The following is a 72,089-nucleotide window of genomic DNA, read 5'->3' as shown; positions in this document are numbered from 1 at the left end:
TTTGTAATTAAGAATTCTGAGGAAAACACTTCAGGCCATCATCGGAACAAGTCATGGCGTTAAGGTCAAAACATTTATTTTTACTAAACCAATGACCTAAACAGACCTGCATAATGAATCTATAACCTATTTTGATACATCTTACATTTTCTTTTTTTTCCCTTGTATTATGACATGATATGCTCTCGGTCAAAAAATACATTTCCTATTTATATCGCTACTAAGGAATTAATTAATTCATTTTCAGTTTCTTGGTGTCCGTCTTGATTGTTTCGTCTCGCAGCAGCTGATAGCAAACTTACAGGACAGATTTTTTTTTAAACAACTGAAGTCGTAAGATACATTCGTAGGCCGTGGACATTGACGGTTACTTCTGCATTCATGGTGTACTACAACTGTGCTGCAGACACGAACAGCTCTGATCTTCGCAGTACATGAGTTAGCTACTAATAAGGGTGTTTGAGTCAGGATTTGTGCCTTTATTGCTCCACAAGTGACGCTTCCATTTGCAATCGACACAAGAGGAAGTGGAATCAACTGAGGTCGGGCGTCCACGTACTTAACGTTACCAAGTGAAAGAGCCAACATAATGGCGACTGTGAAAGAATGGATCTACAAAAGATCGCAGAAACACAGCGGAGTTCAGAATTCTCACTACTCGACTAACGTTCAATTATTGGGCAAACTGACATCTATCCTGAGCAACGCTACTTGCCTATAGATGAAAAGCGTTTGCCTTTACTTGGTGAAGTGACTACACTAAGAAAAGGGTACAGATTTCTAAGGGACAAAAATTAAAAAACCTTACTTGATGTGGGTGGACGACCATTTTGTCTTTCTTTGGGTTCTTCTGGAAAAAAGAGTTGGTTCCTCTCTCAACTTCTAGTGGTTTTTGTCCTGGACCCATAGCCTTTATATACCCTAGAAAAAGACTAAAAATATCTTAAGCAAAATGCTTCTTTTCTTTTCAGCGAGTTGCGAAAATTAATTGACCAATTACAGCAATCAGTTACAACAGTCATCGCTTTTTTATTTTTATCTTTTTTTCCGCAACAGGAAAAGTATGTATCAATCAATAACCAATTTAGAAACAGAAAAGATACGAAGGAAGTTAATTGAAAATTGAGTTATTATTATTATTATTATTGAACACTCGTGGAAAGATCGCTTTGTTCTTATCATTATCCAGCCTATTGTGTCATTTACCAATTAAACCATACATGGTTGTACTCGGTAATGGAGAAAGGGATTCTCAAAGTTGACAGAACGAATATAGATCTAAAGTTTGGACATGCAAAATGTTTTGTTGAATGTTTACGTTGAAACCGACAAGGTCTCCACGTCAAAGTAGTATACTAGCATTGAACCACGCGTCTTTCGAAACTGGTTCGTAAATTGGTTGAACATTCATAATTACTTTTTGTTATGAGATCTTTATTTATATCAAAATATGCACAGATAACTTGGTGAGCAGCCAAGCGAAGCCGAATCGAGGGGTAGAAAATTACGTCACAGCTTCTTCGTCTCAAATTTCTGAGGTAAAGTTTTAGGTCAAGTAAGAGAAACGTTACGTAGCTACAGGCCCTCTAGAAGTTTTAGAATTTGTTTGTTAGGTCTTATGTTGGGTAATGCGCATATTTCAGTAGCAATAACTTCTACCGACAACTGTCAGCAATCCAACACACGAGAACTTTTAACTTCCTCCTAGTTTTCTTATAGGTACCGTTCCGAAACCCACTTTTCCCTGTTGTCGGTGATTTACGGACGCTTTTCAATCTATCCGATGAAGCAATAGCCTTGTACATCTACTTCACCGTGTGAATAAGGTCTTTCTTATTTTGATAAAATATCCGTGAGTGACTTCAGACGAGTTTTGTTGTTTTTTATGAGTCGGTGGTTCACTGATGTATTGCAATCTGCATGCCCAGCTGCGTGCCATATCTACCCGATGAAGCAATATCCTCAAGTATCCACTTCCCCGTGCAAAATATCCGGCTTCCGTGAGTGATTCAAACTTGTTCTGCCGAAAAAGAGAAAAGGAGAAAAGACTGCAAAGCTTGAGACATCTTTTAGATACAGTGATTTTAGGAAAAATGAGCATTGAAAGTTTGATTCAGTAGTTGAAACTAACTGACTCGAACCCTAATAGGAAAAAATGGTGGAATAGCGGGTGGTCTAAATCACTTGAATCAAGTGGCTTCGAAAATAAACTATGGCATATGAAACTCGAACTCACTGCAGGAGGTTTTGGTATATTATTAAATTTGTAGGGCATATAAACAGTGTCAAACTAATTTTTAGACGACTATCACTGAAATCTGACAGCATTTGAGAAGAATATCGAAGAATTTGTGTCCAAGAGGTTAAAACACTTCAATATGGTAAGAATAATGAATTTTGTAAAAAGTATTTAAGTTTTCAAAATCAGTGCCTATTCAAGAGGATCATCTCATCTTCATTGAAAGTTAGTAAATGAGTTATTATTAAGTAATTTTCTGTCAAATAAGCTGGTTGTAAAGTTGTAGTAAAATAGGTGGACCAGGTGACTTTTTGAGCGGAAGCAGTCTTCAGTTTAGTTTTAATTGGGACTGGTTGATTACAGAGCCAATAAGACACTAACCAATCTTTGCACCATATTGCACTGCTATAGGTCGTCCAAATGTTTCCTCTAATTCTGTTGATGGTTCTTTCCTTTGGTACCATTGGAAACATTGACGCCAGACCTCAAAGCTCATCGCAAGCCTCACAAAGAAATGTCACTTGTAGAACAATTGAAGCATTCATCAACGCACCAACAAATCTGCAGCTGGGCGTGTCAAACTCTTGTATCGAAAGTATAAGAGCAGTGAGAGTCTGTAACATACCTGTAATCCACCGTATTTGTAGTAAAAATTGTCGAGGGAAAAGCTTAACCATCGACTTTTCAAGTTGCTTTAATCAAACTCTGACATGCAAGTTTACCTATGATTGTTGTTAATTGAATGCATGAAATGGATGTTATAAAAAATGTTACTAGGAAACGCACTCAGTTAGTAACCAGAATCGACATGTGTTTAAGAAAGTTAAATGATTAAAATCTTGTAATATTTCATGATAGTAAAGTTTGACTTATTCGATTTGTCTTGGTTTCAAGAGGGCAACTTTACGCACATATCACTTTGATGGACACTGATTAATCCATCAGATCGACACCACAGGAAAATTATTCTAGCTTGAAGTGAGAAAGCGGGTTTAATTGTCGTAATTTTTCCTTCTTGTGTACTCCAGGGAATCAAATGAAGGGTAAACACCTTAAATGCTTAAACAAACTCAAAATAATCCTCAAAATAATCCTGCTTAAAAGATATATGAGTCTGAAGACAAACAGGAAACTTTCTGCTTTTTCAATCGAATATTCTTCATGATTAATTGAATCTCGCTAAATTAAAAAAAAATTACTTCTAGGGTCTCCACAGAGAAAATTAACCTACCAAACCTGATGAAAAAATTGTTTTCTCCTGTTACTCAGCATTAGCTAAAGATTGATACTCGTTTTAATTTCAGTTGTTAACACTGCTGCATGAATGTGCTTAACTTTTGCTGGCTTTTACCATTATCAGAGCCTTGTATTTATCTTCTCGTGATTAACGCTGCGTACTTGTTAAGAATATACGGTTCATTTCGTGATTGAAAAAGATTTGTTGTGTTAAAAGTGGGTATATTTTCTTCGTTAGAGTGGTAAGTTTTCCTCAGTTCTGTTAATTAGGAAGATGAGATATGTAGTACTGATAGATAATGACAGAGAATTTGAAAAGAAAGGACAGATTATCAACAAGTCCGCAAAAAATGACTAACAAACCTACAGGAACAATAACTGTTACATTCTAAAGAAGCTTTCAGAATTTATTCGCCTAGATTTCATGCATCTTACATTTTTCTTTGTTTTCTCTGCTATATTATGATATGATACGGTCCTGGTCATCATAGAGATTCCAAGTTACATCACTATTTAAGAAAAAAATACATTCATTTATCTATACTAAATCAATGGTCTAGAGCAGACCTGCATAATGAATTGATAACCTACTTACAATCTCTTACATTTTCTTACATTCTCTTTTTTCCATTGTATTAATACATGACATGCTTTCGGTCAAAAAATACATTTCCGGTCATGATATCGCTACCAAAGAAATAATTCATTCATTTTCTTGGTATCTGTCTTGATTGCTTTGTCTCGCAGCAGCTGATAGCAAACTTGCAAGACAGATTCTTTTTCAAACAACTGAAGTCGTAAGATACATTCGTGGGCCGTGGACATTGCCGGTTACGTCTGCATTCATGGTGTACTACAAGTGTATTGCAGACACGAACAGCTCTGATCTTCGCAGTGCATGAGTTAGCAACTAATAAGGGTGTCTGAGTTAGGATTTGTGCCTGTATTGCTCCACAAGTGACGCTTCCATTTGCAATCGACACAAGAGGAAGTGGACTCAGCTGAGGTCTGGCGTCCACGTACTTAATGGTACCAATTGAGAGAGCCAACAATATGGCGACTGTGAAAAAATGGATCTGAAAAAAGAACGCAGAAACACAGCAGGGTCCAGATTTGTTTGGTTATATTAAGATCTTTGTTGTATTGGATGATTGTGAAAGCGTCTAATTCATCGGAAAGCAGGAATCAAGAGAAAAAAAATAGAAAATGGAGAAAGAAAGAGAAGTTTAAAGCAGTAAAAAAGGAAAGATAGCACCGCCCGTAAATAAAATGTCTGAAATCTCAGTAACTTTCCACCAGGTCTTTTTACCGCTCAAAATGTCTCATTTCGAGATTAAAAAGTTTATAATCAAAACTCATACTTGAGGAACGTTCATTTATGTGGCAAAAATATGTACATTCTAAACAACACTACTTGCCTAGAAGAAAAAAATTTGAAAACCTTACTTGATTTGGTTGGACGAGCATTCTGTCCCTTGGGTTCTTCTGGAAAAAACAATTTGTCTTCTATCTCAACTTCTGGTAGTTTCTGATGTAGACCGCACTTTATATACGCTAGAAAAAGACTGAAAATAACTTGAGTGAAATGCTTTCGTTTCCTTTCGGGTTTCTTGGAGCATACAATACAGTTATGAAAATGAATTGACCAATTAAGATAATCAGTTACAACTGTGATGTGCTTTTTTATTGCATTTATTTTCCTTCTTCCACAATTAATGATAAATTTAGAAACAGAAGAGATACGAAAAAAGTTTATTGAATATTGAGTTGGTTCCCCCCGCGTATTGATTGAACACTTGTGGAAACATCACTTTATTCTTATCATTACCCGGCCTATTATGCCATTTACCGATAAAACCCTGCATGGTTGTCCTCATCAATGGAAAAGGGGATTTTCAAAGTTGACAGAAGGAATCTAGACCTAAAGGTTAGACAATGTTTTGTTTACACTGAAACGGACAGGGTCTATACCTTAAAGTAGTATACTGGCATTGAACCCGGTGTCTTTCGGAACTGGTTCATGAATTAATCTAACGTTCTTTAATACTTCCTTTAGGAGATCTTTTATTCATATTAAAATCAGCACAAATAACGTACTGAGCAACCAAGTGAAGACGCAACGAGGAGTAGAAAATGACGTCACAGATTCTTCGTCACAAATTTCTATGTGAAATTGTAGGTAAAGTAATAAAAACGTTACGTAGCCACACGCCTATAATAGTTTTAGAATTTGTTTATTTCGTCGTGCGTTGGGTAATGTGGCATGTTTCAGTCGCAAAAACTTGATAATTCTACCAGCAACCGTCCGCAATCCAGCTTACGAAAAAGTTTCCCTTCCACTCGGTTTTCTTCTACCATTCCGAAACCCACTTTTCCCTGTTTGTATGGGTCGGTGAGTCACTGACGTATTACAATCTGCATGCACAGCTGCGTGCCATATCTATCCGATGAAGCAATATCCTCATATATCCACTTTCCTTTGCGAAATAGCTCTTTCTTACTTTGAAAAATATCCGTGAGTGATTTCTAACGTGTTTTGCTGAAAAGGAAAAAAGACTGAAAAGCTTGGCGCAATTTTTAGATAAAGTGATTTTATGATAATTGAGCATTGAACATTTGATTTAGCAGTTGAAACTAACTAACTTGAACCCTTAAGGGTAAAAATGGTCGGAATAGCGGGTGGTATAAATCGCTTAAGTCAAGTGGCTTCGAAAATAAACCATGACATATGGAAATTGAACTCACTGCAGGAGGTTTTGGTATATTTTTAAATTTGAAGAGTATATAAACAGTAATCTTTAGACGAGAATCATCAGCGGAATTTAACAGAATTTGAGAAGAATATTGAAGACATTGCATCCAAGAAGTTTAAACACTTTGATATGGTAAGGGTGGTGAATTTTGTAAAAGAATATTCAAATTTCTGAAAATCATTGCCTATCATCGTACCTTCTTCGAAAGTTAGTAAATGATCTAGCAGACGATAGTTAACTTCGCCTGAGAAAAACAAACCTAAGCTCGTGGCAAAGTTACGCTTGTACATATCAAAATACGCGGAAAAACCATGATTAATGCTTCTTCGTCTAACGATGAAGTAGATTTTACATGCAGCATGCACATTTTGCTAAAAGAAAATTAATGCAAGTTTCTCCCCCTTTCTAGGTAACTCTCTTACAAAACAATGAACCTAATGGGTCACTGCCTCTCATTTCATTCTGCTTTTGTTCGTTGATTTTAAGGTTACGCAGAATGGTTTGATTATTTTCAAGCTATTGAATGTTTCATTTTTCAACCATCCTTGCCCTTTAGGTAAAAAATGTTTCGCAACAAGTCGCTGTCATTATCATCGTATGAATTATATTTTTAACTGTCGGGATTTTGGAATTGTAACCTATTACATCAAGTCTTGTATAAGACCCCATGGGACAAAGATAAAGAAACTCTCTCAAATTCTAAGTTCCTAAGGGAGCACTTTTTATGAAATAATTCAAAAGAAACACAGAAAAACCAATAGGAATTCGTGGAGAAAGATATAGTGCACTTGCACCACGTCGGTTCAAAAGGGATTTTATTCAAGAATTAGGCAATTTTCTGTCAAATAGGCTAGTTATAAAGTTGTAGTGAAATAGGGTGACCAGGTGACGTTTGAGCGGAGGTAGTCTCCAACTCAGTTTTAGTTGGGACTGGATTGATTCCAGAGTCAGTTAAACACTCACCAATCTTTGCGCCCCATTGACTGCTGTAGGTCGTCGAAATGTTTCCTCCAACTTTGTTATTGGTTCTATCCTTTGGTACCATTGGAAACATTGACGCCAGACCTCAAAGTTCATCGCAAGCCTCACGAGGAAATTTCACTTGTGGATCAATTGAAGCATTCATTAACGCCCCAACAAATCTGCAGCTGGGCGTGTCAAACTCTTGTACCGAAAGTATAAGAGCAGTGAGAGTCTGTAACATACCTGTAATCCACCGTATTTGTAGTAAAAATTGTCGAGGGAAAAGCTTAACCATCGACTTTTCAAGTTGCTTTAATCAAACTCTGACATGCAAGTTTACCTATGATTGTTGTTAATTGAATGCGTGAAATGGATGTTATAAAAAATGTTACTAGGAAACGCACTCAGTTAGTAACCAGAATCGACATGTGTTTAAGAAAGTTAAATGATTAAAATCTTGTAATATTTCATGACAGTGAAGTTTAATTTATTAAATTTGTCATGATTTCAAAAGGGCTGCTCTACGCACCTATCACCTTGATGAACGCTGATTAATCCATGAGATCGACAGTACGGGAAAATTATTCTAGCTTGAAGTGAGAGAGCGCGTTTTTCTGTCAGAATTTTTCCTTATCGCCCCAAATGCTGAAACAAACTCAAAATATTCCTCAAAATGATTCTGAATATGTGCATATAGCACCAGAAGACGTACATAAAAGTTTTGGTTTTTCAATCTAATATTTAATCAAATAAATCTATATGTTAAATTAAAAAAGATTACTTCTCAGGTCTCCACAGAGAAAAAAAAAATCATAAATTTGCAGATTATCAGAACAAGAATACATTGTAATTAGAATCTTTTATGCCACTTTTCATTTCCTTTTAGCTGCTCTCTACGTTTACCGCTGCCCTCATTTCAGCAAGATAGGCTACCATTTAATCCTAAGTATTTCTTCATTAAATCTTCTTGTAGGCCAGTGCATTGCACAGCAAATGTCGTTACTAAAATACCTACTTTGAAAGCGCATTTGTCATGCAGTCTTTCTTTGCTCATTTTGCTAACATAGGAAACATCAAAAAAGTAATTAAAGTTATTTGAGCTTCTTGTCCTTGCGATGGGGCTTCCTGCGTCCTTGATTTAGAGTTAAAGTTATCCAGGAAACTCTGCGCTCCATATCAGGCCTTCCGTCACCAGTTTTTTAGGTAACTGCCACACAGGATGTAAAAGTTGTTTTTTCCTGTTACACACCATTAACTAAAGACTGATAAATGGGGGCACTAGTTTAACTTCAGTCGTCAACACTGTTGCGTGAAGTTGCTTAACTTTTGTTAGCTTTTGCGATCACAAGAGTTGTTTGTCTTCTCGTAAATTTTACGGCTCATACTTGTTAAGAATATACGGTTCATTTGGTGATTGAAAGATATTTTTTGTGTTAAGAATATACGGTTCATTTGGTGGTTGAAAGATATTTTTTGTGTTAAGAATATACGGTTCATTTGGTGGTTGAAAGATATTTTTTGTGTTAAGAATATACGGTTCATTTGGTGGTTGAAAGATATTTTTTGTGTTAAGAATATACGGTTCATTTGGTGATTGAAAGAAATTTTTTTTGATAAAGGTTGGTATATTTTCTTCGCTAAAGTGAACGACTTCCTCTTAGCCTATTTTTATATTTCTTTCCGTAAGAAACTGGCGCCCTTTGATGTCAAAATTAAAGGTTACTATCCAGTGACGTATAGTGCTGATAAACGATGACAGAAAATTGGAAAGGAAAGGACAGATTATCAAGAAGTCTGCCCCGGCCGGGTCATTGTGTTGTGTTCTTAGGTAAGACACTTTACTCTCACAGTGCCTCTCTTCACCCAGGTGTATAAATGGGTACCGGCAGTTTAATGCTGGGGGTAACCCTGCGATGGACTAGCATCCCATATAGGGGGTAGTAGAAATACTCCTAGTCGCTTCATGCTACAGAAACCGGAGTTAAGCACTGGCCTAATGGGCCACTAGGCTCGTAAAACAGACTGCAAAGAATGTTTCAAACTTACAGGAAAAATGTGTCTTATTCAAAAGTATGTTTGAACATTTATTGGAGTAAATAAACAGTTAACAGATTCTTGCGTAAGGTTTAAACCTAGATTTCATGCATCTTATATTCTTCACTTTTTTCTCTGCTGCATCCAGTATGGCATGGTAAGGCTTCTTATAACCCAAGTTACATCACTTTTTTCTTTTCATTTATTTGTACTAAATCAATGGTCTGGAACAGACCTGCGTGATTAATTTAAAACCTACTTTTGACACATCTTACATTCTCTTTTTTTCCATTGTATACATGACATGCTTTTGGTTCACAAATACATTTCCTAGTTAGATCGCTACCGAGGAAATAATTCATTCAATTTCTTGGTGTCTGTCTCGATTGTTTCGTCTCGCAGCAGCTGATAGCAAACTTACAGGACAGATTCTTTTTTAAGCAACTGAAGTCGTAAGATACATTCCTAGGCCGTGGACATTGACGGTTACTTCTGCATTCATGGTGTACTACAAGTGTGTTGCAGACACGAACAGCTCTGATCTTTTCAGTACACGAGTTAGCAACTGATAAAGGTGTTTGAGTGAGGATTTGTGCCTGTATTGCTCCACAAGTGACGCTTCCATTTGCAACCGACAAAGAAGGTACTTGACTAAACTGTGGTTTCGCTTCAGCGTACTTAAAGGTACCAAGTAAGAGAGCGATTGTCATGGCGAGTGTAACAGCTTGGACCTAAAGAAAAACACGAATAGGCCGCAAAGGGGTTAAATTTGTCATATATAGCTCTGTTTTGTGTTGTATAATTCTGGAAGGGTCTCTTTCATCACGGGAGAGAAGGAATTATGGAAGGAAAATAGAAACGGATAAATAATTATTCTAAGAAAAAGTAAACGGGAAGGAAGAAAATCAATTTAATATGAAATGCCTGACATCTCGGTATCTTTCTCAAAAATGTATATCTTTAAGGCTCGAGATTAGTCGCGTCAAGATGAAAGAGTTTTCAATAAAATTCGACCTAGCCGAACAAACATTTTTGCAGTAAAACCCCTTTTTTAAAACCAATGAAATGTTGATGTGTTTTCCCTAATTAGGAAAAGTTACTAGTGCAACTGAGGAAAACCATCTGAGTTAAGGAGAAACAAAGCTTAATAAAAGCCTTACTTGCTTTGGATGGCAGACCATTTTGTCTTTCATTTTGTTCTCTTGTATATGAGTATCTTTTTCTTTGGTGGCTTATGCTCTGTACTCTCTTCAACCCGTGCCCTTATATACGCATGGAAATAAACTAAAAATATCTCCTTTTTTATTGTTCCATAGACTTATAACGATTCGTGTCTAATTGCAACGTTTGTGCGTAGATAGAACTTTATTTCCCAGTTACTTTAAGAACAGAGAAAAGTTAATTCATTGAAGCTGAGCTACCCTACTGATCAGTTATGAGTTGTAATCGCATCCTTTTGTTCTTGAATTTCCCTTTTCTTGCAAGAGGAAAATTATATTTTTATTGATTGACATTTTAAGATCAGAGGAGATGCGGAAGCAGCTAGCCCATAATTGTGTTTATAACGTTTAAAATCACCCTATTTTTATTGATGCCATCTATAAATCAAGCCATGCTTGGTTTTCTTAAGCAAATGAAAAAGTGTTGTAAAAAAAGCCAGATGTAATATCAAATTTAAAGGCCTACAGACCAAATATCAACGGACTTTCCAAGGTGACAAAAAGAGGTAATACGTACGCGTTAAATAACTTCTTGTTTACGCTGAAACCAACGGGGGGCTCTCATCTACTTATCATTTTGGTATTGAACCCGATGACTTTCAGCACTGACTCGTGCCTATTGTAAGATATTGACAGAGCACTTCCTGTTATTATATCTTTAGATATTTTAAAAATTCGGAACAAACACATGTTGGTTAACAGAACAGAGGAGCAGTAAACGTTGTCACTCAAAGTGATTTTCGTCACCAATTGACCTAACCGTGATTGAATATCATCCAGGGAGGAGATGAGAAGAAGATATACAAAAATGTCTGGTCATGATAATAAGTGCTGAAGCACTCCAAACTGATCTAGTCAATTTTCTCCTGAATGAGATGAATTTAGGCAGAGTAATCGTGAAAGATATCCTTACTCCTCGACGAGACAATAGAAAGCATGAGTAAGTTGGGGAGCAGTGTGTCATATTTGTTCTGCTCACGATAATTAACCGTAGGCTTTAGAGAGCTACAAAAGTTATGCAAGAGTTCACGTTTTAGGTGATGTAGCATGTTTCACGGTTAGTTACTAAATCAACATTTGTTTTAATTCTACCACTCGCCTTTCTGCAATACAGCACACGGGAGTCTTCCCATTTACTTCGATATAAAACTCATCTTCTACCGTTTAGAAACTCGCTACACGCTGTGCAGCATGCATAATCACACGATGAAACTTACATATCCGCTACCCTGTAAGAAATAGGTCCTTCTAATTCTGGAGGCTATCTGGGAAGCGTTTTAATACGTGTTCCGCTCCAAACTCTAAAACATTAATCACAATGCAAACTGTTAGCTCAAAATATCGCCACTACCTTTGTAATTAAAAAAGAAACCAACAAATACACAAGGATTGTAGTGGTGTTATCTTTATCAACAATCGAGGAAAGCATATTGAATGGTTTGTTCTCGAAATGAAACATTTGTTTCAGCATTCGCACCTCGCAGACATGATCATCAGCGGGTAGTCTTCATAGTCGATAGCATGTGGTAATGTGGGAAAGATGGTAAGGAAAACCTAAGACATAATGAACTCAGGCTCACACAAAGATGTTTGAATGCAATTCAGTTTTGAGGTATACATCGCCAGTGATTTTGAAAAATTATGAAAAAATGATTACTAAAACTTATCAGCCAAAAGCGGAATGAATATTGTCCAAATTCGATAATTAGGATCAGTCAACAATATTCATCAAGCTTGAGAAAAAAAAATTTTTTATCATAATTGTTCAAGTGATTATCAGTGTACAAACACAAATTGGCGTAAAATATCTGTTACTCAAAATCGGATTTATGTTCCAAGCTGACAGGTAATAAAACTAAAGTGACTACAGATTCATGACTTCAAATGGTTAAAAAAAAAAGATTATAAGCAATGATTCTTAGTTGAACAACTTAAAACTTACAATAACCTCCAGCTCTTGGTTTAATTTTAAAAGAGAGAAATAGAATCTCTGGGATATCATACATTTTCACGTTGAATGCTATTATGGGCGGGGGTCCTTACTCTTCAACCGTCGTCCGTCATTGATTTTAGGTCTATAAACTCGCAGGCGGCCCAAGGTTACTGTGTGTGATTTTGGGGTCTAAAGTTCATTAACGGCAACGACTAACATATTAAGATCGAATTTTAAGCGTATGTGTGGGCCGTTAAAAAAAGGAAGAAAAATAATTAAGAATAAAGAAAAAGTTCAAAAGGATAATAAAAGCGAGGAATAAAACTTGTGAAGTCTCCTAACCTTTTTTCAGTAGCCGCTTTGTTGCTAACGGTGGGGTCAACTTTATAATAGGAAAAATTATAAAGAAATTTACGAAAAAATTAAAAGGGATAATTAAAGCGAGGAATATATCGTATGAGGTCTACTTACCTTTTTTCCGTAGCTGCTTTGTCGTTTACGGCCCTCAGTTTTAACGCTGTTTTGGCGACTTTCTTTGTAACGTGTGTGGTGCTACCGGTCAACTGTATATAAAAACACTCAAGGCTGGAAATTTCAACCGGTCCCGAACACCAACCGTCGCCACCCGAAGGCCAATAAATTCCACAAAATTCGACCGATCTCCCTCAAATTTCCACCCGCGAGAACGCTTAGCTATTACCTACCCGTTCGAGAAGCAAAAGTTTCGAAATTCCGCCGCATTGATCTAAATCGCTTTGTAGGCAGGCGTAATCTTTTTGCCCTCACTACGGGATTCAAATATCAAAGAGGATCGTGTCGAATTACACGCACGACTCCCCAGACGGTGTTGTTTGATAATAGAGCAAACGTAGCAACCTTCCTAACGATCCCCTGGAGAGTCTTTTATTTGGTCAGATCCGCTTTAATATTTGAAAACAAAGACATTCCAGAGAAGAGACACCTCACTGCGCAAAGAGACGTAATGTGCTGCGCAGAACCAGAAATTCACCTCGAGTAGTTAGGAGTACGAAGCCATAAAAGAGAAACCCTCCCCCCCCCCAAAAAAAAAAAATAAATAAATAAATAAATAAATAAATAACAATTAGATCTTTCGTTTCGTGCGGGCATTTTGTTGCTCCTTATTTTCCCTGTTTTTTCATAAGTGTAATACAATGGAATTTTGTTCGCGTTATCATGGCCATATGCGGTGAAATGATACAATCGAGGAATAAAAAACTGCTGTGCTTAAAACTCAGAAGATGAACATTTCCATCTTCAGTAAATGATACTTGAAGCAATTATAGTTTTGTGAAGCTGATATCATCTGAAAGCAGCCTTTTAACCGGTAACAAACCTGTAGCACTTAAAAGACTAACGTTTCAAAACTAGAATAAGACTTGATAGGAAAGGTGGAATATTGATAAATGGTGTTTTGAAACGATGTCTTTTGCAATATTCATCTCGCTTTCATTTAAGTTAACCTGAGATCTTTACACGAAGAAAAAAAATCAAACACAAAAACAACTTAGCTGTATCAAGAAATGTTTTTAAATCTGTATATCAAATAGCGTAAATAGCAAACCTTAGACCTCTATCTAATTGTCTTGCCATTGTGAACGAGTCATATCTGTTGTATCAACAATCTCGAAACAGTTTTTTTCAAGACAGTTTTAGTCTTACTGTTAACTTTTTAGCGATGTATCCTTGCTGCCTTACTCGTTTACGACTGCTCCACGCGATCTAAATCTCCAAAATATAAGCAACCTGAATGCCGTGTTCCTCCCACAGCCAATGATCGCTGCACTTTCTATGAAGTATCCTCACGGTGTAGAGGACGACCTTGCAACGGACGTCGTAACCGCTGCAAGTGGCATGGAGCAAAAACCTCGGCACTGCGTCCACGAAATCTGTCAAGTTGTACTTAAAGGGAGATTTTCTGGAGAAAATCGACCTCTTCCTATTGGAACCTTTGCCTTGAGTTGGAGGATTCGACGGAGGAACAATCGTGTAACCATGAAGGTGGATGAACGGAATTATCTCATCTGAGGATGTTTTATTAGTACCCAAGCCAAGTCAAGTTGATAAACTGCTCCAATTTTGACTGCATGGCAGACAACATACTACGAGGCAGGAACTCACCAATACGAGAACCTAGAATTCAAAAGCGATAGTCATGGTGTATAAAAGTGACTTTACAGTCAAAGGCCCCTTTAACATAATGCGTAACTCGTAAAGGAACGTGTTGATAATCTAAAAGTCATCCTTTTTTAATTTAAAAAATTAATCAGTGTTTCAGAGGGAAAAATAGCATTGCAATACTGACCAACACAAGATTTATCAGCAAGAAAGGGATTTTAATCGATTGTAAGTCAAAGGATAAAACGCGACTTCACCTTTGTTGCTTTAGTTCGCTGGTTAATTGCTGCAAGAAGCCACGTTACTTCCAAAATTTATTGGCAGAGCTGAACAATCAGTAAATCAATCCCTTGTGCTTGACACAGGTAGCATGATTTTATAAAGTTCATTTGAATATTCAGTTACCTTCTTTGATATTTCTATTTTCATATTAATTCCTTTCATGGCAATTGTTGTTACTTTGGTTTCAAATTTTTGACGCTATCCAAGACCCTCATATCTTGAGATTTAACAGGATTTACACGAATGCAGACCTCAGACAGGGAGTTTCTCTCCGCCCTCTACAAATCCAACTTTTAAGGTGCATACTTTAGTAGGATGTTTGTGAAATTCGTGGAGATTACTTCGATACCAAACGAAGTGCAGTTCAAGAAATATGGATGTTTTTCCAAGAAGTTGTCAAGCACTAAATCCTTTATTGCGTATTAAAACATTATTGAAAACTGTACCTAATTTTTTCGGGTGGTGAACAATGAAAATGAACAGATGACATCAGGTCTCAGATGTGAACTATAAAGCATAGGACTGGTTTGGACACAGCTCGGTCAAAACTTACCACAAGTGCGTACATCATTGAGTGTGCTCCCTTCTTTCCTAGCAACTTCAGTGGTTCTTTGAAGGGACTTGGTTGTGAAATCTGTGTATTTCAAAGTTTGAACTACGTGGCGCCGCGGTGGGCGTAGACTAACCTTTTTATACTATTCTTAGATAAATGTATAAATATTTTCAATTTAGATGTCGGTGCTATGGGCTTCTTTATTCTACTGGTGTAGGTAAGTATTCGCAGTGAGCGAATTTCTAGTGGTGGAACAATTCGACACTTATTGTTTTTCTTTTACCTTTTACCTTTACCGCACCCACTAATATTACATGGTCAATACTAAAGATGTTCACAAAGAAATTATCTTGTGAATTCGTTTCTCCTCCAAATGTGACGATAAGGTTTTGTTTTCGGCTGCACTTACACGTTTAGACTTCGGTGGGAACTCATGATGGAGGAACACATCTCGCTAAGGGAGCACATAGCTCATGGGAACGGAAAATCGTCACGATTTCCTGGTACGAGGAGATGTATTTTAAAGTGTGCGGGGACAGATGAAAGAGATCTCGTTTCATCCAGTAATTTATTTTTCATACTCTTTGTAATCTTCTCAATCAATAATCTTTTACAAAAGGTCTTGCGTACTTCCCTTGACAGGAAATCTAATAATCCATAGGTACTCAACGAAGTGAGTGCAAATAGTCGTAGAGTCTTCACCATCATTCTGAGATGACACGTTATTATTCTTATATAACCTTCGAGCTGGCCATTCACGGCGCGTGTAAAGCACAATTCATTCATGCGGCATAATCTGGTATAGGCGGAAAGCAGTGTAATCTAGCAAAGGAATTCAACCGATTCCAACTCCAGGAAGTTTCCAAAATCAAAAATAGAGATTTAAGACAACTTGAAATTAGAAATAGCAGTTATGATTTGGATAACGCGAGCATAAGAAACAACACACCAAATTAGGATTTCTTGTTACGTCCGATACTGTGGTGCTATTTTTGAATAAGTCCAAGCGAGGAAAATGTCATCAAAAAAAACAGATAAATTTTCCCAAGATTATGTTTTTCGCTGCCAGCTTCTAATTATTACTGGAAGTTGATTGTTTGAAAAAACCCATGATATAGATGTACTCGTATACAATCAACAGCAAATCATAGAAACGTTTTCCCAAACACAATACGTCCACTTGTTGCTGACATTTAGCGTTTGACTCAAACCCTTAATCAAGGAGAGGACTCTCGTCGTCTTTTTGATGTTATGGTTATTCAAATTGGTTCGTTAAGCTCAAAGGATGGAGCAAACGCCTAAACATGGCCTGAAGTGCACGAATGCTTTGCCACTGAGCCACATCTGTCTCAAGCATCACAAAACTACTGCAGCGGACGGACTTCGTCAAGGTATATTGTAAGTAGCATCTAACAGAATAGCATGGGTTTAGTTCGCAAGTCACGGCAGGTTAGAATTCACTAACAGTCAATTGAAAGAAACGACAGTTTCCTTCCGTGGAGTTGTTCAGTTTGGAGGGGGAAAACGCGATCTTTCTGTTCTGGACTTTTTATCTACTATTAAATGCGATAGTGGGCGCGCTGACCGCGCACGATTAGTTTTCAAGACTGAAATACAGTTTTAGTGTATCTGGGAGTATTTTCCCATCTGGAAAATGTTTTTATCGTGAAAATTTCACCTACGAAATCTCTTTTCATTCAATGAAAGCTCACTTTAAACTCTTTAAGACATATGATTTTTACATGTTTTGACCTATAAGGAGTAGCAATAGACAATAACTGTTAAGCTTCTTTTTAACTAACAATGCGTTAATTCCAATCACTTACCTGGTTTTCACTTCCCCTGCTTAAACTAAGGCTCTGACTGAGTCGGTTGGTAAAAATCCCCAAAAATCAGTTGAAATGCCCGGTTAAATCTTGCCCGACTTTGGAATACAAACTCAATTCTCCCACGTTAAATGGAACCGTCAAGAACTCAAATTCATGGAGATTTGTTAATTAGTCACAAGCTGAATTACGTTTCCCTTTAAATCGGACTTTCCGAAAATTCTTGAATACTAACTGTTCATCCGATTCATTGCTATGACTTCCTTGAAGTAAAGTTATTGGGCACGTCTGTATCATTGCTGGTAGTTTTAAAAGATTTCGTCGATATTCTCGAGTCTCCTTCCCCTTCACTGCACTACAAAATCAAAAGCCCACCGAGCAGGTTCTCAGTTTAAATTCATGTTGATCATAGTTTTTTAAGATAAATTCTTTTCTTAGATTAAATATCTCTACAATGGAAAGTTTAAAGTGTAAGTGAATTTCCGGATGCAAATTTATTTTCACTCACTGTCTTTATCTTTGTAGCGGTTTAAGCCTGGTTTTCACCGGTGACGTAGGCACAAACACAAGCATAACATCTCCTATATATTTCACATGGGAAGAGGCCTCGAGACCGCGACAAAGGAAAAAATTATGATCCTTTCGGCAAGAGCTAATCCTTCCGTCGAGGCTGTCATTGAGAAATATCCGGCTACCCGGCTTTGCGTTTCTGCTTGCGCCGTGTGCTTAGATTGCTAGTGAAAACTCGACTTTATAGCCTGTTGAAAAATTGAGCTTTGAACGAATATCTGATCCTTATTTATCGACCACACTTTTTATCCTGGTCTCGATATGATAGCAACCAATATCATCGCTCCACTTCAAACATGACTGAGTTTCTGACAATGAATTTTCCACACATGGGTAACATTAATATAGATCCTTAGCCTAGTCTCCAACAAATAGACTAGCAAATATTATTCATAATATTGAGCTGATATTGCCACAACTTCAAATAACCTTAGGTTTGATTCATTTTAAGTGGAACGAGGAAATACATAACCTTCCTATTTTTGTAATAAGTGGTTTGAACCAGGGGATAACATGTGAAAGTGGTGTGCGATCGTCTAGGTGAGTGTAGTCCTGAGAGGGACTGTTGTTGGTGGTGGTGACTGACGTTTAGACAACCTGTGCGGAAGTCATGACTTCCGCACAGGTTTTCGAAACATAAATAACGCTTTCTAACTTCATATATTCATTGTATCTTGTATATTGTATACAACAATGCTTATCAGTTATTTCGGCGCACATTAAACCACCTTGATGTCAATTTGTTAATCTGTGTATATTTTTCGATCTCTCCAAATTTGTTACAAATTTCTAGCTTGTTGTTTTAGCTTTATGAGGTTAGGATATAACGTACGCTGTCATTGGTTGAAAGAGCTTGTTTTAGAATACAAAATACGGAGTTGAATTGAAGTTGTCGCGTCATCTCGATCGCCAATTTGCAAGCTGTCCCAACATTTTTCGGACTTAACTCTATAGGCTTTTTTTTTCGTTAATTTAAAGTGAAATTTTAGAACAAGGGAGCCGGCCAGAGACGAAAAGACAAAAGGGATTGTCCGAGTTTTAAAGGTTTTCCCTCTCAGGTAGATTGTAAGCTTACGTAGGTAAATAAAACTCAAGCACCGCTAAAATCCAAAAACAAAACAGAACAAAACTCGACTACGTCTCGTGTTCCCCTAAACTGACTTCTATTGTGCTTTACCCGCTTCCAGTGTGCTTTAGAACAGAACAGAGCACATTCAAAGCTTCTTTATTGATAATTGTTATTTCAAGCAGATAGAACCTTAGTTTGTCAAGCGTAAATTCAACAGTAATACAGGATAGTCTCGACAACGGTTTGCCATCACGATCGTATTCATGCTCTTAAAGCCTAAGGACAGTGCTGTCCCTTGTATCTTACTCTAGATGCAACATCAAGGCTTGTTTTTGATTTTCTACAATGAGGCCATTTCATATCTGACAAGCAAGGTCGAGTTTTCTGTTGTTATGGGCTCAAATAAATAGGATCATAAGCTTAAAATTCATTTGAATTAACTTATCTAAGTAAAGACCAAAAATAAGATATCAAAAGACAGTTTATATGAAGATACATGATAGATAGAGTGTCAATAATTATATTTGGGTCCATATCTATAAGAGGATATTTCATAAGTAACTATTTTTGATGTGAACTCTATGAATATGGAAGCGATTGATAGCTTGAAGAAATCTTATTTTTCTAGGCCTTGGAAGAATTTAAGCCTGTCATTTCCAGACAAACAACCTGCGTTGGTTAAACGTCAATCGTGTTTTTCTTAGCTTTAAGTTCGGGCCACTGTAGCCTGACTTTTACCATTCCGTCTAACATAGCTATAAAAAGCGGTATTTCCCTAATGCCCTTTCCACGGTTCAACATAATTTCAATGATAGATGTATTGATATATATCTATTTTTAGGGAAAGGGTTTCATCTCTTTTCAGAAAGTTTCAGTATTCTTCCACACCCATGAATTGTCTACGAAAATGTTTTTCAAATATTATCAACGATTCAGCAATATACCTAACAAACATAGTGCGTACAGTAATGCTGATCAGTTATTTCGGTGTACATTAAACTACTTTGATCTCAGTTTGTTAATCTGTGCATATTTTTTCGATCTCTCCAAGTTTGTTCCAAATTTTTAGCTTGTTGTTTTAGCTTTATGAGGTTAGGATATAACGAACGCTGTCATTGGTTGAAAGAGCTTGTTTTAGAGTACAAAATACTGAGGCGGATTGAAGCTGTTACGTCATCTCGGCTGCCCATTTGTATGCTGTCCCAACATTTTTCGAACATATCTTTCTAGCCTTTTTTTCTTTTTCGTTAATTTAAAGTGAAATTTTAGAACAAGCGAGCCAGAGACGAAAAGACGAAAGGGATTGTCCGGGTTTTAAAGGTTTTTCCCTCTCAGTTAGATTGTAAGCTTACGTAGGTAAATAAAACTCAAACACCGCTAAAATCCAAAAACAAAACAGAACAAAACTCGACTACGGCTCGTGTTCCCCTACACTGACTTCTTTTGTGCTTTAGCCGTTTCCAGTGTGCTTTAGAACAAGTAAGTTTCAAAAAAGTATGACGTCATAAATTTACGTATGGAGATTTCATCGAATGGCTTTCCAGCGAGAAGCTGTTTGTAATTTGCTTTTGGCTCAGAGGGGAAAATCCTATTGTGAACTGACGGCATCAATTTAGGCTGATTTAAATTTAAACTGAATTTATTATAATATGCATATCTGTGCTTTGTTTACTATGCACAAATGTGGGTGATATTTGTTTAAAGCTCTTTTCTTAGGAATTCATACCAATGTTAGAAGGTTGTGACTCTCTAAAGGCAGATAAAGCCTACCTTTTCGAATGAAAATATAATAAAGCGAAAATAAAATGTGATAGTGGTTTTTGTGAAACAGGAGGGTTGAGGTCTTGCTTGCTACGCTTGAAATGAATGGTGCAAAAGTCTTTAGAGATTGTGGTGATATCGGTGAAGACATCGTTTAAGATATGCCCCAGGCTTCAACACGAGATGCATGATTACCGCCTTTTTAACACTTCTAAGATGGACAAAGACACTTGTAATACTGGTTAGGGGTCGAGAGATAATATTCGTAGCCGCAGAAACAAAGCAAAGGAGAGAAGAAATGGCTTGTTATACCCATATATGAAAGGAGAGTCAGAACATCGAGTGTGTTTGCATTAATGCCTCTGCTACTGCAGCAGATCAAATTATGTTGGATATGGAATTATTAAACCTTTAACCGGCATGTTGTGTGTCATTTTGGTTTACAATACAAATCCACGATGTTTGAAAAACGGTTTGGAAACAGTAGAAAAACAATATTAATAACCACATATTCGGACATGCTTGTTTAATTTTGCAGTTTTGTGATACTTTAGTGTGGCTCATGGTATCAAACCTATTAAAAGGTACATGAACGTTCAGGTTTTTGTTCTATTTCTTCATTTGCTGAACACTTAAGGCCACTCAGGGTTCACTGGTGTTGCCTGATCTTGTAATATTAGCAGATACAGATCAGTTAAAAAAACTGATGGAAAACAATCCTTCTCGGAATATCATGTAAACATATTTTGAGGATCGCAGAATCTATAGCTTGAAATATAGATCGACTAAGAGTGCTTATAGTTTTGATATTACATCTTTCTTACATTTAGAAATAACATCAGTCTATCAAAAAATTCCACTCTGACTGGAACGCCGTTTCAGCGCTGCCTCGAAACTAATTAAAGGCTGCATAAGCTATAAAAGCAGTGCTCAGCTTAACCAGATGTCACTTGCAAGTCTTTGTCAACAAACAAAGAAATAGTTATGACAATGTACAAACTTGCGGTAAGTTGGCTCATACTTAAATCTATACAATGGTTTAGATATGGGAGCTGATTTCTTCTAGATCTAACTTTTTCGTTTTGATTTGTATCTCTCTAAATTTTCCGCGAATAACCTTAGATGCATTCAAAGTCAAACGGTTCAGCACATTTTATTCTCTGGTTCAAAATGTATTAAGATTACGTTTCATGGCTGGCCATGTTTAGCAGGTGGTTCTTCGTCCTTCAGAACATGCAAAGTTCTTGAAAATTCTCTTATTTCATTATCACAAAATTTTTCATTGTTTCACAAGCACCCTGATTAAGTGTTCACTTTAACCTGTTGAGCTCTAGATGAGAGGATAATACAACAATGTATAAAGCTGAGATAATACGGCTTAGAATGTATGAGGTGATCAGCATTAAAGTCTGCAACGCAGAAAGCTTTTTGAAAAGCGGCAGAAAACTGAAACTAGAGCAACTGGAATCACCACTCGAGAGAGGAAGACGTTGATGGAGAACTTCAAATAATACGCGTTAAGAGCAGGTGGTAGTTGAGTAGTTGAATATGTCATGAGTTCCTACAGCCAATCAGAAAGTGAAGTGAAGCAACATCAAAGATATCGCCTATTACTTTCGAAACTCACAAGTTATATGGGAATCGCTCTATCGGCGGCGAGTCGTGTTAAACAGTGCTGCGACGTTACATTTTGATATTCTGAAGCTTTCCGGCTGAGTATAAAAGCATAGCAATAATACTAACACGTTCCTTTGAGGGCTCAAACTTCTGTTGGATGGGGTCGTAGTTTTAAACTCGGTTTACGTGCCCTTATCATTTTTTTCGAATTTTTAGGTTTTTTTATTGCTCACTTCCTATATGGCTGCATGCAGTTTGCCATGCAGTCAAAATTGGAGCAGCCTTGCCACTTGCCTTAACATGGATTCAAGCAAAACTTCATCGTGTGACATACTCCGGTTCATTCACCGACGTGGTTATATGATCGTTCCTCCATCCAACCCTCCAAGTCAAAACCGTGGTCGACGTTCCGATACTAAGAGGTCGATTTACTCTGGAAAATGTCCCTTCAAGTACACATTGATAGATTTCATAGACACAGTCCCGAGGTTTGTCGCCAATGCCACATGCAGTGGCTGTGACGTCCGTTGCAAGGCGGTCCCCTACACCGTGCGTCTACTTCGCAAGAAATGCGACGATTATTGGCTATGGGAGGAGCGAGACATTCAAGCTGCATATTCTTTAGAAATGTAAAATGCAAGGAAGAAAATAACGGAACTAGGCAGTAGTTAATGGCTCTAAGGGGTCTGACTTGCTAGTTATCAGGGTAAAACTGTCTTACGACAAACTATTTCTTGACTGTAATTGAATTCAGGCTTGCTCATTGTTTAGCCTGTCTCGATAAATAGTGCCTCTATAATATTCCTTATCAGAGAAAGGCTTGATACACCTATTGTATTTTGAGCTTTGTTCTTTTTCACTAAGGTAATATAATCTCTTCATTAATCTTTCAATAAGGATTGCGTTGGATACAGTTTGTCTGTTTGTTTGTTTGTTGCTAATGTCGCACTTGTGTGTATTAGTTTGGTGTACGTTCTGAATCGCTAGAGCTGGAATCATTGTTGGAGAAAGAGTTTCTTTTCATCACCCTTTGTCTTATAGGATGGCCAGCAAAATATGATTTCAGTCATTATCTGAGTTTCAACGCGATTTTTTAGAGAAATTCTGTAACCTGGGATATTTTTCTAAGCGGTAAGGTTTAGAATCGTAATTCAGCTCATATGAATGCGTCAGAGGAAGTTTATCTCGCTATTAAAATGATAAATTAAACTGCTTCAAAGTTGTGAAGTTTAGTGCTCTCCACGTGTTATTATTTACATCCAATTCGTTGTAATTTCTAATATAAAATTTAGATCGTTTACACCTGTCCTCAGCAGTGAAAAAAAGGCTTAAACGTAAAAGCAGAAAGTTCATTTTCTCACATCAAAATATGCATTTTTTTTCGTTTCCAGTGGAACAAAGAGTAGGGCACAAAGTCAAGAAAACCAATTTGGGTTGAAACCGACGTTTTTTTAAGGTACTGAACGGTGAAAGAAGAACAAATATTGAATAATTCTCCCCCCCATCGTGAGATTTTTATGCTTTTCTATAAGTTAGAAAGAAAACATATGAAAAGAGTTCAGGAGATGAAGTCACATAAGCTTTTATTGGTAAACAATGAAGAGTGGGTTGCATGTTATTGATGCATAGCCTATATAATTTGATCCAATTTTTTTTCAAAAGATCAATCGATAACACATGTTGATGCTAGGTATTCTTTTCAAAACTGGTCATGTTATCTGATGCGAACGACAAATTTTTAAAATGATGACGAAAAAAGTGTCTAATAAGTAAATAAATCATTGGTGAACGGATGCTGCATAATTTTTAGGCTTTAAGAGCCACTAAGTATGCTTCAGTAAGAGTTCATCTGGTAGGCCATAGGGGGGAGTAGGCTGCTTTATCAGTTATCAATTCAAAAGCTATGAAAACACGCCGTATGTATCCGAAACTCAGTTCACGTTGTTTTTTAAGGCTTGATGGCCGGGAAAGTATAGAGTCTGCCGGGTAATAGATGAAGCAATGAAGGCTGTGGAGTTCGTCATTCCTTTCTCGGATAAGATGGATGTTTGAAGTTGTAAACGAACCATTCGCTCCGACGAAGGGCTAACGCTCGAAACGTCAGCTTTTGTAATCGTTACGGTGGCCAATTTACCATTTCAACTTATATATCCAAATTATTTCGTTACTCCCACCGACGCAGCCCCAAACAGTTTCTTTCAAAACTATCAGCCCTTATCAATTACTGTGTTAATCAGACAGCGGTATAACCTCGCTGACCCGAACTCTTAAAGGAAGCAAAATTGGTAGAAACTTCGGGTGGCCTTAATAGGCTCACAGTTCGCAGCAGGCGGGCTCGGGAATAAAACGAAATATTCATAGATTTTGAGAGGGTATATTTAACAATTTTTCCACGAGCGTGCGTTGGATATGAGATGGCGCGTAGCGCCAAGTTGGCTATAATCATCTCGTATCCAACTAGCGCGAGTGGAATAATTGTTTTATTAAAAAAAAATGCCCCCAAGATATTAGAAAAATCTTCTCGACTTTATTTTGTAAGGAGAAACCGGCTGTTACAATTAGATTGTGGTATACTGCCTCATATACCAATAAAATGTCTTGAATTGCATTATCCAATGATCCAGTTTTTAATAAATGCAATGATCTGGGAAGATAATCACAAAGAAACCTCAGCAACATTCAACAATGATTTAGCTTAAAATGAATGATAAGAAAACGATGAGAAATTTTCTCATCGCTTTCTTATCATTAATTTTACCTGTTGAAGACTGCAGTTCGGGCAGTCGAAAGCTCGTAGTTTTTAATCATTTTAGCCAGAGACCGTTTTTATATTCAAGTATGTTTCATCCTGGCGGCGGCCCTTCGATATTTTCACAGCTATAAGTGTTTCAGCGATAATTTATGCCTATATTGCTTCATTGCGGCCTATATTGTTGTTTTGTTTTGTGTGTTTACAATAACACTTTAGCTCAAAGCATAGAGCCTGTTATCTTTATCACTGGATGATCAGTGTTTTCAGTCTATGGCTTCCCGTTTTGAGGCAAAACACTTCTCTACACTTGTCTTAATTTTTTCCCATACAGCTTCGGCAGTTTTGTATATGATCTAAGGTGTAAGCTAATGCTAATTTTATCTGGAGCTGACCAGAGAATGCAAGTAGGAAGGAAGGGATTCTTTAAACTAAAGCATATCCTTATGTGAATAGAAACAGTGTATCTGCATTTTTGAACTGGATGTAAGTAAAACATTTCAAGCTTTTAAGAGCTTGTTCTGGCCTTTCTCAGAGAATCTAAAAATAGAAAAGGGAAACACAACTCCGTTAGTCAAGTCAGTTTTGCACCTCGTTGGATACGTTCTTTTTCATGCCTCGGTGATTTCAAACAACTTTCGCGTGATATATTATCGGACAGCTTCAATAGGCCAGTCTCATCCAAAATTGTAGTTAAATCAACTAATCACATTCAAATTTTGATTGTAGTTAATTTCAGAGCGACATTAAACAATTTAAGCCTCCTTTGTCAGTATTTTAAGGCAATTTTCTTCCTTTCTTTCATAACTTGGCTATCCTTCCTTTTTCTAGAATACGCGCTACCCAATTTGATGTTCAGTGTACTTCTATGTCAATGTTGATCGTAGAATCCTTTCAGTTACGAAAATGTTTATCTTTAAGTAACGAGGTATTTCATCGACAATTTGTTTAAGAACACCAATAGTTTGATCGAAAAAACTGATGAAACTGTTCTACTTCAAACCAATGAAGCATATCTCGATTTGTCAACGGCGACCATAACTCGTTCCTGAAAAACCAAAATCATTTGCATTACTGTGGCGATCCGAGGATAAACGATTGTTACAATTTTTGTCGAATTTTTACTGTTACCAGCAAAAGATATAAACCAAGACGTTCGATACTTGTAATCAAGTGATCTTTCAAGTTACTACATTCAATCTTTAAGTGGAGTTACATTTCATTGAAAACCATGTATATAGAATATCAAAGTAAACTTTCTCAATTCACAAAATACATATCAATGTATGACAAACAGTTATCTCCACATTTGAGCTTGTGTTTAAATAAGTTTCAATTTCATTTTTCGTCACTTCTGTAATATATTATCAGGAAATTTGTTTATTCATTTGATATAATCCTTTTAGCAACAGCTAAAGGGAAACGCACAATTCAGTCCAGCGTTGCCGTTGTTTGGAAAACAGTTCGTGAAGTCGTGCAGCAGTAGTTTTGCCCTCGATCCACAGCTTTTCCTTCATGTATGGTATGCTATGATTTTGTTGCACACAACTAGAGATCTGATGCTCTCAGTACACGATTGAGATACATTTGTAGGTTTTTGATCGTAAATTTTTGCCTGTATTGCTTTACAAGTAACCTCTCCATTTCCAGGCGAGAACGTAGGTGGGTTGGCAGCCACGAGCTTAATGGAACTAAGTGACAGAGCCAACAACATTGAGAGTGCAAAAGCACAGACGATCTGAAAAAGAAAAAAAAAAAACCGAACTCAAATGTTTGTGATTCACGTCTCATTTTTCGACATGATTTTGCTGGGAGTGTTGCACACAACTGGAAATCTGATGCTCTCAGTACACGACTGAGATACATTTATAGCTGTTTGATTTTCGATTTTTGACTGTTTCGCTTCACAAGTAACCTCTCCATTTCCAGGCGAAAACGTAGGTAGGTTGGCAGCCATGAGCTTAATGGAACTAAGTGCCAGAGCCAACAACATTGAGAGTGCAAAAGCACAGACGATGGAGAAAAAGAGGGCAAGTAAGGAAGGTTGGAATAAATACCGTAATTAAAATAGCGTACTTCTTTTTATAACGCAAATAATTTACAAAAACAGTTGCATTGTAAAGGCTATTTACAGTTAATCTTACAACAACAAACATATGAAACATATGTATGAACTGCGGTTATGAAACGTATATGTGCACGATCCTTCGCAGTAAAGCACTATTTGAGCAATAGTGAAAATCAGACTTGAAAAAAATTTCAGGCCTGTACGGGATTCGAACCACTGACCTTTGCGATACTAGTGCAGCGATACTAGTGCAGCATTGGTAGAGCGCTGCACTAGTATCGCAGAGGTCAGTGGTTCGAATCCCGTACAGCCCTGAAATTTTTTTCAGGTCTGATTTTCACTATTGCTCAAATAGTGCTTTACTGCGAAGGATCGTGCACATATACAGTTAATCTTCTGGAAATGTTCTCTTGTTCTGCCATGCATTTCCTAAGATCAGTGCAAGTGTTAGATGAATAAAGTCAAAACTGAACATTTTCATCGCAATTTTGATCACTGCTCTTCGTTATAAGTAGCTCAGTAAACTTGAAATGTAACATTCCAAGAAAAAAAAATGTAATAATCGTACCTGTTTTGAGTTGTTGATCATTTTGTTCTTGTGTTTCTTTAGCTTCTTCTTGCACACAGGTGTCTTTGAACCTTTCTTCGGGAACTGATGAAGAGCCTTTTCATCATTAGCTCTTATAGATCTTCCATAAACTAATAATATCTAAGTTATTCCGGTTTGGAGAAAATCGAAACCGTTTTGTCTCATTACCTCATGATGCAACATCTTGTGACATCAGCACCGTTGGATTGTTTCAGAGGGTGGCATAAGTTAATTCGTTTTTGTTCATCAATTTTTAATGAAGAAATGTGTTTAAAGGAAGAAATATCTCTTAATAGAGATTTTTGAAATAAGACAGATGTGAGAAAGTGTTCTATGAGTACAAATTTTAAAAAATCTGGTTTCAGTTACAAGTTGTTATAGTTTACTTCAAATGTACAACGAGATTCTCCTCTACAAGTCATTGGTCTCAGACATGGAAACTGTCAATTTAGTGGAAAAAGTAATCTCAAAAGCCAAAGGATGCTTCCTTTTTTTTTGCACTTAATTCTATTGAGTCAGTGAACCGTGGGAAGTTGAGGCAAATTTGGCATTACTCATAAAGTATATTTTTAGGATGAAATCACAACACATAGGTTTTTTACAAGTTAACTTAAATTTTCCAAAGATGTTCCTCTGCAAGTCATTGGTCTCAGACATGGAAGCAACTAATTTTGTGAACAAAGTAATCTCAAAAGCCGAAAAATGCTTCCTGTCTTTTACGCTTAGTTCTATTCAGTCCAGTGCACCATAGGAAAATCGTGGGCAACTAAGCCAGATTGTTATTACCGATTAAGTATATCTTTAGGATGAAACCACTAGTACACGTAGCTTTCAGCGCTTAGGCGTAAGGAACTGCTAAAAGCTTAAGTGAGCGTTCAGTGAAGACTTTAAATAAGATCCATATCATTTTATTAGCATTGAATAGTGCGACAGTAAGGCATTTGTTTCCTGTAAGAGCTTAAGTATCTAGTTGATAAACTGTGAAATTATAGTAGATGAATGAGGTATTTTAAATTCGAACTGGGGACCGGGAAAATGAATACAATTAATGGAAATCAACAGACTACAACAAGTATGAAGGAGCTAAAACATTTAAATATTTCCTACAAGAGCATTATTAATCGTAGGTATTAAAGGTATTTGAATCATGGTTATTCATATTAGCTTCCCGTATGACAAAGGAAAGGATTATAATCATGTACGTAAGTCACCTAGGTGAAATTTTCAATTTCTGAACAGGTTAACTCGGCCATGGATATAAATTGATGACAACTCTATTCAAGGGTTTTTGTGAATACTCAAGTTTTTTTTGAAATTCGCACTGCTTTTCAAATGACTGGAAAGTTTCTAACGACTCACGCCGAAAAAAAGCTCTACCATAACAGTTTTATTTGGTTTGCTAACGACCGGAAGACAAAAGCATTTTCCGTTCCAAAAATAACGATAACATGAATGAGAACTTCTTGAACACATGCGCCGGAGGGTCGTTATAGAGTGATGGCTTTTAAGATAGATGAGATAGATAGATAGTTTATTAGAATATCGAACATGGCAGTCCGTAGACTGAATTGCGTTACAATTACTAAGAACTAGGAATGAATAAATTCCAAATACAAATAAAACCATAAATGTGAAAAACTCTCTATATATGACTATGTACAAACTAGTCTAAAAAAAAAAAAAAATTTTATGTACACATACTTGGAATAAAAGTGTTCTTAAAACGATTTGTATGTGTACGGGGCATGGCATAAGCCCTGGACTGTCTCAGATTATATCTGTGTTCTCTCTTAGGAGGTAAGACAGGCACGAGTTTGTGATCCGGGCATGACGTGATAGACTCGAAAAGCTTGCTACACAGAGCCACGCGTCTCGCGTGCAAGGTTACTAAGTCGAACCTGGCCAAACATTCGAAATATGACGCATAAGGACAAATGATGGAGAGCGCTCTCTTTTGTACTCGTTCAATGTCGTCACTAGCTTTTAAGGCTAGCTGTTAAAAATTTTGGCCATTTTACGGCTAACGGTTAATTTCTCTCCGTTGCGTTGAAAGAAAACAAATTTATGGTGAACTCTTTTCACGACTAACAGTTAAAATTTGTACATTTTTACGTCTAACCACTGAGTTTTTTTGCCGTTTCACGGCTAACGGTTAAAGCTCATTGAGACTCTCGTTCCGTTGAATGCATAAAAAAGAATGAACTCTGCATGTTTGTGAGTGATCACCGATGACAATAGTCGACTTCCTCTCTAAAGTGGCCCAATCTGGAGGGTTTTGATATGGATGAGCCGAAATTATTTTCTTTACATAAGGCAAGTTGGGGAAGGAAACGTCCAATGGCTGCTCGGATCGATATAAGCGGGGCTGTTTTGTGAAATGTGTCGCCTTGTTTTCTCGTGGACGTGCAAAACGATTAAAGGCAAGAATTCTGAAAGGTCTGAAAAAATTAACTTTCGCTTGTCGAAAATATAATCGCAAAACGTACATAAATCATATTACGCATTTAACAAATAAAAAAAATGCTTAATTTCTCATTACACACGTTAAAATATTTCATACCGAGTTTAGTGTTTTTTTCGGTGGATATGGGGGTTGCATTTTCTATTGTATTTCTGTTATTTCTTTATTTGCAAGCTCTTGGGCACATTGATTTATTTCCATCATTGCTTCACGGCTAGCCTACAGAATTGTTGGTTCCGTTCAGCCAATCAGAAAACTAGAAATTCAATAACCATGTTTCAATTTTTAATAAGTAGGGAAAATTCTCTCTTGAAAATCACAATTTATTTACTATTAGAAGAGTGAAAATATGACCACTTCACAAAAACGGACGAGTTTAAATTCGGATTAGTAGGGAGGTAATTAAGAATGTATAGATTATTTCCAACGATCTACTCCTCCTCCACACCTGAATAAGGTATTGTCACGCCATCAATTTCACCTGTTTCGTCTCAACGGGAAGTCATTTACCTAAAAAATAAATCTTCCTGTAAGGTCATGGATACAGGAGCAATTGCCTCGAGCAAAAGTGCTTATAAGCAACAATCAAATCAGCTCAATAACAAGTATGGGGCTGAGTTAAGTTCTTTGCTCAAAGTCACCGTAGAAGAATTCAAAGCTGTTGATTTATAACCCATGGCCAAAAGTGAAAGCGTATATACTTTGATCGCTAATCAGGCATTTGATGACTCATTGATTTGATAACTCGAACAAATTGCTGGCTTTTGGAGAGTTATAGAAGATATTTTCTATAAAAAATGCGCAAGAAAAATATTAGATACTAAACAACAAAAGAATAGGTACTTTTTAAATCAGTCTGTAATTATAGAATAATATTACGTTTTACTAAAAAAGTTAGCTTAAAAATGCTTTGTTTTACTAATTTGATTGTCTGCAACGGACAGTGAGAGAATACATTATTTCCACAACCGTTCCTTTTAGAAAGTGTTAGTTAAGGGATACTAAACCATTAACTAAATAATTTACATGTCAGAAATCATTCTCACTCTCATTAAAAAGAAGAAAGGAAATATTCCGTGAAGGAAGAGTTCATAAAAGCAGTAACTGAGTTGGGTTTACAAAAAAAAACCTTAAGTTATAAGGGAAATTTTCAGATACCTTTTTGAAAACGGAAGCTAAAGTGTTTTTAAGTACAAATTGTTCAACTGGTTGCTGAAGTCATAGTTTTTAGAGCTATATATTTTTTCTATTAGATCCAGTGGCTTGTTCCTTCTGCTTCACCGTATAAAATCCGATATTTGCGGAATTGATGTCATGATATCTTAGGGTTCCACAGTCAATTCAATTCCTTGGCATCTCTTTTAATTCCGAGCTTCAAGACTTCAAGACTTCATCATCTCCACTACCATATTTTCACTGGAAACTCTCTTCGTTATTATTTCGCTTCATTAAGTTAGAAATTTGAGAGAAAATTGCTAAAGCTGGACCTAAGTCAGTGTATAAGTTTCTGATACCAACATTTGAAAGGATAACTGAAGAAAGGCGTGGAAATTGTGTTAGGAAACGACATTACGCAATTTTCGGAGAGAATGCAATCGATAATTGTCTTTGGTTGATAAATTAGGTATGTAAAATCATAAACCAAATTGAATCTATTGTCTTCTCCATGGTTGCTTTAGATAGAATATATGCATGGTTTTACAATATTTAGGTTGGTGTCCCTTTCACTTAGTAGTATAGATTATTCTGACATATAAAGGGCCATCTGTACCAGTTAAGAAATGAGGTAGTTACATGTACTCTGGCAGCTTCTAATTGATTTCGCAATACGTTGACCACTACATTTTCTATCAAGACCTAATAACACAAATTATCTAATACTCTCAATTTTATCCTGGTGTTTTTCTTTTCAACCAATTAGCGGCCTTTATTTTATATCATACAATGATATACCAACTTTTTAACGTTTTAAAGTTGCTGGAGGTTTCGGTGATAATTTTAACAGCGACTTTAAATGTTGCGTAATTCGCCTAAGAATTGTTGCTTCTTTTAAGTGCAAACACCGAACACTAAAACTCCAGAGGAGCCAAATTAGTATTTGCTGCAAGATCTCTGAAGAAAATATATATCGATTTGTCAGTGGCGACCATATTGATAGTTTCTCAATGAGGCCATAATTAATTATTACTTCAGAGTGTCAAAGACGCAATTGTAAAATTAATTATTCAATTACACTCTTGAATGACTATAGCCATCCTTCTCCCTATTTTCGTGCAAAAATATACTTTCTCAAAACCATGATTTTATTCAAAAAGATTTACAAGGGGAATATCAAAGTACACTTTTTTTAATTTGTCGTTTATCCTTAGCAAAGTACACTAACATGTCGGCGATGTCCGTCATATCCACATTTAGATCATGCGCATATATTAATAAGTTTTATCTAACTTCTCATCATTTCTGTAATACATCATAAAGAGATTTGTTTATGCATTTTGTATGATCTGTTCAGCAACAGCTAATGGGAAACCCGCAATACAGGCTTTTCTTGCCGTTTTTTGGAAAACAATGGGTAAAGTTGTGCATTGCAGACACCGGCAGTAGCCGTCCACAGCTCGTGCGTTTCCTACAAGTATGGTGTGTTACAATTTTGTTGCACACAACCAGAGATCGAAAGCTCCGTCAGTATGCGACTTCGGGTCAGTCACAGTGATAGGTGTTTGAGCGAGGATTTGTGCCTTTATTGCTGCACAAGTAACCTTTCCATTTCCAGGCGAGAAATACGGTGTTTTGGCGTCCACGAGGTTAATAGCACAAAGTGAGAGAACCAACACCATGGCAAAAACAATATAAAATAAGAAAAAAAAAAAAAAAAACAGAAAACACAGTGGATTAGAAAAATATTTGGCTTTTTGTTTCATGTGTATATATGATGTATTTTGTTTAGGGATGCGTAAAGTTCTGTGCTTAGTAAAGGTCTTCTTAAATAAAATGATGTTCATCTCTGAAACCAATCCGAGAAGGAAACAACAAAAAGCAGTCCCTATTGATAAAAAAATAAAGGGCGAATTAAGAGTTTCCACGTATTCTAATTTCTGTCTGATTACTGATGAAAGCCACCATATATATACGGGTTATCTGCCAAGATTCAAAGTCCAATATCCAATCAAAGTCAAAGAAAGAGATTATCATTTTCTTTACTCGCTCACCTTTTTGTGTGAAGCTTCTGCTTAACAAAAAAGAAAAAAGAGAAAAAGTAAGAGGACAAAATCTTACCCGTCGTATAAACTCACCCATGTTTCTTTTTCTTCGGCCTCTTCTTGTAAGCAGCGACCCTTGCTTTTTTCCTAACTTCTGGTTGTTTTTGGTACAAACTTCACCCTTGATAAGCTCTTTGTAATTTTGCTTTGTATCTCCGCCAAAAATACATTTATATATTTTCTCCTTGAAAAGTTTCAACACTCTTTATAACATTTTGACGTAATTAGTATCTAAAAGGTTGCTTTCAGACAACAAGGCAAAATTGATTCCATTTTCTTCTGAATGTAGGAAAATCAGTATCTCTGAATGAGTATTTTCGGAACGGATGCGATAAGTGACGATTGGCCATTGTCGCCTCCTAATCGTTGCCATTGTTTTATATTTGGTTCTGTATAAAAACAAATTTTATTCTGTATCTATCAAGACATTTAAAGCATTACATATTGTCTTTGTTATTAAGACGGCGATCGTCTTTGCCCATATCAAATGCAGGGGTTTTTAAGCCAGCATTGGAATAGTAAGAAGAATTCGCGCACTGAAACCAAAGACTTAACAGTTCTTTAGCTGGAGGCAGTAACTCAATTCTATTGAAAATTATGAAAAGAAATCCAAAAATAGCTTTTACGTTATCACAACTTCACCATTTTTAAATTGATTCAGATGTCCATCTCTATTTGATAAACAATTAGTGCTGAACATCATCTTATGAAGGGTTGGGGGAACTGACGAGACAAACTAGCCCTGTTTTTTTCGAGTATTTTGTGTATGCCACATTAACACTTTGGCTGGAGGCATGAAGCCAGTTATCCTTGACATTACAAGTACAGTATTTAAGATTTATTACTTCCAATTTTGAAAAGAAACTCTTCATAACAAGTGCATTTTTACAAAAGTGTGGATGGATAGCGTCGCATACCTTTTTAGACTCATGCGAGGAAAAAATGGTCACAAGTGTTTTTTTTCCTCTACGTTCTCGACAGTTTTGTGTATGATCTAAGGTATAAGCTATTTTAGCTGAGGCCTGTCTAAACTGGAGCTGACTACAAATTTCCGGAAGAAGAAATGAGAAGAAAAGTGTGGAAGGAACCATTTTGCTCTTCAAAAATGTGAACCGAAAAAAATGCCTGTAGATTTTAAACCGGGTGTAAGAAAATAAACAACCATCTCAAGCTTTTAAGAGTTTCCTTAGGCCTGTCTCAGCAAGTCTCAAAATAGAAAAACCAAATAAAAGTTCATTATTTAAGACAGTTTAAAACCTGATTTTTCATACCTTGATGATTTCAGACAACTCTCACGCGCGTTCCTAAAATCTCTGTGCGTTGACTACTACATAGCTCTACAGCCTAAAAAAATCTCACTTTTAATTTCGAATACTGCACCGCATCCCTGGTGCAGAACAGAAACCCTAAAATAAATGCTGCCCATAATCATTTCAGTGTACTTAAATGTCATTGGGGATGGTAGATTCCTTTCAGTCGGGTTTTTTTCATATGTCAGTAATGAGGTATTTCATAATCTCGAGATGTTAACGGCAACAACGAATGAAACCGTTGTACGTCAAACTAATGAAGCATATCCACTTTAGCTCTTTCACTCTTTACAATACGTATAAGTCTAAATTTCTGTCGAAAATTCATTACAAAAAAAATCAGATCCAGTTTTTACCAATCTCATCTTGGTGCTTTCCTTTCTCAACCAAACTTTGACCCGTACTGCTCATCATGCCATGGTATATAATCTCTTCAACTTTTTCAAGAGCGCTCAAAACACTGATAATTTTCAGTGCGATTAGTAATGCTTCATGATTAACCAAATATTTGTTCCGTCTTTTAAGCGCCGACTATTATAACACTAAATGAGCCATATAAAATTTTGCTATAAGGTTTTTGTGGAGAACGTATCTCGATTTGTCAGAGGTGATCCTATCGGTATTTTCTCAATGCGTCCACGATAAATCACTTATTACTTGACCATTTTATCGTTATCTCAGAGAGAGAATTAATTGACCATTTTATTACTCAAAAGTGACACTCTCTAAGATGATGCTCGAATAAGGTGTAAGGTGCTAGGGGCCACGAAAACCTGTTCACAAGAGACCTTACATTGAAAGCCAGAAAACGCTCGCTTTGGTGGCCAAATGATTGTTAAATGTTCCTCAAAATAGAATGATTGTTAACTAAAAAATGAGTTAATACGAAATGTCGATAGTTAATTGATCTTTATTTGCTACATTCGATCTAAAGTGGAGAAATCGCGGTTATCAAAGCCATCTTTCTGGCAGTTTTCGCGCAGTTGGTAGAGTTACCTGTAAAATGAGGAACAAAGGAAGTTTAAAGTATATTTTCTTAATTCGCTTATTCTTCACAAATTACACTTCCCACTATTACGGTCAGTTTACTCCATTATTTGATATGTGTTTTAAAAAAAAATTGCAATTTCATTTTCCATCATTTATGTTATATATTATCAGTACATTTGTTCATTTCCTTGATATCCCTTTTCTAGCAGCAGGTACTTGGAAATGCGCAGCTAATGACCTTCTTGCTGTTACTTGGAAAACAATCGAAATCGTGCATTACACGCACGGAATTTCCACAGCTTTTATGTTTCTTGCAAGTATGGTATGTTACAATTTTGTTGCACACAATAAGAGATCTGATGCTGTCAGTATTCGAGTTGGTATGAGATAAAGCCAGAGGTGTTTGAGCGAGGATTTGTCTCTGTATTGCGTCACAATCGACTTTTCCATTTCCAGGCGAGAAAGAAGGTGGGTTTGCGTCCACGAGGTCAGTGGAACTAAGTAACAGAGCCAACAACATGGCGACTGTAAAAGCGTGGACAATCTGGAAATAGGATAATTACACAGGAAAGTACAATATTAATTAAAGTCAAATAAAACCAATTCTTGACTCACTACAAAGTTTACATGTTATTTTGCACGGAGGAGGCTGAAGTAGATGATTTATCTCATCAAAGTTTCATTTCATCTCCTCAGCTGAATAGAAACTTGAAAGGAAACAGCGAGTTTAGAAAAAATGATAATAACCGCACCTGTTTTGAATTGATGAACATTTTGTATTTTGTGATTCTTTTACGTCTTCTCGCGATCGCGCACAGGTATTTATGAAGGTTTCCTCAGCTACTGATGTATAGTCTTCTCCTCATAAGCTCTTATATATCCTCCATGAACTAAAAATATCGAAATTTTCCCTTTCTGTAAACGATGAAATCTGCATCCTTTGGGTCCGTTTCAGATGGTGGCCAAGTTTTCGTCAATAAATTCTCGTGGTTGAATGCTTTTAAGAATGAATGCACCTAAATGCATCTGAGTGCATCTTGATGATGATAGACATTAATGAAAGGAACATACGTGGGATTGGTATGTAGATAAAAGTAGTCTTTGAGAACGATCTCAAAAATCTTCTTTAAAATCTTATGCTAGTGAAACGTTCTAAACCATACGGAAGACTCGTCTGCATTCCTTAATTGTATCAGCTACGGAAGCAACTTATGATGCGAAAAAGATCATACCAGTTGCAGAAAAATGAGTCGCTGTATTTAGTCAGTGAACCGTAAGTGGTAAGCGAAGGTAAAAAAGGCATCATTGATTCGGATTTTGCGATTAAACTACAGGTACTTATACATTAGAGTACCCAAGCCTGAGGACCTGCAATAGATCCAGTAATATTTCATTGCGGAACACCTTGCACAAAATCCTTATCATTTAATTTATTTATGTGTGGCATACTATGATACTAAACCACGTGTCTCCGATAATGACCTGAAACATCTGTAGTTAAGCTATTGTATTAGAAACTAGTTCTTTTGAAACTGAGGAACGGGCAAAGGACTACAATTTAAAGTTTGGCTAGGAAACCAGCGGACTACATCAAATACTAGGAAATTCCTTAGACCATCATCAATCGTGCCCAAGGTATTAGAACAATATTCTTTTTATGAGCTTCCATCGGATAAAAATAAATGGAAAGGCTAACGAACGTAGGTTGCCTTCTATTATTGGTCGTCGTATATTTCGTTTTTGTTTTCTGCCGGTCAGTCAAATTATGAAAGTTAAAAGTTATTCGTAACTGTTGCTGATATTTAGAAATGACTCTCTCTCCAAGATGTCATTTAATGTACCATTCAAAGAGTGAATATCACACAAACTGTCGCAAAGGGAAAGGAGTTTAGGAATTAAGGATGTTAAAAAAAATTCCAATGACGAAAGCCATCTCCACACTACTGAATGAGGTCATTTATTTCACCTGCTCCCTCATTTTCTTTCGCCTGTTTCATCTCATAACGGGAAGTAAGTTATTTAAAGATGTATCTTCCTGTAATGCCACGGATAATAAGAAAACTGCCTCGTGCAAAATTTCTGATACGCAACAATTAATGTTCAAAAACAAAATGAGGCTAGTTTCAATTTTCTACCCAACGTCACCGTTAGAGAATTCAAAGTAAATTTATTATTCAAAAGTGGGTGGGCGTTTTCACCTAAAAAATATCGTTTGATGGCTTATCAGGACTCGGTGGGGTTCAACGACTGAAATATTAACAACTCGAACAGATTGTACATTTTGGAGAGTTAGAGAGGACACAGTCCTTAAAAGACCTAAAAAACTGCACAAGCAAATGTTTGGAACTCAATTAACAATAAAAAGTGTAGGAACTTTTGAAAATCAGTAAGTGATTATAGAATAACATTAAGTTGTGTATAAACTTCTTAATAAAGTCATTGTCTGTAACAGACAGTGAGAGATCAATGGCCTGTATACAACTTTTAGAACTGTTCCGTTTCGAAAATGTTCGTTCTGGAATGCTATTTTCAAATCGTTTTTCTATCAGAAGTGGACAGCCAATGATTTTTAATACTAATTAAATGTATGAATAATATTTAGCTTTTCAGATAGTTTCACTCCCATTCATAAAGAAGAAAAAGTAGGTTTAGTTTGGGGAGAGTTCTTACAGTTCATATACGTTAAACTTCACTTCAAAAATGCTTGTAATGGGGGTCTATCAGACAATTTTTACTTGAAATAAAGGATTACTATATTTTGGAGGTCAGAGGATTTTAAAGATTTTATTGAGCAACAAGAAATGTAATTAACTAGAACTATGTTACTCATGCATAATTCATAAGATCGGAATTTAGCACAACACTCCATGCGATGAACAGCTTCAGTACAGAGAAAATCCGCTAATAAAACTAGGTTACAAAGCCCTTCAAAGATGGCGGCTATTTTTCATGTGAGTTTCTAGACTGCACCAAATTCGACTTAATTTTTTGATTACACAAGCGCTTATTTCCCCAAAGAGGTCAATACCTGGAAAAACATGAAATACGGGATTTTATCAGCTATTTCGGCCGAACATAAATGGCTCTCTGTGCTTTGAGATATGTCTCAAATGGACGATCGATCATTGTAGAACACGTTCTGACGTGGGCAATTTGAAAACAATACCTTACATCGGCGTGGTGAGACATGGATAATGGTAAACACAGGCGGATTTGAAGCATCAGAGAGGCCATAAGAATTAAAAAAAAAAAAGGCCGTCCGGGGCCGAACTTAAGTACATCGGGGGATCGTGAGGAATTCTTGTGAGTGTTGCTTACGTTGTTTTTGATGATTTAGACGTGGGCATTATGACTATCCACTTTATCTTCAAACAAATAGCTACATTTTATTTATTTATCACAGAAAGCTTTGTACAGCAACCATATTAAAAGCTAATCTTTCACACTGCGCATGTTCCGCCGCCATTTCGAATTCGATTTCTCGTCATGTATAGAAGAAATCGCAGTCGTCATGTAGTTCTTTGATTGCATGTAATTTACAGATGAGAAGTGATAGTTATAGAATTCGTACAATTTGTAAAAGTAAAATTAAAGCTTAGTAGGACAATATGGTCAAATACAAGAATTCTGGGGTAGACTGAACTGACCTGACTTAAACAAGGTAAACTTACAGAATAAACGCAGGATCATTTCAACATCAATTATATTTTCTAAGTTTTTTGGTTACTAGAAATAGACGGTAAGTGGAGAAGACTAAATCAAATGATCATACGCCAAAGTTATGATAAATCTTCGAATCTTAGCCTATTGTAGGATATTTTCCTGCAATTAAGGGTACATAACTAGACGTAATTTTATTTCATAGTCGGGAAGAAGTTCATTTTTTTGTTATATAATGATATGATTTAACAATGATTTCTCGGTCGGCTTGTTGCAGTTGATTAGAACCTAAAAGGTTAAATTTCATAGTCACTAGCCATATGAAAGGAACGAGTTTCTAACAACTGCAAAGGTTTGAAGAGAAGTATTAATTTTAACTGTTTAGGGTGATATTGTTTTTCTGAATACTCTTATTTTTATTTGTAGAAAATAAGAATAGCAATTGAGTCTTATAGAGTCATCATCTACGTTTGCAAAATCAATATATAGTCGGTACATTTTTTTTTAGTCAAAGCGTTTCACCTTCGAAAATGAAGCGTAGATTTGGCAAATTGATCGTTCGAGTTATATATATTTATGAATACGAAAGCTATATCAATAATAATGATAGCAGTTGTGTTATGGATCCAGTAAGACATAGAAACTCTGAAATGGACAATTTGAAGCTCAGTGTAATAATTATATGCCACTGATGGTCGTCAAGTCTTTTCAGTCGTGTCGCTGGAGTGAGACGTTTTTTATTATTAAGTACGTCACGGGGTATTTCATCGACAATCTGTTAACGAATGCTGATTTTTTTTTAACTGAACGTAACTCAGTGTTTTACGTCAAACCAGTGAAGCATACCCACATTAGCTTTCGGACTCTTGAAGTTTACATTACGTAGACGACAAAAAATTTTTTTCACCGAAACCTGATCACAATAAAGTACTAGTTTCGAGCAAAAGTGCTTATGGGCAACAATCATTGAAATCAGCTCGATGACAAGTATAGGGCTGAGATAAGTTCTCTACTCAACGTCACCTTCGAAGAATTCAAAGCCGTTGGTTTACAGTGTATGGCCAAAAGCGAATGCGTATATACTTTGATCGCTAAGCAGGAATTTGATGACTGAATGATTTAATAACTCGAACAAATTACGGGCTTTTGGAAAGTTACAGAGGATATTTTCTGTAAAAGATACACAAGCAAAATATTAGATACTAAACAACAAAAGAATAGATACTTTTAAAATCAATCAGTAATTATAGAATAACTGTTTGCAACGAACAGTGAAACAATACATAATTTCCACAACCGTTCCTTTTCGAAAGTGTTAGTTAAGGGATACTAAACCATTAACTAAATAATTTACATGTCAGAAGTCATTCTCACTCTCATTAAAAAGAAGAAAGGACATATTCCGTGAAGGAAGATGTCATAAAATCAGTAACTGAGTCGGGTTTACTAAAACAAACCTTAGATTATAGAGATACCTTTTTGAAAAAGGAAGCCGACGTATTTTAAGTACAAATTGTTCAACTGGTTGTTGAAGTCAAGGTTTTCAGATATTTTTTTTTCAGTTAGATGCAGTAGCTTTTTCTTTATGTTTCACCGAGTATAATCGATCCTAATATTTGTAGAATTGATGTCAAAATATCTTAGGGTTCGACACACGTCAGTTGCTTGGCATCCTTTTTAATTCCGAGCTTCAAGGCTTCAAGGTTCGACATCTCCGCTACCATCTTTTCACTGGAAACTCTTCGTTATTATTTTATAAAGTTGGAAATTTGATAAAAAATTGCTAAAGGTGGACCTAAGTCTGTGTACAAGTTTCTGATACCAACATTTGAAAGGATAACTGAAGAAAGGCGTGGAAATTGTGTTAGGAAGCAAAAGTACCCAATTTTCGCAGAGAATGCAATCGATAATTGTCATTGGTTGACACATAACGTAGAATCATAAACGAAATTGAATCTATTGTCCTCTCCCCGGTTGCTTTAGATCGAACGGGGTTTTAAAATCGTTTGCCTGGTGCCCCTTTCACTTAGTAGTATAGATTATTCTGACATATAAAGGGCCATCTGGTGCAGTCAAGAAATAGGGTAATTACATGTACTCTTGCAGATTCTAATTGATTTCGCAATACGGAGACCATTACATTTTCTGTCGAAGCCTGATTACGTAAATTATCTAATACTCTCAGTTTTACCTTGGCGTTTTCCTTTTCAACCAATTAGTGTCCTGTATTGTATATCAAATCATGATATGCCAACTCTTTAACGTTTTAAGTTGCTTGAGGTTTCCGTGATAATTTTACTGAGCGATTTAAAATGCTGCGTAATTCGCCCAAGACTTGTTATGTCTTCAAGTGCAAATACTAAACGCTAAAACTGTACAGGAGCCGAATTAGAATTTGCTGCAAGATCTCTTTGAAGAAAGTATATCGATTTGTTAGTGGCGACAATGAGGCCATAATTAATTATTACTTTAGCAGCCATTTTATCGGAGTGTCGCCGACGCAATTGTAAAATTAACTATTCACTGAATTACACTCTTAGATGACCACAGCCACCTTTCTCCCTATTTTCGCGCAAAAATATACTTTCTCATAACATTTTACTGAAAAATATTTACAAGGGAATATCAAAGTACATTTTTTTTTAATTTGCACTTATACTTAGCAAAGTACATTAACATGTTACTGGTGTCCGTGATATCAACATTTGGATTATGCGCATAAATAATATGTTTTATCTATTTTTTATCATTTCTGCAATATATCATCAAGACATTTGTTTATCAAATTTGTATGATCTGTTTAGCAACAGCTAATGGGAAACCCGCAATTTAGGCTTTATTTGCCGTTTTGAAGAAAACAATGAGTAAAGTCGTGCGTTGCATGTATACACCGGCAGTAACCGTCCTTTCTATAATAAATAGTTAGATATTCTAGTCTTCTCGGATAGGGACGAATAAATGGAGGTCCCGTCTCCTACAGGGTTGGTGGTAGGAGACGTTAATTTCCCACACACGAGATTACTGTGTGATGTATTTCCTCTCCTGGGTGGGATGGGTGGGTTTACAGGGCCCGCTGTAATTGGCGCAAGATGTTGCGGTGTCCCTGCCTGTCGGCGAACCTTGTAGAGATATTAGATTATAAGATGTATTTAGTTTAGGGATGTGTCAATTCCTGTGCTTAGTTAAGGTCTTGAGGAAAAAAATGGTCAGAGGCGTTTTTTTCTTTCTACGTTATCGAAAGTTTTATCTATGATCCAAGGTATAAGCTATTTTAGCTTGAGGCCTGTCTAAACTGGAGCTGACTACAAATTGCCGAAAGAAGAAAGGAAACGCAAAGTGTGAATGAATGAACCGTTTTGCTCTTATGTAAAGTAAAAAAATGCATCTAGATTTTAAACCGGGTGTAAAAAAAAAAAAACAAAAGCAAAAAAAAAACAACCATCTCAAGCCTTTAAGAGTTTGCGGTGGCCTGTCCCAGCAAGTCTCAAAATAGAAAAAGTTCATTACTCAAGACAGTTTCGAACCTCATGAAGTACACTGATTTTCATACCTCGGTGATTTCAGATAACTCTCACATGCGTAGCTTAAGTCTCTGTGCATTGCTCTGCAGCGTAATAAAGTCTCACTTTTAATTTTGAATACTGCATCGCATCCCTAGTGCAGAATAGAAACCCTAGAATAAATGCTGCTATAATCATTTCAGTGTACTTAAATGTTATTGGGAATGGTAGATTCCTTTCAGTCGGGCTGCTGGCGTAAGGGATTTTTTCATATATCAGTAATGAGGCATTTCATCTCCAGATGTTAACGACAGCAGCGAATGAAACTGTTTTACGTCAAACTAATGCAGCATATCCACTTTAGCTCTTTGACTCTTTACAATACTTATAAGTCTAAAGTTCTGTCGAAAGTTCATTACAAAAAAAAAGTCAGATCCAGTTTTGACCAATCTTATCTTGGTGCTTTTCTTTCTCAACCAAATTCTGACCCGTACTGCTCATCATTCCATGGTATATAATCTCTTCAACTTTTTCAAGAGCGCTCAAATCACTCATAATTCTCAGTGCAATTAGTATTGCTTCATGATTAACCAAATATTTGTTCCTTCTTTTAAGCGCCAACTGCTATAACACTAAATGAGCCCTATTAAATTTTGCTGAAAGGGTTTTGTGGAAAACGTATCTCGATTTGTCAGAGGTGATCCTATCGGTATCTTCTGTGTCCACAATAAATCACTCATTACTTGACCATTTTATGTTTCTCTCAAAGAGAGAATTCATTGATTATTTTATTATTCAAAACTGGCACTCTAAGATGATGCCCGAATATGGTGTAAGGTGCTCCGTAGTGGCCGCGAGAACCTGTACACGAGAGGCCTGACATTGAAAGGTAGAAAACACTCGCTTTGGCGGCCAAATGATTGTTAAATGTTCCTCAAAATAGAATGACTGTTAACTAAAAACTGAGTTAATACAAAATTTCGATAGTTCATTGATCTTTATTTGCTACATTCGATCTAAAGTTTTCGCGCAGTTAGTAGAGTTACATGTAAAACGTCCACAAAGGAAATTTAAAGTACATTTTCTTAATTCGCTAATTCTTCACAAATTACATTTCGTAGTATTACAATCACTTTACCCCATTATTTGATATGTATTTTATAAAAAGTTGCAGTTTTATTTTTCATCATTTCTGTTATATATTATCAGGACATTTGTTCATTCCTTTGATATCCCTTTTATTAGCAGCAGGTACTTGGAAATGCGCAGCTAATGACTCTCTTGCCGTTGTTTGGAAAACAATCGAAATCGTGCATTACACGCACGGAATTTCCACAGCTTGTATGTTTCTTGCAAGTATGGTATGTTACAATTTTGTTGCACACAATAAGAGATCTGATGCTGTCAGTATTCGAGTTGGTATGAGATAAAGCCAGAGGTGTTTGAGCGAGGATTTGTCTCTGTATTGCGTCACAATCGACTTTTCCATTTCCAGGCGAGAAAGAAGGTGGCTTGGCATCCACGAGGTCGAAGGAACCAAGTGACAGAGCCAAAAACATGGCGACTGTAAAAGCGTGGACAATCTGGAAATAGGAAAATGCACAGGAAAGTGCAATATTAATTGAGGTCGAATAAAACTGTATCAGTTCTTGAATCACTATAAAGTTTACATGTTATTTTGGACGGAGGAGGCTACAGTAGATGGTTCCTGTCTTCAAAGTTTCATTTCATTTCCTCAGTAGAGTAGAAACTTGAAAGAAAACATCGAGTTTAGAAAAAAATGATAATAACCGCACCTGTTTTGAATTGATGAACATTTTGTATTTTGTGATTCTTTTACGTCTTCTCGCGATCGCACACAGGTATCTATGAAGGTTTCCTCGGTTACTGATGTATAATCTTCTCCTCATAAGCTCTTATATATCCTCCATAAACTAAAAATATCGAAATTTTCCCTTTCTGTAAACGATGAAATCTGCATCCTTTGGGTCCGTTTCAGATGGTGGCCGAGTTTTCGTCAATCCGGCAATTTTCGTGGCTGAATGCTTTTGAGAATAAATGCATCTGAATGTAGTGCATCTTAATGTTGATAGACATCAATGAAACGGAGCATAGGTGGGATTGGAATGTAGATAAAAATATTCTTTGAGAACGATCTTAAAAATGTTTTTTAAAATCTTATTCTAGTTAAGCGTTCTAAACCATACGGAAGATCAGTCTGCATTATACAATTTTATCCGCTACGGAAGCAACTAGTGATGCGAAAAAGATCATACTAGTTCCAGAAAAATGAGTTGCTCTATTTAGTCAGTGAACCGTAAGTGGTAAGCGAAGGTAAAAAATTAAAAGCATCATTGATTCGGATTTTACGATTAAACTACAGATACTTATACATTAGAGTACCCAAGCGTGAGGACCAATATTGGCTCCAGTAATGTTTCATTGCAGAAGACCTTGCACAAAGTCCTTATCATTTAATTGATTTATGTGTGGCATACTATGATACTAAAGCACGTTTCTCCGATAATGACCTGAAGCATCTATGGTTAAGCTATTGGGCAAAGGAATACAGTTAAAAGTTTAGCAAGGAAGCCAGCGGACTACATCACATACAAGGGAGCTCCTTAGACCTTCATCAATCGTGCCTTAGGTATTAGAACAATATTATTTTTATGAGCTTCCATAAGATAAAAATAAATGGAAAGGCTAATGAACGTAGGTTGCCTCTTATAATTGGTCCTCGTATATTTCGTTTTTGTGTTAAACCAGTCAGTCGAATCATGAAAGTTAAAAGTTATTCGTAACTGTTGCTGATATTTAGCAATGAGTCTCTCTCTAAGATCTCATTTATTGTACCATTCAAAGACTGAATACCACACAAACTGTCGAAGAGGGGCAAAATTTTAGGAATTAAGAATGTTAAAAACGAATTTCCAACGACTAAACCTATCTCTACACCACTGAATGAGATCGTTTATTTCACCTCTTGCCCCATTTTCTTTCACCTGTTTCATCTCAAAACGGGAAGTAAATTCTTTAAAGATGTGTCTTCCTGTACTGCCACGGATAATGTGAAAACTGCCTCGAGCAAGTGCTGATACGCAACAATTATATGGTCAATATAAAATGAGGCGAGTTTCAGTTTTCTATCCAACGTCATCGTAAGAGAATTCAAAAGTAAATTCATCATCCAAAAGTGAGTGTGTGCTTTTACCTTAAAAATTTTTTTTAATGGCTTATCAGGATTCGGTGGGGTTCAACGACTGAAATATTTACAACTCGAGTAGAGTTAGAGAAGACACAGTCCTTAAAAGACCCTAAAACTGCACAAGAAAATGTGTGAAACTCAATTAACAAAAAAAAGTTTAGAAACTTTTGAAAATCAGTTAGTGATTATAGGGTAACATTTAGTTCTATATAAACCTTTTAAAAATATCATTGTCTGTAACAGACAGTGAGAGATCAATGACCTGTATTCAACTTTTAGAACTGTTCCGTTTCGAAAATGTTTGTTCAGGGATACTATTTCAATTAAAAGTCGTTTAACTATCAGAGGTGGGTGGCCAATGATTTTTAATAATCAAATGTACTTAAAGACGCTAAGATTACAGAATAAACACAGGATCATTTTAACATCAAAACTACCCATATAATAATATTTCTTATTTTTTTAGTTACTAAAATGGACGGTAGGAGGTAAGACTCATACAAATAATCACACGCCAAAGCCCGTAGGGCTCGTCAAAATACAAATAACGAGTAAAAATACTCAGCGATACTACACAACGAAAGGTCTAATAAGTTATTTATTATCCAACACGCCAAACTGTTATTTCAGTGCGGGCGAATTTCGCGGATATTTATTTACGAAGAGTGCGTGACAGAAGTATGCGAAGCGGAAAGGAATTGACGCGTTGTGTGGCTGTTTCTATTTTATTCGTTAAATGAAGAAATTTTCTGGTCGTCAAGCTGTTTTTCTTTGTTCGATTCATCAAGTAAACTTGGATCTATATTTGTCAGCCATTCTTCATCGTCGGAAATATGATCCAAATTGTCCGCCACCTTTTTTTTTTTCGCTCCCGCGATGCGAGAAAACCTGTTTCACTGGTACTCTACGATAGACGAGTACAAATACCGCGTGGCATTTGTACTCGTCTGTGGCGTTATTTGTACTCGTCTAAGTGTAGTTGGATAATAATACATTTTATTCATGCACATCGTCATGATTCACCTAATTTCGTCAATGAGGACTGGGGTAATTCTCAAGGAAGCAATGAACCAGAACTCCCAGAAGAGGATTTTGCTGAGAGACCACAAGAACAAAACGATTCAATGCTTCTCTCAGATAAATGTGCGTGCTCATTTATTGGCTTTTATTGTTCTTATTTTCCTGGCATTCTGGATTTTCTGTAACAGATTCAGCTACGGAGATGTCACTTAAATTTGCCAAACACTTTGTACAAGTTCAATAAAGATCTCGGGCTTTTGAACAGTGATGATTTCGTAAAGTATGTCGTCTGTCCAAAGTGCAAAACTTTGTATGGCTACAACGACTGTGTCAAGAATCATTTTGGGAGGCAAGTGTCAGCTCGCTGTACCTTTGTTCCCTGGTTTAGGCACCCCCATAGGTCAAGAAGAGGTGAGTCAACACCCAAGCTTTACACAATAACTAGGATTATTATTCCCTAAAATGTTTTTCATTTCTGAGTGGCTTACAATACAATGCTAATTCAAATTAACCAGCCAGCACTGATCCCCACTCCCCTTCAGAATTACTTGTTAACCTCCTTGGGTGTGTATTGATATTAGCTGGAACCAATTAATTAGAGTCACATGTAGATTTGATCAAGCAAATGAAAAATAATAAATAAATATAAACTTCAAATACACTTTAAAATAATAATAGTTTACAAATTTACTTGCATCTAGACCATTTGAAGGACAAGGTATTGTCCTTTTACTCAATTGGCTTTAACTTTATATATGTTCTGTTACTCAGGACCTTGTGATGAAGTACCCCTGAAGACTGTTCGCACTGGCACAAAGACTTTTCTGTACCCAAGGATGGTCTATTCATACAACTCTGTTATAAAGTTTATAAAGTCTTTGTAACAACTGCTGAGGAGACCTGGATTTTGGAACAAGTGTCAGGAGTGGAGAAAGCAGGAGTTACCTAACAATGTCATAACTGACATATACGAAGGAAATGTATCGAAGGAGCTATCATCAACTGGTTTTCTTTCGCATGTCAACAGCCTAGCTGTTATGCTAAATAATTTGGATATATCAACAAAGTTGAAATGGTAAATTGGCCTCGGTAACGATTACAAAAGCTGACGTTTCGAGCGTTAGCCCTTCGTCGGAGCGAATGACGAAGGGCTAACAAAAATACCATTTCAAATTTGTTGATATATGCAAATTATTTCGTCACCCCCACCGATGCAGCCCTAAACAGTTTATTAAGAAACTATCAGCCTTTATTCATATGTTATGCTAAATGTTGATTGGTTTAGGCCACATAAACATTCTCCTGGATCTGTGGGAGTGATTTACCTAGTATTGCTCAATCTGACTCGCCATGAGAGGTACAAACTGGACAATATTATTGTCATGGGTATTTTACCTGGACCCTCAGAACCAAAACTAACTACTAACACTTTTCTTGAACCATTTGTCAAGGAATTATAGACACTCTGGGCTTGTAAATTTCGTTTCACTGTCTGTGGAAGTTTCTGTAAGCTGCTTATCAAAGTTGGTCTGATCTGTGTTTCATCAGACATCCCAGCCACAAGAAAAATTGGTGGATTTCTTGGTCACAAGGCATCTCAAGGATGTTCCTGCTGCAAGAAACACTTTATGTCTGGAGAGGGGTTTTGATAGAGAAACCTGGAAACCTAGAAACTCTTCAGAACACAAGAGAGCAGCAAAGCGTACACTGGAAGAAACCAGCCCTGCCGCACAACAAAGACTCTGTTCTGAGTTAGGAGCCAGGTGCTCAGTTTTACAAGAGCTAGAGTACTTTGACTGTATACGCTATTTTGTGGTGGACCCAATGCATAATCTTTATCTTGGGACAGCTAAACACATGATGAAGAATGGGTGGTTGAATGAGAAAAATGAATTCCCTAGTGATAAGGACGTTCAAAGAATCCAAGAGCTGGTAGATTCTATGACAGTTCCTCAAGATATTGGTCGTATATCTGGAAAGATTTCATCAAGTTTCTCAGGATTCACAGAAGATCAATGGAAAAATTGGACATTAGTGTATTCATTGTTTGCTCTTAAAGGAATCCTACCTGAAGAGCACCTGCAGTGTTGGCGTTTCTTTGTCCTTTCCTGCAAGACTCTAGACAAGAGAGTTCTGATTGGCAATGATATTGAGATTCAGATACAATGAAATATATGAAGTTCATATATTTTGAACTGCGGTATTAGATACATATGATGTACGATCCTCGCAGTAGATAGCGCTATTTAAGCAATAGCGAAAATCAGACCTGAAAAAAATCAGGCCTGTACGGGATTTGAACCACTGACCTCTGCGATACTAGTGCAGCGATCTACCAATTCAGCTAACAAGCCAACTGGGAGCAGGCCGTTGAGTTGATTCGTAATAAACCCGTGAAAGTGATAAATCAGATACAATGAAATATATGAAGTTCATATATTTTGAACTGCGGTATTAGATACATATGATGCACGATCCTCGCAGTAGATAGCGCTATTTAAGCGATAGCGAAAATCAGACCTGAAAATTATCAGGCCTGTGCGGGATTCGAACCACTGACCTCTGCGATACTAGTGCAGCGCTCTACCAATTGAGCTAACAAGCTAACTGGGAGCAGGCCGTTGAGTTGATTCGTAATAAACCCTTGAAAGTGATAAATCAGATACAATGAAATATATGAAGTTCATATATTTTGAACTTTTTTTCAGGTCTGATTTTCGCTATTACTTAAATAGCGCTATCTACTGCGAGGATCGTGCATCATATGTATCTAATACCGCAGTTCAAAATATATGAACTTCATATATTTCAGTGTATCTGATTTATCACTTTCACGGGTTTATTACGGCCTGCTCCCAGTTGGCTTGTTAGTTCAATTGGTAGAGCGCTGCACTAGTATCGCAGAGGTCAGTGGTTCGAATCCCGTACAGGCCTGATTTTTTTCAGGTCTGATTTTCGCTATTGCTTAAATAGCGCTATCTACTGCGAGGATCGTGCATCATATGGATATTGAGATTGGAGACAAGTATCTAATGCAATTTTGCAAAACATTTGAGACATTGTATGGAAAGGATCTTGTCACTCCCAACATGTATCTACATGGCCATTTAAAGGAGTGCTTATTAGATTAAGGCCTATTTCATTCCTTCTGGTGTTTCAGTTATGAAAGGTTTAATAGTGTTCTGGGTTCTTATCAGACAAATAGCCGTTCAATTGAAATTCAGTTAAAGAGGAAGTTTTTATGCAAACTAAAGTGAAAGACTTCAGCTACCCTGAGATGTATCAGGATTCATTTATGGAGTTTTTTTACACTTACCCGGCAGAGTTCAGGGTCCGTCAAAGTTACTCAGGAGCCAATAGAGCAGTACTTAAGTCTTCAAGAGCACGGAGATGTATCAGTTCAGCATTTAAATCTTTGTGGCTGGACTGCTGGAAAGAATTGTATTTTTCCAATTAGTGTCAACACCAAAAGATGGAACTCTAGACAAAAGATTTGTGAAGATTTGAGTGTGCTGAGATCAGTTTATCAAGAGCTTTTGGGATTTGATGATAGAACTATTATTGACATGCCCCACACTATCACAGAGTTCAAAGCTGTAAAAGTCGGGTCCGTGAGCTATGGTTCACTGCAATGCCAGAATTCAAGGAATGCTACTGTTCTAGCTAACTGGGCAGTACCTGATGGGTCACTTGCTTTTCCCACAGGATGCAATGATACCAGACCAGGGCAAGTGTTAAAATTCTTCCACGATTGTTTCAAACTAAAATGAAAGTCAGCTGATTCACCTGACAAAAGATATGAATTTTACCTTGCTCAGGTGAACCGGTTTTCTAAACACCCTGAACGGTATGAATATGGACTTCCTGTTGAACTCTGGTGTAACACATTTTACTTATTTGGACCGGCATGTTTCTTTCCAATTCAGAGAATTTAAGTCAGTTTGTGCATCAGGAGAAACAACTTACAAGAGAGAAACTGTTCTTGCAATAACAAACTAAAAACAGTTGAACCTATACAATAATTCAAAACAATATTTATTGACAACTCCCCAAATGGGCTTTTCAGTGACAAGGACGATTAGACAATAGCAGCTGTAACAATAGAAAAAATGGTAATGGTTAAAAAGAGTGTGCTATATACATTATAAAATATCTATAAAATTCAGGTCAGTTTATTAGATGCACCATAATGCAATTGATCTTGGATCACTGATCCTGATCCCAAAATATTTCAAATAAGTCAACACTTACATTCTTAATAGTTCCTATAAAATTTGCTGTTTTCAAGAAAATCAGGCTGGAGGTTCTTGATCTGCTGAACTTCTAGAAAGATTTTACTCAGTAAAACATTAACATCATAATGAAATCCAGTCTTTGTTTCCAAACTATTTCATCCAACAATAATAATATTCTAAAGCAGATAATGTTTTCTGATTATTATAGGGAAAGAGGACTATGAGGAATTAAAGGAGTGTTTAGGCGAGACGTTCAAAGAAATTGAGGTAGGGAAATCAGAGGGTTTAGAGATTGATGGAGAGCCCTTCGATGTTGAATGGTGGGTAGCTAAACAAATATTTCTAGCAAAATCCAATCTCTTTTGTTGTAATTGATGAGGCTGAGTGCGTATGCCATAACAATGAATATCCTCCTTTTGGTAAACAACCACCACTATTCATCTTCACTTTAGAAAATAATGGTTAAATATGTGTGCAATAGCTTAGCCAATCAGATTGCAGCATTTGCATTAGTATGTAATAAGAACTAGACTTCTACTAAAAATAGACACATTTTCTTCATGTATAGGTATTGTCGTTCTGACTGGAAGTTCTTGGCCCTTGTTTATGGGCTGAATGGAGCTTGCTCAAAATTTTTTTGCATATGGTGCTTTTGCACCAAAGACAAGATTAATGACCTGGATGGTACGTATGCTTACAGAATTAATCAATTAAAAGTATTTACTACCGGTAGTAATAATTAAAGATTAGTGGAGTGCATTTGTTGTTGTTTTATCTATATATATATATATATATATATATATATATATATATATATACTGCAGACAGTGCACACTGTTTCGACCTATGTGGGTCTCATCAGTGCAGTGCAGACACTGGGCCAAGCTCTGGAATAAACCATTGCCTGGGCGCTACACTTGTGGGACCAAGTGCAGACATGTTGCCATGCGAGAGTGCTCAAATCACAACTAAGGTGATGAGCTTCGCCCGAAGGCTAAGTGCATGGCAACCCCAGTGTAGAGTGCTCAATCGCAAGGTAGCCAAAAGGCAAAGCCAAGCGAGAGCTATCTATATATATATATATATATATATATATATACATATAAGCGAAATAGGCAACGTAGGATCCATGACAGTGCTCGACAATGAAGGAGCGATTACAGTAGCAAATGGACTACTCAAGTGACGCTCATATGGATTTTAATACAGCCTGTTTCGTAGACCAACAAAAATTGATCCACTCATCAGTTAAACTCCATATACACTGAGGCATCGTGACGGTTAACTCTAACTCAGCAACGTGATCACATGACATTGTTTAAAAAATTCAAATCTTGAAAACCGTGCGCGCGCCGATAATAGCGTTAAGAATACCTGAGAATATATTTTCGCCGATGTCTACAATTGGATATTATTTCACTTCGCTTGTTTAAAGAGGCTTCATGTGGATAAGACAAGATAAAAAATTTCTCAGTGAGGCATAAATTGCAACGTTTTGTGGCATTGGAATATGATCTAGCCCTAGCAATAATTTTCCATGAAATCGAATAGTCTTCCCTCTTCTCCTTTAGTTTCCACAGGTACTTGCTCAGCTCTGTGTCATTTCGCCGTCTCACGTGGTTGTCTCAGTGTGTATGGAGTTTAACTGATGAGTGGATCAACTTTTGTTGGTCTACGAAACAGGCTGTATTAAAATCCATATGTGCGTCACTTGAGTAGTCCATTTGCTACTATATATATATATATATATATATATAGTAGCAAATGGAAGTCTGCAAGTCGATTTTCGCGTGGAACAGTGCTCAATACGTTGAAGCAGAGCAGAATAAATATTATGGGAGGAAAAAAGGACGTAACTACATTTCCCGACAAGCCTGTTTCGTGAATCGCTTCACTCTTCAGGGGTTTGTCGGGAAATGTAGTTACGTCCTTGTCTTCAGGCGCTTGTCGGGAAATGTAGTTACGTCCTTAGACGATACCACAAAGGTTGGATCGTTTGGGGTGACCATATTGGTTCTCCTCCATCCTAGCATTAGCACTGCACTGATGAGGCCCAGAAGGCCGAAACAGTACTGTCTGCAGTTAGATATAGCTCTTTGGCATACAAAGCTTTGCTTTCATGTCCAAATTGAGCACTCTAACTAGGATGAGTCATTGCTCTGCAATTGCGCATGCTCGCTAGTGTACTCTAGTTTGAGCACTCTGGCATGGCTTAGACGATACCACAAAGGTTGGATCGTTTGGGGTGACCATATTGGTTCTCCTCCATCCTAGCATTAGCACTGCACTGATGAGGCCCAGAAGGCCGAAACAGTACTGTCTGCAGTTAGTTATATATATATATATATATATATATATATATATATATATATATATATATATATATGGAGGGCCAGGTTTAAAAGCTAAAAAAAAAAAATGCAGTGACATACAAAAAAGAAACCAAGATCTATGAATGGAATGACAAAAACTCATTGATATTTGAATAAATATATATGCCCACCACTCACAAAGCACAGGTAATCATTGTACACCAACAATCATTCGCCTTGTATTAATGTTAAATGTTTGTGCCATTCCATGATCCAAAAAATAAGCTTAGACAAACAGTTCACTTTCAATTTCTTGTTTCAGTTGAGGAGTGGCCAATTGAAACAGATCTAGCAGATTGTGAACGCCTAGCAAAAAATTCCACCACCGATGGTAGGAAAGGCTGCAAACAGCCCCCACCACTGAAAATACCTTTTCAGTTTGTTGTTGTGGATACACTCCATATGTTTCTACGCATTATGGGACGACTGTTTAATGAGTTGCTAAGCATGTGATTTTGGGATCATAGTCAGTATAATTATTACCAGCACACAATTCAGTTAGCATATTTTCCATTCATCATATTTTTTCTTTGTAATTTTTCAGGTTATTGAAGCAGTTGTGCTGACTGCTGAGATGGTTACAATAAAGGTAGAATTCAAATTTTTTGAGGAATTCAATCAGCTGTCAGAGATCTAGAATATGAAATAAAGTGGACAGTACTGGATAGAAAACAACTACAAATTGTACTAGAGAAGATAGACATCACGAGAATAATGGGAGCTGTTGGGAACGTAGATGCAGAAGGAGTCAGTGAGCTGTGGAGAGTAAGTTCACCATATTTCCTTTATTTACTCCCTCACTCCGTATAAAGCCCTTTTTAGCAATAAAAATGTTACAACAAGAATTATAAAAAGGGATTTTATGGTTTAAAATGTTTATATTCATTTTTGTGACATTTAGGGATTTAAGACACTGATGAGGGCCCTTCAGGTGGAACAGGATCACCCTGATTACATCCATCCAAATAATTTTCAAAGCCAGGCAAGAGACTGGGAAAAAACTGTTTCTGGAACTGTTCTACGACGATGACCTCACACCGTACATTCATGGTATGAATTACACTTCTGTTAAGCACTTACAACTCCATGCGAAAAGCAAATCTACATTGACGATCGGTTGTATAATAATAATAGTGGTTATTTACGAAATACCAAATCGAACTTTTTACAAGTATTGAACCCAATAAAAACCTATTTGATAGATTAAATTAACCATCTATGAATACTGTTGATTTTGCCTTTCGTTTTTTTTCAGTGGTCTAGAAAGAAACAACACGCACGTTGGCATGAGAAATGATGTACTTTCTTTCATTTCTCAGACTAAATGAAACAATGTTACTTTTGGATATTCTCCAAGGAGGTACTAATAATTGGTTTATCGGTTATCGGGCCAAAATAAATAAAAGCTTGCTTCTAATTTTTATTCTTCTACTTAAGAGTCCAAGAATAGCAATGGTTCACCCTTAATGGCCGACGTGATCTTTTTAAGGCTTACCGATTGAAATTTTACAGATTAATTGGACCATGGAGCCCCAATTGAGATTTGTTTTTTTTTTCGTTCTATTCCTTTCTTCATTCTCTTCGATTATCACTGCCATGCTTCTTTTTATCAGTACCAAACAAGGGCTTTTTTCCCCTCCGTAACCAAGCATAAAGGTAACAACCCCACAGGATGCTATAGTTATTACTATCTTCTGTGAAACGCCATCAGTGCTAAAACTACAGATTGAAAGATTCGTTGAATTCCTGTTCCTAATGTTGCTCTGCGAATTTGCTCAACTTTCGCTAACTTTATTCAAACTAATAGCTCGTTTAAAACATGAACGTGAAATATGTAAATAATCGCCACCAACGCTATTCGTATGGGCACGTCGTATATCATCTCTTTTCAAAATTATTGTGAAAGTATATACGGGCTAGATGAAATCACTCCAAAAAAAATCAACTGAGAACAAACGAAATTTTGTCAAGAATCATACCGCCCAAGGTAGCCTTCAATTCTCATTTGAGTGTAATGGTTGATGCAATATTGTTTCGTCATTGTTGTTGCCTGGAGGTCCCATCTTTCTCCCACATACCTTGTCTGTTTCACTTTCTCTTTCGACGGTATTAGAACAGTAAAAAAAAAAAATGGAAATTCTCTCGAAACTTTAGCAGACTGTAGGAATATCATAAATTCGCTCACTCACGTATCGAAACCGAATGGTATAGATTGAGCAATAGTTAATTGAGGATTGCGCAATTAACTCAGTGAGACTGTTTGACTATTTACAGAACTAAATGGAAAGGGACATCAACAACGTTTTAACGAGTGCGTAAATGAAAACCATATAGGCTGTTTTTGAGCCAATACAGGTCGAGGAAGTTATGAACTCTAGCTGAGACAGAGCCATATCATAAACTGAGAGTGTTTTGTTCAAGAAGGAAATTTTTTAAGCGAAGAGGTTTTCTGACTTCAGCTCGTTTTGGACAACGATTTCGGTTTATTTTTTAAATCAAGTCGCTGAGAGAATATTGAGAGAATATATTAGTCTTGATTTCCTTAATGAAGACCGATTAACTTGAAGAGTAAAGATTCTAAAGATTATAAAAAGGAAAACTCAGCGGTAATTGACAATTATTCAAGGAGGGCACCGCTAATATAATAAGATAAATAACCAACGAGGCACGTAGCGTCAATTTTGTTTTATTTATCCTAATTTGGAATACCCAAGTAGAAAAACTGTTTTGCTAAAATCGCACACAAAAGGTAACTCTGCCAGCTAGCTATTGTTTGGATAGATAACGACCGGAAGACAAAAGCAAACTGTTATCGCAACATATAATCAAATCATGTTACGAATTTGGTAAATAAAAACTTCTTAATTTTCCCGCTACATACATTGAAATATTTATACGCGGCTTTTTGGTGGAGATTCGAGTCGCATTCTCTCTAAGTTCTGCTATTTCTTTTGTTGCAAGCTTAGGGGCAAACCGTTTTGTTTTCGCCTTTGCTTCACGGCTCGCTCACAGAAATGTTTTACTCACTTTGCCGACAAATTCAAGGACCATACTTGTCGGGGCTAGGTTATGAGCTGTAACCTTGGTCACAAGCTCATAATATGGCTCTGTTCAGCTAATCAGTAGAAGGCTAGGAATTTAATAGTGGTGCTCCAGTTTTATTGAAACATTTTATTAACGTTCGCCTGGTTTGTGCTTTTTACAAGGAGGTTTTGTAAACAGTTTTGTGTCGATTGCGTCCAGTTCTGACGTCTAATTAATCGCCTAGGCTACAGATGTGAAATTGTTACAGCAGAATATATATTTCCTAATGGGAATGTTTAAAAATTTAAGTTAAAAATAGGTCCAAATAGAGTAACGCGTCGTGACTTCTGAAGAAAACTTAATCTGACTAAATTACGTTGCTAAGGTTAACTTTGAAACGCCCACTCCTGACAACGTGCTTTCGGAAGCTTTGGCCACTGTTTGCCAAAGTCTGGTGTAGTTACGAAAATAATGTCTAAGTATATGGCGTAATACGCACTTACGTTTAAATAGGGTAAAAAGGGCGACTGGCGTCGGTCGGGGATCTACGAATTAATCAAAGAAATTATTTCTAATAATAAATGATATCTTTCGTTATTAACATAGAAAACAGAGTTCCCTTAAAGGTATTGTTATGGAATTCCTAATGGAAAAGGAAAAAGTCACGATACGGTAAAGTGCCCGTGAAATTGAAATGTTAGCAAGACTGAAATTTATCGTTTTCCACTGAGGCATGCTTCTACTGAATTTAATATTTTAAAGAACAAAAAACTTTCGCTAACTCAACAAAAAAGGCGTTTAGACCCCCGTGAACTTATGCTGGGCTCTCAGCATTTTAAAGATAACGTGCTTTAAAATAGAAGTCCAAAGATCTTTAATGAGTCCCTTGATAGGAACAAAACACACCTAAGTTCCCCTCTACTAACTATGGTCAGCTACATACCAATTAATTGGCGGCACACTTTAAATAAACAGACAACATACATCAGAAAACTAGCGGCATACTTCAAGCAACTACGGACTTGTAATTTTATGAAAAGTGCTCATGCCGCTCTCACTCTCACGCGTAGTTAAGTGCTGCTTAAACTCACCAGTGACTCATCAAAGAGCAAAGGAGACCGCTTCACCGCTTTGTCCAGCCAAATTAACTATTTCTGCTATTCAAAAGGTTCTCTACAAAATTTGGACACATAAATTTTGCTTTTGTTCAGAAATAGATTTTTTGGCAGTGAGTTTAGCCTTGCTTCAATTAGCAACTCACTGGTAGAAGCTTTGAAGCAGGAGATTACGATGACAAAATAGACTACTATCCGTTTAACATTTCACTGTAAAAACAAACAGCGCCCTCGATTTGTTTCTCTCTTCAATAGGGTTACGATTTTCTTTGATTTGTTCATCGGAATTTTTCTGTTTTGCAGCAAAGTTGGTAAATACCTCTCCTTTTTTAGAGACAAACTCAGCATTACCGAATAAGTATCAGTGTATTCGTAAGTTCATTTTCTTGTTTATTTTCTCTTCTTTTTCTTATTTATAGTTGTTTGTTCATTTATATTTGTAGTGCGTAAATGTTTTCATCTTAACTGTTACTTTTCTTCCGGCAAAAACGTTATGCGAGCAAGAGCGACGACAAAATGACAGAAAAATCTTGGTAATGTTCAGGGTGAGCTGTTTATCTCACAATCATAACGATAGCGATAAGTGAATGAAGAAAAGGCTCTATGCAAGTGTTGAAGCGTTAAGGCTGGTAGACGGTTTCTTTAATTTAAAACTATGCCAGGGTTGAATCATCGTGGCACATAAAACGTGACCGTTATAGTTGTATCAAGGTATCAAGATCCTTTGTCAATTTTAATGAAACAATCTGTTTAGAATTCCTTCGACTTGCGCATCTCACGCAATGGTCGATGTAATAGCATCCCAATCAGCATTATTCTTTATAGCAAGTGAGTCATGATCAGATTTCAGAGACGTTTATCGGGTTGTTGCTGTCTTCTCAATTTCGAGTTACCGAAGTAATTATGCTGCCAAGTACACGCCATTGTCGGTAATAAAAGTGAAAAAAAAAAAAAAAAGATGAAATGACGTGTTTTTCTCCCTTTAGCCGGACCAGCTGAAAAAAAGAGGGAGACATTCTTCTTGGTTACATATTCAGTACTCCAAATGTACGTCTAACCGCAGGAATGTTGGTCGCATATTGGACGCTTATAGTTAGGCTACAAAACAGGAGGCTCAACCAGCAAAAAAAATCGCAGCCAATGCCTTTGACTCCACGGGTGCAGTTCATTTGCACATAGTTCAATGTCATCTTACTACATCACGAAAAATTTGTTTTAGCCTCTAAGTTTAACTTAAGTCGATAACTCTGTTCCTCTTTTAGTGGGCACTTGAGTTTAATTATGCGTCATTGGCTCTTGTTTTCTTTGAATCCTTGCGGAGCACAGGTTTGATGTAAAGTAACTACCACGGGGGAACCCCTTATTCCTATTTCAACGTAGCTTATGCTCTAAGGAGTCCTCAAACTGAGCAAATACGCAATAACACCGGAAGTTGTGAACATTATTTTAATTTCTATTTTGGAATATGTGCTCTGAGTTTCTCAGAGGTTTTTATTTTCTCTGCTTCTTCTTTTCATGAAGAATATTTTCATCGAAAAATAATCTACTAACTGCGTAGGAACGAAAAGGCATCGCGTGAGTGTCTTGCTTAGTCATGGTTTCGGTAGTTTTGATTCGAAACCGTCAGATGAAGCAATTCTTCCGCTGTCTCTATAGTTACAAACCTGCTGAGCCAGTGAATTCTTCTTTCGGCCAAAAGATATAGTTTAAAAATACCGTATAAATCATGAAAGAAAGACAAAGTACTTTATGCACCAATATCAGCCAAAATTTGAAATAAATTTCCAGTCGCTGGCCACAGCTTTCATTGAATCGATCGTCGACAACTTGGTGTCGTCAACGAGCAGTTACCCAAAAGCTTTAAATGATGTCCTTTAAAGCAATTTTCTTAGGAAGTTTAGAATTTAATTTGGATTTGTACCTTTCTTTGAACTAAATAATTCACGCTGAATGTAGATTGCATTTTCATATTTTCACTCCTTCGTCCTTGTACCGCAATTGCTTCAATTTATTGACAAATTTATGACTCGAAGCTTTAGCTACGCTTGTCTAAAACTCAGTGAGAAGCGATTATGTTGCACCTCATGTTATTTAATGATAGCTTTTCGCTAGAGGCTGTAAAGTTTATCCAATTCATTGATTTGACCTGGCCTGAGATTAAGGTATTTGGAACATTTATATCAAATGCTCACACTGCGACATCATTTGCTTTCGCATCGCATCCTCCATGAGCAGATTAAAATGAATGTATTTTTCCATTGATTTGATGTCAAATTTTTCGTAAATTTGGTAGAAGTAAACAAATCTGTTAAACAGCAAACTTTTTTTAAAGCAGGGTCTCTAGATTACGCACAAAAGCATTCCCCCTTAAATATTTGCGTTTGTGTTTAGTAGGGTGGGAAAACATACACAGCCACAACGACAAACACAGATATATGTTATTTATATTTGGAGGAATTGAATTAACTGAGAAAAACTTCTTGAGTTTTACAGCCAAAACATGTTACGGAAAAAGTGATAATATTCGAGGTTTTTCATTAACATTCCACTTTATATGAACTCTTCGCTTGACTCTGAAGATAAATTCCACATCCAGGCGATTATCGAAGTGTTTGTCACTTCCTACTACTATTCTTGTTCAGGACTACTCTTTCTAGAGATCACATAATGCGCTAAAATGCAGATTTTCATTTACTCATTTACAGGTTGTCTTGGGGATGCTTTTGACCAGCACTTGTCCTGTAATGTCACTAAATAGAAAACAAAGGTTTAAAATCTGGAAAGCCGGCCTTGCGAACTGTCTCCAGAGAGTCGGTGCAGGTACCATGCAACGCCCAAACCCGTTATTGGGAAATGACGTTCTGCGCTTGATCCACAGCAATGGTTACCTGATCGTGCCGCGATCAAATCCTCCAACACCACAACAAATTAATATACCAGATTTATCAAAGACACCTGGCAGGAACACAAGAGGCCTCCACGGCTCCGCCAAGCAGCCTGGTTCCCGTAGATGTCCATTCAACATTACAGTTGTTGATTTTGAAAACACCGTTCCGAGGCATCTGAGCGAAGCCTCTTGCCACGGTTGCGATGCCCACTGTAAGCCCGTGATGTACACGCACCAGGTGTTATTTAAAAAATGCGGGAACTATTGGATTTGGACACAGAAGACGTTGGCAGTTGCCTATGTCTGGAAAATAGACGATTAATGATGGAATTTCTAAGCAACTCTACGCTGCTTCATACATCATTCAGCACACTTTCTTCTTATTTGTTAAAACAGAAAATTTCCACCGATCAAAAGGTCAGGGTATCACTGATGAAATAAATGTTCGGTAATCGCGGCAACTGTATGTCTAGTAAGCTTTGTTAAGGTTAGTCACCATTTTATAAATGCTGCTAATCTGTTCAGTGACATCATGATCATGAAATTATTCAATTTATACCGGTATTGATTTATGTGCAGGGAAGTTCTTGCAAACTACTTGTCGTTTATATTCTATCATTTCTAGCTCATTTATCGACCAATCATCCATTTAGTAATTGAAAAAATATATATCCATGGTAACTGATTCGCAGAGTAAATTTCAACAGAGGTGGCATAATTGCTTCATGCACTGTAATTGCTCTCTAGTTTGCAGGGAAGCTCCAAATGTAAGCCTGCTCAAAAGGTTATGTCCGACTACTCTCCTTAAAATGATCTCAAGCCACTAAAAATCAAGTTTTGTAAACGCTGCACTTTCAGGGACCTTCTTGCAGACTAGTTCTTGTTTATTTTCTATCATTTCTAGTTCATTCATGGACCCATGATATTTTGAGGTAAATTTACAATCAGAAAAGATGTCCTGTGATTCAGCGCAAACAAGAATTTCTCTCGAGATCATTGGCTATGCTTTAAAATTTTTTTTTTCACTTTCACCAACCACATTTAAGTTGTAACCAGGAATCTTAACTCCAACCTCCTGAACCCTTCGTCCTCCAAGAGTAACCAGCATCTAATTTCTCCTTTCAATATCACGCCTGAATCACACATTAAGGTCACGAGAATAAAGGAAATGATCACCAACTGAAGAAGCTATTGATCTGTTTGTACTGTTGTCAAAACTTTAAACGCTGTCTTCTTTGAAATCCCTCATTTATCTTGACTGAGAAATGTCAACTACTACTGCACTGACTTGCACCTATTACAAAAAGAATAAAGGCTGATAGTTTCGAAAGAAACTGTTTGGGGCTGCGTCGGTGGGAGTAACGAAATAATTTGGATAAATCAACAAAGTTGAAATGGTAAATTGGCCACCGTAACGATTACAAAAGCTGACGTTTCGGGCGTTAGCCTTTCGTCGGAGCGAATAGAGGAATTGTGTGTTGTGTGTGCTTTTAAAGGCAGAAAATGGAGCTACGTTATTGGTGGGAACATGGCAACGAGAAAAACATGAATAAATTAGTGGAATGAAAAGCGTTCGTTGATCCCTGTGGGATTTAGACTGCCGGTTTGAAAGATGAGCTTTTGTTCAAGAGTTTTACGGCTTTCCGTGCTACCTAAGTGTAAGGAAAGACCGCAGATTTCCATATGTTACTTAGAATGATTAGGTAAATTAAAATGTCTAGCGACTAGTTTCGATGTGTCCTTGTCATTCTTTTCCATGTCTCGAAGGTGTTCTCGGAATCGGTCACCTAGTCTTCTGCCTGTTTCGCCGACGTATATCTTTTTGCAATAAGTGCAAGTTATGCAATAGATTACATTGGCGGAGGCGCACGTGAAGGGACCTAGCTATGCCAATCTTTTTGTAGGTTTTGTCGAACATCAATTTTTCAGCCAATATAACGGGTCCAAACCTGAACTCTACGGTCGCTACATCGACGACTGTATCGGCGCTACCTCCTCTACCAGAGAGGAGCTCTCTCAATTCATAACCGCAGTCAATTCTTTTCACCCGGCCCTGAAATATACCTGGGAAATTTCTGAAAATTCTTTATCCTTTTTAGACATCAAAGTTTCAATTGAAGGTAACGGTTTATCCACTAGTGTGTATTACAAACCTACAGACTCGCATAATTACTTGTTATATTCTCCTTCGCATCCATCTCACGTTAAGAATTCCATTCCTATTTCTCAGTTTCTAAGACTTCGTCGTTTATGTAGTGATGACTCTGATTTCCACCACAAATCAGAGTCAATGTGCCAGTTTTTCGATAAACGTGGTTACCCTGTTTCTGTCGTTCAAGCGGGTTACCACCGCGCCCAACTTATTGATCGACATTCAGCACTACAAACGTCGCACAAGGAAGATTCCGACCGCATTCCATTCACTGTCATGTTCAACCACCCTCACAATCACTCAGTTAAATCCATCATTCTTAAAAACTTTAGATTACCTCAAAACGATCCAGAGACAAGCACTATCTGTTCGCAGCCTCCGCTCGTTTCATTCAAACGCGACTAAAACATAGGCAATTTTTTGGTCAGAAGTTCTTCTCAGACTAATGACCAACCAGGCACTTTTAAATGCGCTCGTGCACGATGCAAAACGTGTCCTTTCATTCACAATAATTTGGATATATCAACAAAGTTGAAATGGTAAATTGGCCACCGTAATGATTACAAAGGCTGACGTTTCGAGCGTTAGCCCTTCGTCGGAGCGAAACGACGAAGGGCTCCGACGAAGGGCTAACGCTCGAAACGTCAGGTTTTGTAATCATTACGGTGGCCAATTTACCATTTCAACTTTGTTGATATATCCAAATTATTTCGTTTCTCCCACCGACGCAGCCCCAAACAATTTCTTTCGAAACTATCAGCCTCTTTCATTCACAACACTGATAAAATATCGGGACCTAAACGATCCATTAAGATCACCGATCACTTCACGTGCACCTCCGCCAATGCAATCTATTGCATAACTTGCACTTATTGCAAAAAGATATACATCGGCGAAACAGGCAGAAGACTAGGTGACCGATTCCGAGAATACCTTCGAGACGTGGAAAAGAATGACAAGGACACGTCGAAACCAGTCGCTAGACATTTTAATTTACCTAATCATTCTAAGCAACATATGGCAATCTGCGGTCTTTCCTTACACTTAGGTAGCACGGAAAGCCGCAAAACTCTTAAACAAAGGCTCATCTTTCAAACCGGCAATCTAAATCCCAGAGGGATCAACGAACGCTTTTCATTCCACTAATTTATTCGTGTTTTTCTCGTTGCCATGTTCCCACCAATAACGTAGCTCCATTTTCTGCCTTCAAAAGCACACAAAACCCACAATTCCTCTATTCACTCCGACGAAGGGCTAACACTCGAAACGTCAGCTTTTGTAATCCTTTCGGTGGCCAATTTACCATTTCAACTTTGTTGATATATCCAAATTATTACAAAAAGATATTCGTTGGTGAAACAGGAAGAGGATGGGGTGATCGATTCAGAGAACGCCTCGCGACCTGGAAAGGAATTACAAGGACGCATCAAAACCAGACGCCAGACACATCTGCCTAATCATTCCAGCATCATATGGCAGTCTGCAGCTTTTTCAATTACATCTAGGCAGTTCAGAAAGCCCCAAAACTCTGATACAGAAATTTATCTTTCAATTCGGCATTCTCACTCCCCACGGTATCAACGAGCGCCTTTTATTCAACTAAGTTACCGTATTATTTTTTTTCTCGTTATCATGTTCCTACCCAAAGCGTAGCTCCATTTTCTGCATAGAAACACACACTCAACCCACAATTCCTCCTAACGCCCGAAACGCCAGTTTTGAAACTCTTTACGGTGACCAATTTACATTATCAACTCAGCTGATAAATCAAAAATTACGTCATCATCTCTAAGAGATGTGTACCTGAAATAAACATAAGCCGGGCGTCACCTAGAAATATCAAAATGATGTTTGAAAAGCCCAAAACTGTACAGCAATTGAATCGTGAGCTTTTTCCCCATTTCTGAAAATGAATTTCCACAGGTATTTTCAAGCTCAAGCCGACATAGCAGCATCCATTTGAGGTTATTGACCTCGATTAAATAAACTATCTATTGTTAGTATATACTAAAACAGTGGATAGCGTTGAAGGCGCGCTCTGATTGGCTAGTCAAACTCCGAATATCCTTTGCTATTTCCCTCCTAGCAACTCGAGTAAAAGTGGTGTGCCGGTTTGCATCCGTGACAAGCGAATAAATCACTCAAATAACAACGAAGCAGTCCCTGAAAACACAGAGAAAGCGACTAAATTTGGTTTGGCTGTGTTTAAAGGTAATGGTAACCGGAAGTTTATCGATAAAAACCAGTGAAAAAGGTTTTGTTTCCAAATGCAAATTAATCTTGTGTAACCTCACTTGTTTACTTGAAAATCAAAGTTGAATGGTATTTTTTACAGAATGGTTTCAAATACAGAAAGAGTTTGCAACACCATTTGAAGAAATGTCGCCACCAGAGCTAAACAAAATGTCTTCAGAAATTTTATCTGTCAGCGAAAAAACGAGACGGCAGTTTTTACAACAAAAAATCACTTACCGCGATCCGAGCCGCGTTGGATCGTTACGCTCGGGAAAATGTTGAAATGTTGGAATCGTATGAATTAAAATCAATTTTTGGTGGTGTATATTATCTCACCGTTTTAGTATATACTAAAACAACAATTCACCTCCACTTCGGTCAATAGTTGTTAATTACAGTTATTGTAATACTTTTACAGTAACTAGACACGTTTGTTGTTTAGAGTGCTTGAGACTTTCTTTCTTTCTTTTAGATAGGTCAGAAACCTGAAAACCGGCCAGAAATTAGGGTCTCGGACTAAAACACTTCTCTTGGCTATAGTTTACAACTGTTCACCGAAGTAGCGGCGAAAGGTGGTGGATATTTATCGAACCTCAAAGGGGCTTGTTAAATATTCGCCACCGCTTTCACCGACACTAAGGTTATTATTGTTTTTAATATATGCTACACAAAAACCAAAATATTAGTTTGTTTGTCAATTTCGTCTCTTGGCTAATCTTGCTAATCCGGCACTTCCGAAGGAGCCAATCAGGATGCGCGAAAGGTGCTTTTTACCTGCATAGCATATGCTAAAAAAAAAAAAAAAAAAAAAAAAAAACTTAAGCAAGCAAGAAAAAAAATCTATGTTCACTTGGATATCATATTCCCTGATCATAGGTCTTGCCATTTTCTTCACCTTCCGGAAGGAATCGGAACAGCAGCATTCTGGAATTTTGGATGAATGAGTGTCTTGGGATCTGCCACTCTCTCTAGAGCCGTTTAATGTAAATATATTGAAGAGGCGAACGGTTAACTTCATTAAACGTAGTTCTCAAGAGCGAGAAACACGGTTTTACCAGCTTGAGAACACAAGAGCGTCAAAACTTATGCTAAAGCGGATTCCTACCACCCCCTCTCCCCCATAAAAAGAAACAAAAACGAAAACAAACAAATAGAAGTAATCATACTGAACGGTCGAACCCTTTTAACGTTTCGTGTTTGGACCGAGAGATTGCGGTGACAAAATAGATAAGTATACATTTATGATTTCGTTTTAAAAACAAACAATACCCTGCTACTCCTCTTCAAAAACGTTATGCTAGCAAGGGCTATGACAAAATGACAGAGTAACATGAAAATGTTCAGAGTCAATTGATTATTTCACAATCATAACGATAAAGATAAGTGGGTAAAGAAACAGTGTAATATCAGTGTGACAGCTTCTCTGAAACTCTGCTACGGTCGAACACATGCGGTACTTAAACCATGACATTTAATAATTCGCGAACTTTGGTTAAAAAAATCTGATCAGCATTTCTTCAACTTACGCTTCCATTATGATCAAAGAAGTAACACCCGAAACTTGCGTTAGTCTTGAAAATAAGTTAAGCAGATCTCAGAGGTGTTTTATGCTTATTTTACACGCAATTGTCGAAACACGCAGTAATTGTCGAAACACACAGTAGTGGAAGATGACAGGGCAAGGAGGGCTAATCAGCACGAAAGGTGTGTGGTCAATGCCGTCAATCGACTTCGCTTGGGTTGTTTCCCTGCGCATTTCTTGTTTTGATCGCTTTACATTCCATGTCCACTCACGGAATCAAGAAAGTTTTGCATTCCGGCCTTTTAGTTAAACTTTATCTCCAACTCTGTTCCTCTTTTTTAGTGGGCACTTGAGTTCAGTTGTGTGTGGCATGGCTCTTCGGTTCATTTAATTCTTGTGGTGAACAATTCTGATGTAATGTTTCTACTACGGGGAAACCCCTAAATATTCTTATTTCAAGATTTTCGGTAGTTTTCCTTTTAAGGTTCTCACACAGAACAACTACATAATGACACCAGAAGTTCTGAACATTGTTTTAAAATCCATTTTGGAATATGTGCACTGATTTTTTCATAGGTTTTCCTTTTCTCTACTTTTGCTTTTCACAAGAAATATTTTGAACAAGAAATACTCTACTAACTCATTAGGAACAAAACGATATTGCATGCGTGTTTTGCCTGATTACCACTACGGGTAGTTTTGGATTCGAAACTGTCTGTTCTCTCAAACTTGCTGAGCCAGTGAATTCTTCTTTCGGTAAAAATATGTCGCTTAAAAATATCGTATAAATCATGGAAGGAAGACAAAGTGCTTTGTGCACCAATATCATCCAAAATTTGGACTACTTATTCAGTTGAATCGATGGATCACTGAATCGATCGCCAAGAACTTGAGGTCTCCAACATGCAGTTACCCAGGCTTTCAATGATGCCTTCTAAAGCAATTTTCTTGGTAAGTTCAGAATTTTGTTAGAGTAAGTACTTTTCTTTGAACCATATAATTTAAATTGAATGAACATTACATCTATCTATTTTCACTCTTTTTTCCTTGTACAACAACCGCTTAAATTGATTGACAAATTTGTTTAATCGAAGCATTAGCTTCCTTTCTTTTAAACTCGGTGAGAAAATACTGTTGTACCTTCTGCTATTTAATTTTAGCTTTGAAGCAGAAGTTACGAAGCTTATCTAAATTGATTTGAAATATAAATATGATAAAAACCAGAGGCAGTCAAGATTATCTTTTTTAAAGTAATGTCTCTTGATAACACACACAAGCATTCCCCCTCCCCTCAAATACATGCATTTGAGTTTATTCGGCCGAGAAAACGTATGGTACACAGACAAAGAGACAAAAATATATGAATGGAATTGAGAGTACTTGAATTGACTGAGGAAGACTTCTTGAGTACGTATTACAGAAAAAAAGGCGGCGGAAGAAATGATAATTAACATTCCATTGTTTATAAACTTTTTACTCGACTCTGCAGATGAATTCCACTTCCAGCCAATTATCGAAACGTTCGTCTATTTTTCCAACATTAGGCTTTTGAAGGACTACCCGAGACATGCTAGATATCAAGCAATGCGTTTATTGCGGATTTTCATTTATTCGGTTACAGGTTGTCTTGGGGATACTTTTAGCCAACATTTATTCCGCAAGGTCGCTTAAAAGAAAACAAAAGCTCAAAACCTGGAGAGGTCTTGCAAACTGTCTTCATATAGCCGGCGCAGGTACTTTGTATCGCACAAACGCTTCCTTCGCAAATGATGTTCTGCGCTTCATCCACCGGAATGGTTTTCTGATCGTGCCACCATCTAATCCCCCAACACCACAACAGATAAAAATACCAGCTTTATCAAAGACTCCTGGCAGGAACACCAGAGACCTCCATGCCTCCTCCAAGCGGCGTAGTTCCAATAGATGTCCATTCAAAATGACAGTTGTTGATTTTGTCAACACGGTCCCGAGGTTCCTGAGCAAAGCCACTTGTGATGGTTGTGATGCCCATTGTAAACCCGTGATTTATACACATCAGGTGTTAATTAACAGATGCAGGAATTACTGGATGTGGACGCAGAAGGCGTTGGAAGTCGCCTTTCTCTGGGAGATGTAGGATTAACTAATGGCCTTTAAGACAATTTTTAGAAATTTTCAGTTTGCTGTCTGATACAGCATTCACAACATTTTGCTTTTACCTGTTAATACACGAAATTGCTACCGATCAAAAATTTCTGGCATGAAAAATATATTTGTTTAACGCGACAACTGTCTTTCTTTTTCTGATCATATGTTTGTATCTGTCTGAAATGATTTTTGATTATTGTTAACTACTCTTCGTTTATTTCTCCCATTTCTAGTTAATTTATGGACCGTATTTTGGGTCGAATTTACAATCAGATAAGATGCCCAAACATATTGCAAAACTAATCCTTTTAATTTTCATCTTAGCAATTTTGTCTTAATTTAGTCAGATCTCATGTAATTATTTATACTGAACCATGATTGATTTTCAGTGCACACTATACAGTTTTGTACAGTTACAAATTTGCTCATTCGTCATCAAGTCTTACTTTCCGAAAGCTAGAGATATCGGTTTTGTAATTCAAGTGTTCTTTCTTCAGTAAAGCTGTTATCATGTCGCAAAGCGGCAAGTCCCTTTTGCCGCTCCAGCAAAAGCAAAATTTCTTTGCAGTTTTCATCGGAACGGAAAAATTGTTCACTGATATAAAGATAACGGGTTCCTGCTAGACTTAAAGAGACTCAATGACCAGAGTCTATTTCTAAAGAAGTTGCCGTCGGCGCTATTTCGTGAAAAATATCGATGATAGTCCATCATCATTCGCGTAGCATTGCACTTCGAGCATCGATCGTTGAAAAGCTGTGTTGTGTTTCTAGATCTCCTCGATGATCTTTTCTCCTTCCTCGGCCTGATTTCTTTGCCATCCATAACCTCATATTCAGACGTGTTACACTTAACCTACTCGACTTAGCTCGTTACAAATTGTGTCCACTCTTTGCTTGCTGTACCACGAATCAGCGTAGGCTCGAGGAGGAACGTAAAAGACCAGACTTGAGAGAGCGGCGGAAATCGAACCTAGCATCAGCGCCGACCGGTAAAAAAGTGTCAAATGCCTTGCTTCAATGTGATTGGATAACAGCCTTCACAGGCGTGAAGTGAAAACGCATTTATGCAAAACAAACACCAACGCCCCAGAAATTTTATGTCGTTCACTTTTTCTAGTATTTTTAGTGTTTTTACTTGAGTTCTGATCTTTGGATAGTTTCTTCTCGGATGATATTCAGTCAATCTTCGTGAAATCTGGAGATAATGTAGGAAAAATAATGAACCCCAATAGAGAGTCCCGGACTTTTGTCTTTTTTTTCCTCATTTCTTGAGATGCAGTGTCTACATGGAAAAATTTTCTTAAAAGCGCTAATTTGAAGTTAAAAAAATGATAAACACACAGTGAGGAGTAAAGCAGCGAGTGTAAATTCATTGTAAAAATGCCAGCTAGAAAAAAAGTGATATTATGTAAACTAATTTTCCATCTGTTTTCACATTTTCCTGAAGTTTATGGAGCAATTTTATTTGTATTTTGAACAGTCTAAATTTTAAATCCGTATCAATCTTCCCCATCTTGAACCGTTTATCTTTTTTCCGCCATGTTAGTTCATTTTGCTTAGTTGTTACTCATTCACCCTGGACGCAATTATTCTGAAGTTTCCTTTTTTTATTTTAGAACAATTCCCCGATTTGCCAGAAGAACTCAAAATATTAGGACGAGTAAACGCGGCTATTTCCCCCAATCTAATGAGGAAAATGAAAAACACTTTCGTCTATTCTTCAAGTGTCTCTTACTCGAGAACGTAAGCAACTCGCACTTCTTGCTCCTCCCATAGCCAATAGTCCCCACATTTTCTGCGCAGCAGTTGCTGTGTGTAGGAAATGGGCTTGCAACGGTCGTCGCAGTCTTCACATGTGGCGTTGCTTAAAAACCGCGGTACTGTGTCAAAGAAGTCTTTAACTTCAAAGGTGAAGGGGCATCGTCCGGTGTAGGTTGATCGTCTGCTCATGGGCCTTTTACGATAAAATTGAGTCGGAGGGTTGGACGGAGGGACGATCATGTAACTATGGCGACCAATGAACTGCAAGATATCATCCGAAGAGCTTCCGGTATGATCTATTTGAAGGCATTTTGCTAGGGTTGTCCAATCTTGACCGCAAGGCGAACTGGTCACAACAAGGCAGGACATCGTCAAAGAAAAAGCCTGTCACATAAAAATGTATTGTTAACAATTTATCTTGTAAATTACATGAGAGCATCAACTCCGCTGATAACCGCGGCATTAAATTGCATGCCCTGTTATTCGCAGAATTTTGCAAACTCACTTTTGATGATTTATGAAATGCGTTAGTCCATTGAAACTAGATGCAGTTTTAATAGTTTCAAATGGCATGTAGTAAGGAAATACGGCGTTTGAACTGAATAATTTCTGCCTGTGTATTCTCCAACTTATCACTTACACTGAAATTCCTCAATGCTTCACTTCTTCTCTCGAGTGGTAAGACCATCATTTCCAAGTATGTTCAGGTTTTGTACGCCAAATTTTGGTGATTGAGTTATTCAAGTGACACTTTTATTTTCAAGGCGGAAGTTCTTTAAAAATGAGCGATCAAACGCAAGTAATCACCTCTAAAAATCAGAATAGAGCTAACCAATTATTAAATGTACAGAAACGCACTACAAAACCTAAGTTGAGGTAAAGAAAAACAAGCTTACTGGGATGAACAGTTTCCACATTGTTGCCAATCTTCAGTCTTGCTTGCGCTCCTATTCGGTCTTTCTCAATGCTTTTCGTTAGTCTTTGCTTTCTTGTAATGGAAATTGGCATCGTTCAGCTGGCTTTTATGGGCTGGTGTTTTGTCATATATTGATGGAGTTGCATTTAAGTGAAGCATTTTCAGTCTTCTATTTTCTGTGATACTACCCTACTCTCTTGGTGGTATCAACACAGGAAGGATCTAATTGCTTCTTTAAGAGTACGAGTCGGAAGTGATAGAGATATTCAAAACAAAAGCATGCCATAGTATTAATTATATTTCCCTATTTTTGGCGAGCCTTTTTTGGCTTCCAAGGAAAATAGGCACTGTCATTGGTTTTACATTGCACTCCTTTCAGTGCTGTGCATGATTTCACTTGCGATTTGTGCACCGACATTCAAATTGGCGGCTTTTCTGTGACCTCAGGGGTAAGATGTAATTTCTTCTTGAAAGAGTCTGAAGACAAAACATTTTTCTGTTTTCTAACAAACGCAATTCATCAGGATTCAAACCAAGCAGTGGAGATCGTCTACGGCTTTTTAGAGTTTTTGCTTTATTAAACAGCAAATATGCAAGTTTGAAAAATCTCAGTGGAGTTCCATTCCGCGGAAATGATCTTAAGTAACCGTGGATCAAAGTATTAAACCCCGGATTGTCCGGAAGGAAATTCATATTGTTGAAAACAATGCTCTTTCCTTAAATAACCGTTTTGTAA

General features: G+C 37.0%; 2 pseudogenes; both read left to right on the top strand.

The window, feature by feature from the left end:
- Window positions 1-46,461: 46,461 nt before the first annotated feature.
- LOC148732490 (uncharacterized) lies at window positions 46,462-51,006 on the top strand (annotated as a pseudogene).
- Window positions 51,007-51,116: 110 nt separating this feature from the next.
- On the top strand, window positions 51,117-60,962 carry LOC148732489 (uncharacterized; annotated as a pseudogene).
- The last annotated feature ends 11,127 nt before the right edge of the window (window positions 60,963-72,089 follow it).

Source organism: Stylophora pistillata, chromosome 4 (assembly GCF_964205215.1).
Source record: "Stylophora pistillata chromosome 4, jaStyPist1.2, whole genome shotgun sequence".
Classification (NCBI taxonomy): Eukaryota; Metazoa; Cnidaria; class Anthozoa; order Scleractinia; family Pocilloporidae; genus Stylophora; species Stylophora pistillata.
Note: the sequence above shows the minus strand (reverse complement) of the source record. Positions and strands in the feature narration are given on the sequence as shown.